The sequence below is a fragment of the Neopelma chrysocephalum genome, unplaced genomic scaffold, assembly GCF_003984885.1.
Source record: "Neopelma chrysocephalum unplaced genomic scaffold, ASM398488v2 Primary Assembly neopelma1_194, whole genome shotgun sequence".
Taxonomy (NCBI): Eukaryota; Metazoa; Chordata; class Aves; order Passeriformes; family Pipridae; genus Neopelma; species Neopelma chrysocephalum.
This window is the reverse complement of record NW_020897856.1, coordinates 10,498-72,083: the sequence shown is the minus strand read 5'-3', so window position 1 is coordinate 72,083 and position 61,586 is coordinate 10,498. Positions and strand designations below refer to the sequence as shown.

The following is a 61,586-nucleotide window of genomic DNA, read 5'->3' as shown; positions in this document are numbered from 1 at the left end:
GAAATGAAGCAGATCAGTCTGCTCTTTTTCCTGCTCCTGCTCTCGCTCCATGTCCCCCACTCCCTGCCTGTCCCTGGCCAGCTCTGCCTCAATGTTCCTTTGCTGACCCTTGTACCTCCGGTTTCATCTCACTGGCGGATCTGAGTAATCACCCAGCAGTGCTCCTGGGAGCTTTTCCCAGTTCTTCCCTTACTAAGGTAACACACCCAGGGCTCACACTGATGCTGCTGTGGGGCCACTGTGGGATCCTGCTCCCGAGCAGGCTGCTGTTGATCCTGAGCACACCACCTGGATCCCGAGCACACTGCCTGGATCCCAAGAAGGCTGTTGGATCCCAAGCACCCTGCCTGGATTTTGAGCACATTGCCTGAATCCTGAGAACACTGCCTGGATCCCAAGCACACCACCTGGATCCCGCACTGGCTCTGATCCCGTACCAGCTGCCTCTGGACTCGTTGTAGGGAGTCAAGCGCTTGGTTCAAGTCTTCTGGTTGTTTGTGTTTCTCTTGGGCAAATGAGGCTGAGAAAAAAAGCTGGAGGGACCAAAGCAGAGTGTTCTCATGGAAAAAACTAATAGATGCAAACCACAGAGTGCCATTTGTGCTGGAATTCGGGGGCTGAGGGGGAGGACAGCACTGTTCAGTCACTGTAGATGACTTGGTTTTTTTCAGCTAGAGAAATGCTTTGATTCTATTCTATTGGTAATTAACCACTCTGAGAAAAAACACACTAGTAAATTGAGAAGGAGGCGCTTCAGAAACTGGATGTGGGTTCAACCAAGGCTGGCAGTCCCCTTCTGTTTCTTATTCCCAGGTGAAAATGCTTAGACCAACCCAAGGGTCAGTCACAGCCCCCTGACACCCAAATCTTGCCACATAAACCCAATACAGATGGCAGGAAACCCTTGTTTCTCTCCTGGCAGGAACGGTCTTGAGGGGCTGTCTGGCAGTCTGACTTTAACTGTGGAAATTCAGTTTTCTGTGCCTATCTCCATGTGGAAGCCACCTACAGCCCTGCTGGTGGCAGTACCTGGTGAGCCAAGCTCTGCTGGTTGAGAAGAGGGGCAGAGACTGGAACGGGTCGCTACAGATCCCTGAGGCAGATCGGTCATGGGATCCCTTGGACAGTTCACACTCCCAGTTTCCTGCACATTGAGGGCAGCAGCTTCTGCCTGCAAGCAGCTGTAAGTGGCCAAACCTTATTCCAAAGCTGTGCTGGAGCTGGAAAAGTTGACTGTGTGTTCTAGGGGCCCGCTGGAGTTTGAGGTCAGTTATTTTTACTCCTCTGCCTTGTTCTCGTTAGATGTTTGACTCGCTCTCAGAACAATGGCTCCCACCACACTGCAGCCATTGCCCTGTGCCATAGCTGGTCAAACCTCCTCCCATCCAGTGCCCAAGGGTCTCATCTCCTTGCTTTAGCTAAATATAGGCTTTTCAAGCCCTTGTAGAGAGCCTAATCCATACCTTTCCCGAGCTTAGCAAGATGAATCCAGTGGCATAAGCAGCTGACACAGCTTTGTGGGTAGAGGAATCCTCTACATTCTCTTACTCTGGCTCTAATCTACCAGGGTTTGTTTAAATTTTCTACTGATTAATCTGGTATTTTTCTGCTAATTTTTGTGGTATTTCCTACTAATCTGATATTTTTCTCTCTGTATGTACTACACTCTGAGGACTGGGCTGTTGTGATGATGATTTTTCCTGTCTGCAAACTTCAGTTTTCCGTGCTGTCTGCCCAGGGACACACAATAATTCTGTATTTTTTGCAACAAACTGTTTAATGAAAAATAGCAGCCAAATCTGCAGTTGCTTTGACACATTTCTGAAATAATGACTCCTGTTCCCAGGCTGGACTTACATTGATGAGAGAGTCTCTGGCTTTGGTTGCAGAGCTTCTCTTAGCCTGAGCTTTGTTTTGGAGAGAGCTGGCTCCCACACTGGCAGCTGCAACAGGGGGACCATACCCAACAAGGTTTCTGGCAGGATCTTATTTTGACAAAACATTTACAATGGTAATAAAAAGGCTGTGTTTCTGTATCTTAGCTAGTTTGGCCTTTCCCAGCTTGGTTGCAGCTTTGGCTTTGTTGATGCTGTTCTGCAGCAGCAGGTGTGTCTGTGGTTTGTGATGGGGACGTTACACATCCCCGTGTGCCTCGGGGTCAGCAGAGCTTTGGGAGTGAGGGGTCTCGGTGCTTTTTAACGGCTGCCCCCCTGCCCCAGGTGTGCACATGTTGGTTCATGTACCCCTGTGCACCCCTGAGGGCACCAAAGAACCCTGGGCTCCACAGAGCCAGCCAGGGGGGGTCACAGGCACTCTATGGAAGAGGTGGGAGCATGGTCATGGGTTATCCCTCCTTCATCACTGCACCCTCCTGCCTGCCAGCAGCCAGAAGGTCACAGCCTCCCTGCATCTGGACCATCACCAGGTGCTGCTGGTGCGTCCACACGATACCAATTTCTCCAGTTGTTGAACTCATTTTTGGACACGTTGTTGTTGTCCTGCAGAGCTTGCACAGGGTGAGAATGATTTGAGAGGTTCTGTGAAGCATAGAACCAACCCACCCTGCCTGGCCTGGGGGAGAGAGGCAACCATCCTCTGCTCTGCTTCCTACAGGGCAGAAACAGCAGCTAAACACTTTGAATTTCTTCACTCATCGCCTCTTGGCACTGCTGGTGGGATGCCAGGAAGCAGAACATGGCCGTATACATGGAGATTGCATTGCTTGACCCCTGCCCAAGCCCTTTCCCTGGCAGAAGATCTGTGTCAGTGTTCTCTGCTGGCTGAGGAGCACTGAGAGGTGCTCTGGTCTCACTGCAGAGCACCAAAGGAGGCATTTCAGGTGGTAAAGTAGAGAAACCCCCAGAGAGCTCTTGGTGTGATCCAGCCTTGCTTGTATTGGGGCTTAGGGTGCCTTTGTCTTGTGGGTGCTCTTGCCTAGCTGAGCTCCCACAGAGCCATGGCACAAGGGCTGCATCTCACAGCACCCCACTGAACCCTTTTCTCTGTGCTGGAAATGTGTCTTGCAGCCTGGGCTACTCCCGACAGAGGCAGCAGGAGCAGAGTCCTGTTTGCTCTTCCTCCACGGCAGGAACAGTGTTGTGCTGGACCCGGATTCTTTGAGGCTGCTCGGCGCTTGGACTGTGCAGCAGCTTCTTGTCCTGGGGTGTTTCAACACTTTGCTGTTTGGTTTTGTTCCCCACTGGATTGTGCCCATGCCCTGTGCCCCCAGGCTGTGGGTGCTGCTGCCTGGGTTGAGCCACCCAAAGTGATCCTGGTGGGATCCCTACGCAGCCCATCCCCTTGGCAGCCAGAAGTGCTGAGCTGTGTGTCTTCTTTCCCTCCTCATCTTCCTGTATGGGAACAGAGGTGGAACCTATGGAAGTTGTGCACATCTTGCCAAGATCACGCCGGTCCCTCGCAGCTGCCCACACATGCTTGGTGAAGAGAAGATGTGTTTTGTTCATCAGGTTTATGTGGGATGGTGCTGGGAAAACTCTGTGTGGGTACAAAATGGTCTCCCTGGCAAAAAAAACACTCTGTGGGACTCTCTGCCGTATTTTCATGGAGGTCCACAGTGGACTGGTGGTGGGGTTCTGGCTGACAGCTTTTGTAGCACCACATCAGGAGTGTAGGCTACAAAACCCCTGTTGGTACCAGTGTACAATGCACCCAAAGCTGGTTTCGATGGAGCCCTTGGCAGTGGCAAATGCACAGCATTTTCATTATTAATTGTGTGCTTCGAGATGGACTTGAGCTAATGTCATATTTACCTTCTTCTATTCCAGTTGTGTCGGTGTGGAAGAGGAAGAGGCACCAGATATCGACATCTATCATTGCCCAAATTGTGAGAAAACCCATGGAAAGTCGACCTGTGAGTACCTGTGTGCGGCCAGGCCCTGACACGCAGCAGGGGCTGTGTGTTTGGACAAAAACACCTTTTATTTTTGTCATTGTAAAAAGGCCCTAAGTATCATGTGCCATAAATATTGGAATTCAAACCAGGAGGTGAAAATTATGTTAGTGGGAGGACACCGTGGGTTGGATCTTGGAGCTTTGGCTGCAGCTTCTGCGTGGCATCAGGTGTGTGTGTGAGCTCAGGCAAGGCACTCACCTGGAGAGCTGCAGTCCCTGGTCCCACAAGAAAATGAGCATCCTTCCATGCATGAATTATGCCCACACTGAAGAATGTGGGCTAGAAAATCCCTGTGGAGGCAGCTAGTGCTAATACAGGGAGTTTTGGAAGCTACACGGTGTTTTCCGTCTGTGGATGAGAAGAGTAAGAAACAGTTTGTTGTGCTTGGCCTGGATATAGAACTGCAGCGATTTCTGTGGCAGTCAAACTTGTAGGATGCACTGAGGGTGCCAATTCTTGCAGTTCTTTCACAGAAGGTTCTCCTGAGTAAAAGTGACAGTTGATCTCAGTGGGAGTTTTGTCTGGGAAAGAACCGTGGGATGTGTTTGCTTTGGTCAGATTAATTCACAATTTCTTTCTATTATACAATGGCTGAAAAAAAAAAAAAAAGAAACCAATCCCTGTGAAAGATGAAATGCTTCACTTGAAAACCAGTTATTGTAAATAAGCAACAGTGATGGGGAGGATCTTGCTGCTCTGCAACCTCAGGGCATCCTGCAGAGGAAGAGCTGGGTGCTCATCTGCAGGAGCCGAAGGAATCCTAACAGTCCTTTTTTCAGTATGAAGTAAGGGATGGATGGAAAGTGACTCCTTTTGTGTTAAAATTCAGCATTTTTAACCCAAGAAATTATTTGTGCATTGCCTTACTTGTTAAAGTTTAAAAAATTTCTAAAGGGAGAAGGGAGGAGCCTGAAATGTTTGTTTTGTGGGCAAAAATGGGAATTGTTTTTCCACTATGATTTTTTAAAAGTCAAGTGTGAACTGGAAACCTGAATGACCTGCAGCTGTTCCTGTCTCCCAGAGGGTCTGGCAACAACTGGGGTCCGAGCAGGGAACCCACAAACTGGGAAGCTGGCAAAATGCCTCTTGGGAGGCTGGTTCTGAAAGACTTAATGAAATCAATATGTCCCTACAAAATGTTCTGGTTTAGAAGAATCAGCCTTTCTAGTGTTTTGTTGGAAGATTTCTGGAAATTGGTCACACAAATAACCACAAATCGTATTGAAGTGAGTAATTTGGGATTGGAAAGGGTTGTGCTGAAAAGGGGGGGTGACTGCAGATGCTCCCAGACTGTTCCTGACCTGGGACAGAAGCAGCAGCACAGGATCTCCAGCCTCTGTGAGTTCTGTGTAACATTGAGATGAGTCTGATACTTTGATTTCCTTCACATCATGTTGAATTATGAAGGATGAAAGGCACTTTTCAGTGCCAGGTAAAAAACCCAGACAAAAGCAGCAAAAGCCTATAATCAGGAATTGAATATCAATTCTATAAAACTGGGGGGTGTCATCCTAGAATTCAGGAAATGGCAGTTGTGATAAAAAGATTGCAAGTTTAATATACTGGTTAAGATGATGAGAGTTGAATGGACAACGATATTCTGATGCTTTTAAGAAGGTTTCTGTCTCTCCAGTTCTTTTTATCCAAATAAAAATCCACTGGTACGTCCCTGAGCCTGTGTCACACAGCCCAGCAGAAATTGCTGCTGGAGCACAGTTCCACCCTCTTCCATCCCAGGGACACCTTCCACTAGCCCAGGTTGCTCCAAACCCAGTCCAACCTGGCCTTGGACACTTGTAGGAATGGGGCAGCCACAGCTTCTCTGGGAAACCTGTGCCAGGGCCTCCCCACCCTCAGAGGGAGGAATTTCTTCCCAACATCTAATCTAACCCTGCCCTCTGGCAGTGGGAAGCCATTCCCCCTTGTCCTGTCTCTCCAGGCCTTTGTTGAAAGTCCCTCTCCAGCTCTCCCAGCCTGGCTCCAGAGCAGAGGGGCTCCAGCCCTCGGAGCATCTTCGTGGCCTCCTCTGAACTCGCTCCAGCAGCTCCGCGTCCTTCTGACGTCAGACCCCAGAGCTGGAGGCAGCTCTGAAGGTGGGGTCCCACAAGGTCTCCCCTGACCTGCTGCCCATGCTGCTGGGGATGCAGTGTGGTGGGAACACAGACCAACATCTCGTCCTGCAGGACAGCAATGCCACTTTGTTTTCTCCCTTCAAATACATCACAGGCAGTTTAACCATGTGTGAGACCGATCATCAAAGAAGTGGAGTGCACAAATTCCATTTAAACATTCATTAGTGCTAACCTTACCTTGAGTCCTGGAGACAAGGTCACAAGCTGCATAGCAATTCCCTCACTAACCTGTAGAATCCTGTGGAAAAAGGAGGCTGTTATCCTGTAGCCCCTCCTTGCAGGGTACAGCAGGCCAGGGAAGTTAAAAGACGGATGAAATGAAGGCAGGACCAGCTTGGCTCAATGCATTCCATCTGCTGGGAATTTGCGTGCAGGGCGCTGCCGGGACAGTCTGCGGGGGGATCACTTCCACTTGCTTATGAACTGCCCCAGTCTATGTTTAAACTCGTTATCCAGCACTATCAGCTTTGTAATAAACGAGGAAGAGTCATTCCAGCACCAGGAGTTCACCGGTAGGATTTAATTATTGCGAGATTAGCAGAGGGGGACGCAGACACCGATTGTCTGTTATGCAACTCGTCTGGATTTAAAAATGTATGTGTATTTCTGGAGCACGCCTTCCGCCAGATATGTTTTCCAGATGTCAAATTTAAAAATCATTTTCCTCTCCTTACATTTTTCCACGTTACCACTGTGGTGAGTGGCTGCTCTCAGAAGATTGTTTCCTGTCACATGGCATTTTGAGCTATTACCTTTTAATGAAATGTGTAGGGACTCCTCTTTGGGAAAAATCATCCATATTCATACAACATTTTCTGACATCATTGCAATAAAATGTGAGGGCTTCATTTGGGCAGGCTTGGCTCATTTTCATAACACAATTTGAAATGCTTGGTTTGATTGCTGCCGTGTTTGCAGCAGTGAAAATCAGGAGAAATCCTTTGGAATCGGTGAAGTTACAGAGCTGCAAGTGAACCAAAGTCAGACTGAGGCGTGTTTTAAGTAGTTACAAACTTTAATGTAGATCAGTAGAAAACTCACAGCGTGCTTCTGGTTATCCCTGCTCCAGTGGAAGCACCCTGGTCTAGTGGAAAGATCATAGAATTCATAGAATCATTTAGGTTGGAAAAAACTTCAAGATCATCAAGTCCAACCTTTGACCAATCATCACTTTGTCAACTAGACCAGAGCACTGAGTGTCACATCCAGCCTTTTCTTCAACATTTCCAGGGATGGTGACTCCACCACCTCCCTGGGCAACCCATTCCAATGCTTGACCACCCTTTCAGTGAAGAAATGCTTCCTAAGCATTCAATTTCATGATCCCTTCTACACTAAGACATTTGAAATAAAATACATATACCTGTGAATTTTTAATTTTGAGATACAGTTTTCATAAAAATATATTCCCTTTTTTCCACTGTTGGACTTTCCAAAGGTCAAATTTGGATCAGAAAGTTCTGCAGAAAGAGAACTCTGTGATCATTTCTGACAAAGCAGCTTTTCTGGCCAAAGCTGGAATCTGTTGCACATGGGAATGGGCCTTTAGTCCTTATTGGGGTGTTCATGGTAAAGATGAAGCACAGAAAGAATGGCTGAAAATAGGCCAAAGGTAGAGTGTTTGATGTAGTATAATGGACTGCAGCTGTCTGGGACACAGCCCCTCCTGGAGAATGTTCATCTGAGATGCCTCTGAGGGAGAGGGGAATGGAGAGGTGGGTGGGAGGGGGGGATACAAGAGGTGGATGGGAGAGGTGGATACAAGAGGTGGGTGGGAGAGGTACATGGGAGAGGTGGATGCCTGCCAGCACTCTGTGCTGAGGTGAATAACTTCCTGGAGGTTTTGGAAGAGTTGCAGTGAATCCCTTAATTCAGCTCTGATTTGTCGCTTTTATTTCCCGACCCTCCGTGCTATCTGAGGTGTAATAAAAACATACTCATAGGATAAGCTCCTTAATTTTCCTTGTGATAAGTGACACCTCTTTCCCTGGGACTTGCACTCAGAGTGCAAGTGCAATCAACACGCTCCTGGTGTTGATTCCTATGTGCTGGGAGGGGGAGGAGACGGTGGTTGGAAAGGGAGGGAGAGGAGGAAGGTTTGGCATTCAAGCCAGGCTTGTTTCCTTTGTTACCAGGAGCATTGAATTAATACACTAAGCCTGAGAGTCATTAAGATAAAGAACTAGCAGCTTTAATGAATATCTCCAGCTAGGCTGGAGCCTGCATGGAACTAATAAACCCAACATGCTTTGTGCAAAACCTGGGATGGACTCACTGGGAGATATCTTTCCTTGAGTTATTCCAGGATTATGGTCAGGAAAGCAAAGTTGGCTCTTTCCAAATCTCAGGTCTTATAGCTGTGGCCTCCAGATTCCTTTCCTCATGGAAAAGTGTGTGGATCTGTGTGTGTGTGTGTGTGTGTGTGCAAAGAGTGAGGAGCAGGTGCTGTCTGTGAGGATTCTGCTGCCTTCCCTCACTGTTTTGGTAAGAGGTCTGGACTTGGGGTAAAATACTGACATGATATAAAGCAGGGGTGGAAAACAAAAGTATGTTGTGACATGAAAATTCTATTAACAGAGGCTTTAAATGATAGGAATATGGAAAAAACCAATTTCCTACCAAAATGAGTGGGAACAGCTGAGGGAGATAGTGCTGACTCAGGGAAAAAGTGGGACCAGTTTTTCCAGCTCTGTGATGTCCAGCTGTCAGAGACAGGGCAGAACCACATCGACACTTGACTGACTCACATGTGCTTATTCCTGCTAGCCCTTTATCCATGATGGACTTGCCTGTGTGTCCATCCCCCACTGGGAGCACAGTGGAGGGGCCTCAGTCTGTCATTGCTGCAGGCCTGAGCCATAATAACTTCCCTTTAAATCCTGGGAATAAGGGTTCTAACAATTGCAGTTGTGCTGCCTTTTCTCTTTTCTCTTTTCCTCTCCTCTCCCCTCCCGCCTTCCTCCTTCCCCTTTTCCCCTTTTCCCTTTCCTTCTCCTCCTCCTCCCTTTCCCCATCCATGCTGTGTCCAGGGCATAGCTCAACACCCCTCAAACTTGATGTCAAATCTGCCACAGGTGGACAGATCTTTAGTCTAAGGTAATTCCTGACAAATATGTTGACAAAGATCCATTCTGCATGTGGAGGAAAGGGGCTTTCTGGGAGTTTCCTGAGGAGGATGGAGTGTGCAGGCTGGCAAGCCCGGGGTGTCCAGAGCCCATGTTTGCACGATGCCTGCCAGAGCTGTGCAGCTCAGCAATTCCCTGTCTGGTTGCCCTTGTGCTCCAAAACACACACACATTGCTCATGCTGTGGTGGATCTCCAGGCTGCACTGGGATTGTCTGATGGGACACTGAGAGCAATATTAGAATGTGCAGTGCAGCACTGGGGGGGGTTCCCTCTGCTCTGCTCACGTGAGAAATTAAACCAAGATTTGTCCTTCCTGCCAATGTCTTAATAATTATCTTCTGCTTAACACAACTGTCCAATTCCTTCCTTTTCAGTGAAAAAGAAAAGAAATTGGCATAAGCATGATACTGGCCAGACAACAGAGGTGAAGCCTGTGCAGAACGGGAGCCAGGTCTTTATAAAAGAGCTCCGAAGTCGGACATTTCCCAGGTGGGTTGTTCAGCTGGAATGGGCTGGGGGGGCAATGCCTGTACAGCCACTGTCCTGGGAGGCTGGTGATGGGCCTGGCTGATGGAATGATGATGTCTAAACAAGTGCTGTTTGATTGCAGATGTCCCAGGCTCTTCCCTTTTTTATATTTGTGCAGCTGTATTCAGATCTCCTCTTGCTTGAGCCCAGGTCCTGTGGATTTCCATGGGTGCTTGGATTTGTGAAGGCAAAAAGCATGGAATCACAGAAAGGCCTGGGTGGGAAGGGACCTTGAATCCCATCTCATTCCACCACCTGCCATGGACAGGGACACCTTCCAAGCCCCGTCCAACCTGGCCTTGGACACTTCCAGGGCTGGGGCAGCCACAGCTTCTCTGGGCAACCTGTGCCAGGGCCTCCTCACCCTCACAGGGAAGGATTTCTTCCTAACGTCTAATCTAACCCTGCCCTCTTTTAGTTTACAGCTGTTCCCCCTTGTCCTATCACTATCTGCCCCTGTAAAAAGTCACCCTCCCTCTCTTTTATAAACCCCCTTTAGCCACTGGAAGGGTCTCTAAGATTTCCCCACAGCCTTCTCTCCTCCAGGCTGAACCAGAGCATGTTTGACCCCTAGAACATCCACTTGCACGGGAGACTAACCCACTTACTGCATTGAATTATCCAGTTCTCAAAAATCCTAATGACTTTGCTGAAGTCTGTCTCCATCTTGGAAAGAACAACGACATGCTCAGTTTCTGGGTGACAAAGGCTCTCTCACTGGGGTAATGAATAGTGCTAATTGTTGGGTGACATGTCCCACACGTTATTAGGCTGCTTCACAGCCATTTGCAAGAGTGATCATTTTCTTCTGGCTCTTTAATGTAGACCATAACCAAATAAATCCTTAATTATTAATAACTAATTATTTTAGAAGAATCCTTGGAGACTGGCAAAGTGTACTTGGTAAACACAAAACTTCTTCCTTTTTATGGAGAATTTAATTTCGCATTTAATTTGAGATCCTGGTCTTGGGCTGGTTAAGGAAAAAACTGAAAATAATTCTGAAGTGTTTTGCAGCTCTTACAGATGTGTCTCGCTGAGCTCAGGATCCAGTATTTTTACTTGCTTGGCTATTGTTATTGGGGCCTGCAAGATCTTTGTCTTAACTGTTTGTCTTTATTTCTTTTTTTTTTTTTGATTTGACAGATCGCAAAGCTCATTTAGTAAAAGATTTAAGGCCCAGGCAGACTGATTTCAGTAACCTCGGGTGGCCTCTGAGACTGCACTCACACGCACAATATCTCTGAGTCTCTCCCAAGTTGTAAAAAAAAAAAAATACCATAACCCCCCAAATTTTCTCCTTGTTTCTCCCATTAATGTGGGTGTAAGAAAATCCTGCTGCCAAATTAAAGTTTCTAAGACAGAAGGGTCTGTAGTCCAAAGAAGTAGCTGCAAGATGAGGCCTCTGACACCCACACTTGTGCCATCAGTGACACAAAGTCTTGTGGAGAATTTGTCTCCTCTGAAGAAAACGAGTGAGATGTGCAGGTGGCCCAGACCAAACCCCAGCACCCGTCAGTCAGGGTGAAAGGAGAAAGGGGGTCTCAGACCAGAAATGTTCCTGACTCCCAGCACATGGCAGTGAATGACGAGCCCCGGTGAGTCCCCTGGAGGGGCTTGGGTCAAAAGGAACAGTGAAGAAAGCAAAAAGGCAAAAAATGTAATTATTGCCATTCTGCTCTGGAATGTTTAATACCAAAATAGCATTAGAGTAGCAACAGTAGTAGGGGTAAACAATTCAATTGATGCTTCACGTGTTTCAGCAGAGGTACCAGCCTCTCATTTTGCCCTGATCATTGCTGCCTGCTCTGGGACCAATCTCTCTTTAAAATGATGTGTAAGTTCTGTGGCACATACAGAAGCCATGTGCCTCTGCTCTGGAGCCAGGCTGGGATTGCTGGGGGTGCTCAGCCTGGAGAAAAGAAGGCTCCAGGGAGATCTTAGAGCCCCTTCCAGGGCATAAAGGGGCTCCAAGAGAGCTGGAGAGGGATTTTCAACAAAGGCCCAGAGAGACAGGACAAGGGGGAATGGCTTCCCACTGCCAGAGGGCAGGGTTAGATGGGATGTTGGGAAGAAATTCCTCCCTCTGAGGTTGGGGAGGCCCTGGCACAGGTTTCCCAGAGAAGCTGTGGCTGCCCCATTCCTACAAGTGTCCAATTTCAGGTTGGACTGGGCTTGGACCAACCTGGGCTAGTGGAAGGTGTCCCTGCCCATGGCAGGGGGGACTGAACAAGGTGGGCTTTAAGGTCCCCTCCAACCCAAACCATTCTGGAATTCTATGAGCAGGCGCAGGGTGAGGGGTTCCCCCACCCTGTATGGTGAGGTCAGAGGAGGATCCCCCCCAGCAGAGGGTGTGGGGGCTCTGGGGCAGGTTGGGTGTCATGGGGTGGGGAAGGTGGTGAGCTCAAGCGTGGCAGCAGCCACGACAGCACATCCAGGCTCGTCCTCTTTCCTGCCCATTTTGGTGCCGTATGGAGATGTGAACTGGAGTGCAGGACTGCTGCAGGAGAGAGCACTCAGACGTTGGCCTTACCTGCCTGGGCAGGAAGGGCTTTTTGGGGAGAACCTTCAAAGTCTGACTGCTCCCAGCTGACACACAGCACATGGCGACAGGACACTTTTAGGACTGTTGGTCCTTCATGTACAGTCACTTTTCACGCCTGAAAAGATCAAGAAACCAGACTTGAATTTCCCTTGGGAGCTCTCAGTGCCAATAGCTGGTGGGCCAATGGAGCTGCCCTTTCCTCATTCCCCTTGGAGCCCTCCCAGCCACTTCAAAATGATCTGCAGAATATTTCCCAAGCAATTTATTCTACTTCTTTAAAATGATTTGCAAAGTATTTCCAGCCCAATTTATTTGATATTAGGTAATGTTTTTAATCTTACCTTCTTTAGAGTGGAACATTTAACGCTAATTCCTTTAACATTGATCACCAGTAGCTCAACAGATCCTACAGCTGAAGAGAACAGCTTTTTGCCACAAGCTCTTATTTTAGGAGTTCCCAGTAGCTGGAGCATGAGGCTCAAGACATTGATTCCGAATGATTCTGTTGTGCTCTTCGTGCTTTGCAATAAATGACTTTTTGGCTTTTGGCTTCTGGGCCTAATTTGTATGTAATTCCTTATCCATATTGCCTTCCTTTCAGTAGTGGCATGCAGATCATCCCAAACTGAGCGTGGAAGCCCCTCACCATTGCCTCTGTTTGGTTTTCCAGTGCTGAAGATATCGTGGTGAAGGTCCCAGGCAGCCAACTAACACCAGAGTATTTGGAAGAGAATGGCTTTGCAGAGCCCATCCTGGTGCCCAAGAAGGACGGGCTGGGCCTGGCTGTGCCCGCACCCACCTTCTACGTCAGCGATGTCGAAAACTATGTCGGTGGGTACCGGGGACAGCAGGTGGCATTGGGCTGCTTGGAGCCCAGCTGCTGCTTTTAAAAAAATAACCCATGGGTTGTGTAAAAAATTGTAAAATATATTGTAAAATATTGTCTATGCCCTGGCTGTGCTGGCTGCAGGGTTTGTTATGTAGTGGGAGCCTGTAGTTAGCAATGAACTCACTGTTGTTTAGTGTACCAGCTTGGCACTGGGGCTGAGCCAGGCTGCACTGCTCTCCATAGCTCTGCACTAAAAGTAACAGCCACAGCAGGATCAAGAAATGGTTTCTGGAGGCCAGGACTTCATTGATTACTGCCAGCTTGCTTTGTGTTGAAAGAACAGCTACAGTGCAGCTCCCTCTGCCCAGGCAGCCCGTGTTTTAGCAGTGATGCCAGTGAGAGCTGTTTTCAGGGCTGCTGGTCATTTGGATTCTCTTGGCATTCTCCCATCTCTGTCCTGAGCAGGGTGTTGTGCTGCATCTTTTCACAAGCCATCACCTCATCACACCTGGGAAAAAAGACCTTGGTCAGAAGCCATGGAAGGGCTCCAAAGTCACTTGTCTCCACATCCTTCTTCCTTTAGCATGTGTGTCTCATCTCTTGTCCTCTCGTGCTCTGTCCTTCATCCATGTCTCTCTCCTTCCAGTCTTCTGGCAAGGCAGTGTCTCTTTGGAGCCATGACTGCAGCTCCAGTGGATCCATCTGTGTTTCATGGTCCCTTCATCTTCCTCCACAGCCTGCTAACCACCCCCTCCTGCACTCCCTTACCCAAACATTGACCCATTCCCCAGACTGGAGGGTGCCATGACCAGCCACTGTTGGATCTGCAGTGAGAAAACAGTGAATAAAGGAGAATCACAGAATCACAGTATCAATTCAGTTTGGAAAAGACCTCCAAGATCATTGAGTCCAACTGTTCCCCTCACACTGCCAAGGCCAGCATTAACCCACATCCCCAAGACCCACATCCACGGGGCTTTTAAATCCCTCCAGGAATAAGGAGTCCATCACTGCCCTGGGCAGCCAGTTCCAATGCCTGGAATACAAGACCCCTGATGTTATTGTTACCTCTATTCCCTTGCTTCTACAGGAAACATGTGTTCCCTGCCCACCTGCTATGCTCAGCAGATGTTCTCGTGTGCCTGAGGTGCTCCTTGGGCATCTGCTGGAGCTCTCTCAGCCTCCAGCTGAAATCATCCCCCCCACCAGCAGGACTGTTAGTCCAAAGCTGGAGGGAACAACATGGGTTGTTTAACCTGAGCTGGCACCAGATTTGAGTGAGGGGCACAAATCTGTGCTGGTCCAACCTCTTTGGGGTCTGTTCACTGAAGTGGGATTTCCCAAGCAGGGATTTGTCTTGCTGGTTTGTACTTAATTACCTTGGACCTGGAATGTCTTTTAGAAACAACCTGAAGGAGCAGAGGACAAACCACCACAAATGAGACTGCCAAAGACATTGTTATATTCTGGCATTTCATGAAAAATAAATTGATTTTTTCCCTTCCTAATGTCTTTAAAAAGCTCTGAGTGTCTTTATAAAGCTCTGCCTTTCTCTGTGTGTTCTCTTTTTGCGCAGTGTAAAATCCACTGATTAACTGATGCTGTTAGTATTAACATCAGAGATTTGTATCCCACAAGGTCTGTCAGAGGAAATGTGTAAGGACTAGTAGATCATCCCTGTACTCTGATGCAGAGGGGATGGGGTTTTGATGTGTAATTTTGGGTAAAATAACAAAAGGTCAATTTTTTTTGGTGGTATGCCTGAAATACCATGGTAAGAAAAGGGAACTCCTCGTTGATTTATAGGTTTTGTAAGGAAAAATTTAAAATAGAGCATAAAAGAATTTGGAATTCTGGAAAATCAGTTGGTGAAGATATTGCACTTGTACAGTATTGTGATAGTAATACTTGTAGTAGTACAGTGTTACACCCTGTCAGCAATCATAGGACCTTTATTACATGGTGGGGAGGGCTTGCTCCAAGGATACAAAGGTATTTGCATTTAAATTTCACTCAGCAAATAAAATCCATAATGAAATTAATATATCTAAAATAATGTTAATCCTTTAAAGATAAAAGCTACAGAAATAATTATGTCAGGGACATGACTACGAAAGTTTTATGGATATTTCATGTATATACATGTCTTTCATGCATGTATGTCTATGTGGGTGCATACATAAACAACAGGGAGGGTACAAGGGCTGAAAAGATCAGAAAATCAGGAGATTGAGATGGTTTTGGACATATTAACTCACCCTCCAGCATAGAAAATGGGGCAAGGCAGGCTGCCCATCAACCTCTCTCTTTCATTGGATTCATGTGCAGGCCCGGAGCGGAGTGTTGATGTCACTGATGTCACCAAGCAGAAGGACTGCAAGATGAAGCTCAAGGAATTTGTGGATTACTATTACAGCACAAACAGGAAAAGAGTCCTTAATGTCATCAACCTGGAGTTCTCTGACACCAGGTAAGGGTTCAGCCTGCCTGTAATTACTAGAGATTTATTTATAATTTATATTCGATTTATATATATATTTATATAAAATACATGTCTATTTATACATAACATGTTTCTATATAATAATATGGTTGTATATATTATTTTTGTCTTTATAATTATATTACAATTACTTATAAGTAATTGTATTACTTATATGGAATTATATACAAATTCTGATTTAAAATTCCTGAATCCCATGCGATGTCTGGGATACCTGGCAGGGTTCAGCGGGGCAAGTTTGATCAGTGTCCCCAGTGCTTTCCTCATTAGGGATTGCTCTTTAACCTTGGGATAGAAGCTTCTGGCTGCTCTTTAACCTTGGGATAGAAGCCCTGGCTGCTCCAGCTCTCCCCTGCATCATCCATACACAGCCAGTGGAGGCACAGCACGAAATGAAGGTGCTCTTTGCTCTGTGAGGAGAAGGGTACCAGTGATGGCAGCTCAGCCCTGTGTCACCAGCATTCATGTGTCATCAGCAGCCACGTGTCACAACAGGACATTTGGGCACCTTCCAGCTTTATTTCAGCTCCAGTAGTACAGGCACAATTCATCCAGTGCAGCTGTTTGCTCAGACATAACTTGATGCTCCAGGAGGGAATTCTCTGCCTTGTCCAGGTGGGGAAGGATAATGTCCTCTGTTCCAAGTATGATCTTAGGTACTTGGGTGCAATGTGATAAACACCATTAAGACCAAAGCAAGAAGGACAGGGTGACCACAGAGGTGTGATAATGCTCTCTGTGGGAGAACACGGACACAAGGGGCCTTAATTTTTAATATTCTGTGTTGTTTTTCTGGTGAGATGGGAACCCTGATGGATGTAAGGCAACACCTTCTCCCAGCTTAAGGTGATCTTGATCTCCTTGGCACGTTCTTTTTTCAAGTGTGCTGTACAGCAGTGAGCATCCCACTAGGTGTGAGTGCATCATGCATTGCTTACTAAAATCTTCCATGCAGAGTAGCAGAGAGGGAGTAAGTAGATGAAGTGTGGCTTTAGGTGTAGTGTTACATGTCACTGGGGGTCCTTTAAGGACAATAACTTTGAAATTTTGTTGTATCTTTCTAATGCTACAGCATGGGTTATAGTTCTGTTTCAGTGCTTTTGCCAGATAACCTGTGATCTGTCTGACAGCAGCTGAGAGTCAGGGGGGTGCTGACTTCCCGAGGGCAGGTTGGGGGTCATGGTGCAGATCAGCTAGATTAGATATTGAGAAGAAATTCCTCCCTCTGAGGGTGGTGAGGCCCTGGCACAGGTTGCCCAGAGAAGCTGTGGCTGCCCCATCCTTGGAAGTGTCCAATTTCAGGCTGGACGAGGCTTGGTGCAACCTGGTATAGTGGAAGGTGTCCCTGCCCATGGACTAAATGGGAATGAGATGATCTTTAAGGTTCTTTCCAACCCAAACTGTTCCATGATTCTGTGATTCTGTGATCATTAGCTGGTGTCAGTGCCTGAGAGTTGAGGTCCCTGCTCGGGGCTCTCCATCGCTGTGCTCAGCACCTTCATCCCAGGAGTTGGCAGGTGCATCTGTAAAGTGTTGGATGTCAAACAGCTGCGAGTTTTACAGGTCCTGTAGTCCTTTGGGGTAGCTGATGCTTCCAGAAGGGAAGCACCAGAGAAGGAGAAGATCCCTTTACATACAAACACACTACACAGATGATGATGAATGTCAGCAGAAAAATGAAGAATGGTTGTTTTGGGGAGCGATCTGTTTCAGTGAGGAGACTTGAAAAAGAAGGCTGGTGGATAATGACAAGCTCATTTTTCCAGCTACTCCCCTGAGCCATGTAGTTGGGATTTAGTGGTGCACACCCATTGCAGCTCTACTCATTACAGGCTTCAGAGATCACCAGGATCTTCAGCAGATTTTTTCAGCTTTCTGCCATTATCCTCGAATAACAGGATGTCTTTTGTCCTGAAGGACTGCTGCAGCTGTCGCTCACACACTGCTAATTTAGACATTAATAGCAAATATTTTATTTCTTAGCATAGACAGTGACAGTTTAATTGAATGCACTGCTCCATCTACCCTGCCATGGAAATGGAGCTGTTGTCATCAGGGTTTGACACTGAGCACAAATGACATGTGGGAGCATTTAGTTTGGGTTTGAAGTGGAAATATCTTTACTGACGTGGTCCAGCAGTGAATCTCCCCCTCCCACAACTATTAGCCCAAATTTTGGAATATATAAATCTAAAATTTAGCACATTCTGGGATGAAACACTTAATACCTGGTTATCATGCCACTGCATTGTCTTAGCTATGATTATAGTGTATGATGTTTGTCACATGATATGTGAATTATATAAATAAATAAATACAATATGAACATATGTTCAATGTAAATGAAGATAATTTGTATAAATGTTAGATACATATACAATATGAGTATATGCTTAGTGTAAATAAATAGATTTATTTGTATAAATTATAGAAATTATAGACATATATGTTATCTTTTAAATATATTAACGTTATCAACCCAAATTAGGCGTTTTCCTTCTTCTGAGCTTTGAATGTAATTTAGTCAATCTAAATAAGATCACTGATTTTTCATCATCAGAACAAGACTTATTTATCCATAAGCAGTAATGTTGTTGTTATTTGCATTATTAATATTAAGCTTAACTTTCAAGTTTTTAAGGTTTACCAGATGATTTATGTCAAAGTGCACACATTTCACTTTCTCTTCAGAAGGGGGCTGGGAAGGTGACTGTGATAACAGATCTGGTGATACCTGAGCCTGCGTAGCAAGAGGCAGGGGCTGGAGAAATGCAAACAGCATATATTTGATCAGAGATGATGCTGCTGAAAGAAGGCAAAGGATTATTGTTAAGTCATCATACTTAAAAAAACCCTTAAATCTCTGTTTGTAAAGAGTTTTCCCAAATTTTCTGAATGAAGAGCAGTTCCACTGCCACAAGAGGAGCTGCTTCAGTTTGCCATGCAGGTATTGTCACACACTCGCCTCTCGTCGTGCCGGGGTCCTTGTGCTCTGTTTTAAAAAGCTGCCTGTCTGTTCTCCGTTCTCTCTGTAAGGATGTCCAGTTTTGTAGAGCCTCCTGACATTGTAAAGAAGCTGTCCTGGGTGGAAAACTATTGGCCTGATGATGCTCTGCTGGCTAAACCCAAAGTGACCAAGTACTGCCTGATCTGTGTGAAGGACAGTTACACCGACTTCCACATAGACTCCGGCGGAGCCTCTGCCTGGTACCACGTGCTCAAGGTGAGGGCTCCTGGCTGTCAGGTGTATCTTGTGACAAACTAAGTTTTACACACAAAGAACCAGCATAAAATTCTCTTGAAATTCAGCTCTCAGGTTTATTTCTCCATGGCTCCGTTGTATCTGAGCCTTATCTGCTGTAAGTGGGTTCGCTCCCAGCAGTACTGGATCTCCTGAGTGAGGAAGCACTTGGAGCATGGAAATCCAAATCCTCTGTGTATTTTCACTCTATTAGAATTTTAATATTTGTTTAGTGCCTTCTGCGCACACATCACCCAAGGCCTTAAAGGTACAATGTCCTGCTTTGGCACGGTGATGGAACCTGGTGCTGTAAACATCACTCCCACAAATCTGAGCAGATGTGGTCAGCTGGTGCTTTAATTATTTCAGCCCCTCTGTACAAAGCTCACTAGTTAATTTTATTTACATACGGCTAAAATACACAACGTTATCTGTATATCTAGATAAATATTGGTGTGTGTGTGTGTCTGTGCCACTGCAGTGTTGGTTGGTTTGGCTGCTCATTGCTAATTTTATATTTCCTAATTCAGGGAGAAAAGATATTTTATCTCATCAAACCAGCCCCTGCAAATATTTCTCTGTATGAACGCTGGCAGTCAGCAGCAAACCACAGTGAGATGTTTTTTGCAGACCAAGTGGATAAATGTTACAAATGCACCGTTAAACAAGGCCAGACACTCTTCATCCCATCAGGTGAGCAGGCTGGGGCAGGTGGGCTTCCCTCCTCTGTTCAGAGGAGCACATCCAAAATGCCAGAGGGGTGGGATTTGACAACTTTCTCTGACAAAGTCTAAAGTCTAATTCTCAATAGAAGTTTGATTTCATATGCTAACAAGCATAACAATCAAAAAAGAAAAAATCAGACATTTTACTGCTTTCTATTAAAATTTTAGCAGCCTTTTTAAAATACCACTAGTAGGCAGAGTGTTCCACCCATGGTCTAGCTGGGTTGCAGTAACTCCTGAATTCTCCTTCTGTATCCACCATGACATTGGTGCTTTCTGACACCTGAGAGAGAATTTATGTTTAATGAATTTATATTCTGACCATGACACCCCCCAAAATCCTTGTCACAGACATTAATCCCCTGAGACACTCAGGAAATGCAGGTACCTGCATGAGTGTGAGTGTGCACTTATGGCTGCACACTAGGCCAAAGACCTCGGTGTTACAGATTTTTATGGGTTATTTAATAGACTCATGCTTTCTTTGGATATTAGGGATAGTGGATTTCATTTTTCTTGGTTCCTGGGAGGATCTCTATAAGGACAGGGAGTTGATCACAAAAGAGTGCAGGGTTTGAAGTGAACACAGTTCTGCTCCAACCCTTCTCCCTTGCCTTCTCCTCATCATGAACAACAATTTCCTCATTTGCATTGCTGTTTCCAGCCCTCCCTGTTACCTGTTGAAACTGTAATCTCTTTGGGACAGGGATCTTCTCTCCCTCTACGTGCATGTAAATGATGCAGAACCCCTTTGAGCCATAGTCTGAGTGCAGGCAGTAACTGGTACCAGTGCTCAGGAGGCAGCAGACAGTAGTGACATTTTGCTGTCTGTGAGTATATTCTTGCACAGAATGTTTACACACTTGAATTTTACCTCGAGTGTAAGAAGTGGAAAGTAGGTGTTTCTCTCATCACCATCTGTGGAGCAGATGGTGGAACAAACACAGAGCAATTTATAGAGATTCCCTAACTTGAGTAGATTTTTGTATGAAAATACACGTTTGGAAAACACCTGGTTCTGACACTGTGATAAAGTACGTGTCACAGGTTTTCATGGAGATGGGAAAGCAGCTGCCATTATGCAGCAAAATAAACAAGGGGCCACTTGTTCAAAGAATGTGTGGTTCTGAGGCTGGACTGGAGAGCTGTGTTGGTACCTAGGGAGGAAGCTGCTCAGTAAAGTATAAACATCATGTTGTGATTAAAGTCTGTGCTGCTGCCGTTCCAGTTTTTATCCTGAGGACTCTTGTCTTTCTCTTTTAGGTTGGATTTATGCAACTCTAACACCTGTAGACTGCCTGGCCTTCGCAGGACATTTTCTACACAGTCTAAGCGTTGAAATGCAGATGAGGTAATCTGGCATTAAAATCTGAAGTTGTGTAGAGGCTCAGTTTTTAATCAATGAGTAATAATAAATCATTGGCAGTAAGGTTGGTGTGGCTGTGTCGGGCAGTTTTGGGTGGTGTACCCACCTTTGTGCCCTCTGACCACGTTCTCTCACGCTGAGTTGTTCCCAGCTGCCCTTACACCTGTTGCACGATGCACAGGAGGATATGTGAGGTGCCTGGGTTGGTCTGGCCATGTCCTGAAGGAAGAACTGCTACAAACCGCCAGGAGATTTACCCTGGCACCCACCATTCAGTGCTGGATAAGCCCCCACCCACTCAGCTGGACCCTTTGCTCGGTGTAAGACAGTACAAGTAGTTCTTTATTGATTCTGGGCAAATAATGCAATAAAACGATCATACATCTGTATCACCAGTGTTCTTTAGTGGTGCTGTTGTTATATTCTGCTTTTGGCCTGATGCCAGACTACATGGCAGCAGCAGAGAGAGGCTGCAAAATGACCCTGGGGCTTTTGTGACACACTCATGCCCTGTGATGCTCTAAGTTCTGTGGCTTTGTCTTGCAGGGCATATGAAGTAGAAAGACGATTGAAAATTGTCAGTCTGACCCAGTTTCCAAACTTTGAAACAGCGTGTTGGTACATGGGGAGGCATCTACTAGAGAAATTCAAAGGTAAAACTGCATTTCCTTGCCTGCCTCGATGGCTCAGCTTTGGGATCTGAGAACAGTTACCTTTAATATATGGTGATGTCCACATAAAGGATGAACAGGTGGCCAAAACTGGTCTTGTTAATGTTTGAAAACTACTTTGAACATACCAACAGAACGTGCTGCTCTGGTCCAGCTCACCCCTGAACATCCTGCCATAGGCTCTGGGAAAGGCCTGAGCTGTTCCTCTTACTTGGGCCTATGGGAAGGTTTATTCTGCTTTATAAAATAATGCTGTTATTTTATTTTGAGTTGCCTGTGAGTCTGGATTCATTCCCTGCTTTAACTGAATGAGCTATGGGCTCTGTGAGCCCTCCTTTCTCCCTTCATCCTGCTGATCCTAGTTGAAGATATGGGCGGGTCTCATGGACATGGGGCCACAGCAGCATCAGGCATGTGGCCAGCAGGAGCATTGGGAATTAAAGCCAAGTTTTCTGTGAAGTTCCAGCTCTTTCAAATTTGATTCCTGCAGAGTTGATCCAAACATCCATGTGTAAATGTTCTTTACAGATTTGGGCTTGCTTTGCTCTTTGCCTCTATTTCTCTTACTATAGGATGTGTCCGGAGATATCCATCAGATCCTTCTATAAAGAGGAAAATTTGTCTAATTAATCCACAGGGTGCTTTTCAGAATTCAGTCAGAATCAAAGAGCCACTGATGGTACCTTTTTATTCCCACAGCCTGGATCAGTGGCCATAGAAGTTAGGGATGAGTGTGGGACCGAGAAAGGAGCCAAAGGATTGCTGATGTAGACAGAGCTGACAGGAGCACTGTGTAGGAAGGCTGAGCTGGATCTGTGACACAGTAAATATACTCCTTATTACCATCAAGTCACAATAGGGATTGAATTGTGGGGACCAACTCTCCAAGAGTTAACTTTAACTTTTCCAGTTAAACTTTTCCAAATTAAAGACTTCCTGTAAACTGTCAGTTGTTGAATGACATTGGGTTTTTCCTCTACTTAGGTTTGCATAAAGCTGGACAGCAACCTCCTGCTCATCTACTCCAAGGAGCAAAGATTCTCAACGGTGCTTTCAGGTCATGGACTAAAAAACAGGTTAGGAGAAGCAGCCTGGGTTGATATTGGGTGTTTGTTAGTTGCTGGGGCAGAGAGGAAATGCTAGAACAAATCACATCTCCAGAGCAAAACATCCAATTCTGAGATGCCAAAGAGAGGGAACTGGGAGAACGGGAAGGCAGGCGCTAGCTGGGATGTCATGGTGCCACATGAGGAGTGAGCAGGAAAAATGGTACCACCAGAGTTCTAAAAAAGTTGCCAAAGGGACACTGGATGAATGTTCTCCTTGATTCCAAGCATCTCCATGTGCCACAGCAGCTCAGCAGAGGGTTTGTGCAGTGAGGGCTGGAACAACACCTGCTTTTCTGTGGGCACAAGGTGCCCAGTTCCTGCAAACCCAACACCTTGACCCAGCCAGGAAATATACACTGCTTGGAGACAAGGCTTAAAGGGATTTGAAGCCTCAGTTTCCTGCAACAGCTATTTCAGAAGTGTTATTCTTGTTTGCGTGGCTCCTAAATTTTGGGGGACTTAGCTGCAGGAGATAGCCTATTCCATCACTAAACATGGACAGGGGAATTGGCCAAAGTTGGACTTTGACTATGGTAACACACATGTGAGTGTAGATGATGTCAGTGCCCCCAGAGCCCCCAGAACCCTCTGCTGACACAGTACCTGCCTGTACTCACTGAGGACACCAGCCTGAGACAGTGTGTCTTGGTAAACGTAGAAAAGGAATTTCTCTCAGAATCTCATGTAAGGGGCTGAGCAAAATGACGCTGCAGCTGTGAAAATGCAGTAATATCTGAAAAAAGATGATTGACTTTGTTGTTCTCTCAGGACAACTTGTTACAATAATATCCAGAAGGGGGAAAAAAGTATATTTTTCCTTATTTGAATGTCTAATGCAGTCAAGATTTATTTCAGCACATAGGAAAAATTTGGTCGAGTCACTTCAAGAGGGTTTTTTTTCTATTTTTGAAAAAACATGCACAGAAACAGCAGTCTGGCTTTGTTGTGTTTTAGGCTTTAGCAGAGCATGAAGATGAACTACCAGAAAACTTCAAACCAGCACAACTCATCAAGGACCTTGCCAAAGAAATAAGATTAAGTGAGGTTTGTGCTGTTTTCATAATATTAACTATATATATGTCTAGGCTGAAAAATGGATGTATTTAAATAAATGTTTCCCACTCTCTCCATTAAAAGAACTCTGCTCAGGACTCTTGTCTGTGGCTGACTTGCCATGTTCTGGGCTCCTCTGCTTTTCCTCAGCTTTATGCTGTGTCTGCCTGTCCTGCACCCTTTCTCCTCCACCTGGTCCTGGCTGGACTGGCCACACTCCCCTCTCCAGCCTTATTTTCTGTTTCACTTTAGCCTCTTCTCCCCTCAGAATAGGATAGAACTCAAAGAACACTGTTGCCATCTTCATGACCACGCTCCCAATGTAACATCTGCTTTTTCTTGTGCTTAACACTCTTGTCCATGACATTGGCTGAGCTTGGAACTATGATCCTGTGCCTTGTCCCAGTGGGAAGCCTTGCTCTTGGGGCAGAGTAGCTATAGCAAATGAGATAATAATTATAACACTGCCCAAAAAACCCAACAAACCCAAAAAACCCCCAATAAAGGAGTTTGCATGGGGGGATCACCCACTGAGTGTGGTACCATATCCCACAAGGTGACAATAGCTGGTTCAGTTCCTTTGAGAAGACATTGTGTTACATTCCACCCCCTTTCTAACGACATCCAAAGCCCTCAAAACCGAAATCTGTCATGTCCTTTGATCCTCTTTGATGTAGTATTTAAGTTTTCTGATTGTCAGAACGGCAAGTTAAGCAGAAAATAATTTCTTTTTAATTAGTCAGTGTTAATTTTAATTGGGCAACTATTTTACTGCTAATTTTTCCCGGGGGGCATGAAATGTGATTCTGCTGCGTTTATCACATCAGAATTAAGTGGAAAGCGTTTGTGCTCAAGCTGATCAGCATTTTAAGCAGAAGAATGTGTTCATTTCATCCATCTGTTTGTGTGGACAGTCCCACCTGATGGACCTACATTCCCTACCAAGCCTCTTGAGTTTCTCCAGGCCAGACTTGTGCTTGAGGGACGTGGGGGTGGGAATTGGTGAGCAGAGCCTTACTGTGGCCTTTGGTGGGATCTTCATTCCCTGGCCAGACTGACCTGTGATGCAGATCACCCCCCAGCAAATCTTTGGGGATCTTTGGGGTTTGTTTCCCCGTGGAAGGGAGGGTGTAGGTGAATATCAACCATGAGACAGGTGGGTGTGAACACCTTCTGTTTTGTGCCAAACTGCAGAACGCTTCGAAAGCCAGCAAAGCAGACATGAGTGCCAACACCACCACCGAGGAGACCTGTCCTGTGGAGAAGGAGGAGGCACCTTCACCTGTCCAAGTGACGCCTCCGCCCCCTCCCGCAGAAAAGCTCCCTAAAAAAAAGACTCCCAAAACTGTGAAAACCCCCAAACAACACAAGCCATCCAAACCCCCCAAACCTCCCAAGCCCCCCAAGCCCCCAAAGCCTCCCAAAACACCGAAAGTGAAGGGAGAAGGCAAAAAGAAAGGAAAGAAGGCAAAGGAGAGTCCCCCACCAGCCATCCCCAACCTCGACTTGCTGGAGGCACACACCAAGGAGGCTCTGACCAAGATCGAGACGCCAAAGAAGGGGAAGGTGGGTCATGTTTTAACTTCTCCCCCTTCTCCTGCCATCAGAGGGATAAAATCACTCCTTAGGTCTCATGTAGAAGGTAATCTGTGTGACACAGTGTGAAACCCTGGCTCTGCTGATGAGAAGGAGAGATTTGTAACTGCTGGATCATTGCCCTTCTTTTACCCAACTCTTGGATTTAATTTGACTGTTTGCTTGGTTATTCTTTGATATGGAGCCTGCCAGAAACCCATTTAGATCAAAAGGTATCAATAGTGACAGAACTTGTTTCTAAAGCATCAAATTTACTTGAGATTTCGCTCTAGAAGGAGTGACTGGAGATAGAACAATAGTTTTCTTCCACTTTTGCCTGTGTAGGACAAGTTTCTTTGTGATGTCCTTGAATTCTGAAACCTTTTAATTCAGCACGAATTTTGCTGTTGACTTCAGGAGGGGCCAGAATCCACTGAGGAATGTCAGAGTTGCTGTTTGTAAAGAAATACCCCAAAATCTTTCCTAAAACACTTCTGAACTTTTAGCAGTTTGTGTGCAGTTTGTGATGCCTGTCATGGAGCAGCAAGGCAGGGAGATGAGTGTGTTGGTGTATCAAGGAGAAGAGCAGCTGGTCTTCTGCAGATTCTGAAGCATCAATATTTGACTGAACCTCAGTTTTGGGTTCCAAAAGAATAAATAGGAGTTTTCAAAAATATATTGTGTTATATTCCAATAAAGCCTGTGTTTCTGACATGGCAGCACTGCATCCTCATTAAAAGGACTTTTTCCTGACTTTTTTTCCCCAGGCTGCAAAGAATGTTCTAAGTGTTCCCAATAAAGAATCTGCAAGCAAGCAGAATGAGGTGGAGAAATTTGAAGTCCGAGAGCAAAATAAAAGCAAAACAGAAGCCAAATGGAAATATAAGGTAACGCCTCCTGTTAAATTCTGCTGCTGGTTCTGCCACACAGTGATGAGCTGAGGGTGGAGAATTGTTCATGGCTCTGCCTAAGCAGAGAGGACAAGACACCAATTCTGAGTTTTTAAAGAAAAAAATTAAGCAGAAAAGAATCAGTCACTAATTAAGGAAGGGGATGTGTGTGGATGAATTCTTGGATAACATGTGCTGAATTATCCATCTTATCCATTGTGACGCCAAACTGTTGACAGTGAGATGTTCAGTACTGATCCCTTTTGTGATCCTTCCTGCAACACAGTCCTACTGCTTTAAGTCTGGAGCAGTTGCAGAGAAATCAATAACTAATCAATAATTAACTAATAATTTATACTCAGTAACTAATTTTAATGGCATGAAATTAAAGTTAATGAAATCTGAATTATGCCACATGGATTTAAAAGCTTACCTTCCTGGAGGGCTAATGGAGGGTTAGTGAAATTCACTCCTAGAACAGCACATTTTGTCTGCAGGGGCAATTAAATAAGGTGTCCTCAGGCTGTCTCACTGAAGCAGATGTTTGTTGTGAAATTCTAATGACAAAAGTGCAAACAAATTCTCCTGTTACAATATCCTCTGTTACTCACCACATTTGGGGGACCTTATTTGGACACTGGGAAGAAATCCTTCCCTGGGAGGGTGGGGAGGCCCTGGCAGAGGTTGTCCATAGGAGCTGTGGCTGCCCCATCCCTGGAAGTGTCCAAGGCCAGGTTGGACGGGGCTTGGAGCAACCTGGGCTGGTGGAAGGTGTCCCTGCCCATGACAGGGGGTGGAATGAGATGAGCTTTAAGGTCCCTTCCAACCCAAACCAGTCTGTGATTCTATGATTTTGCAATTCTCTTTGTCTGTAGATGAATAGAATCTCTGAAGATACCTGGGAATCTACAACATAAATGACATTTAACTGGTTTAATTCTTTTGTTTTGCCTCGTTTGCCTTTCAGAACAGTAAACCTGATTCACTTCTAAAAATGGAAGAGGAACACAAATCAGAAAAGACACCTTTATCAGGAAATAAGGACAACAAATTTACATTCTCTTTCTCTAATAAGAAGTTGCTTGGGTAAGTAAAAATATGACAACACACATCAACTAAAAAAGCAGATTGAAAAGTCATTATTTATATTTTTTTACAAGAAGATGAAAATCTGCCTTTCTGGTCAATTTAGAAAATACCCTATCACGAAAAGTTCTTCTAGTGCTTTAGTCAGCATCCTGATTTGATATATAAATTGTAGGTTCAGAAATGTGTTTGTAAAATTATTCTAATTGTTTTGGCACCCCTGAAAGTATCAAGTTGACTGAGATTTCTGCATAGAGATACTCATTGTCTTCCTCTCTGTCAAGTCCCAAGCTGTTTTCTACCCAGTGTTGTTACTGAATTGTAATTTTTCTTTTCATTTCAGTTCAAAGGGAGTCAAAACCCAGCTGAATACTAGTGTGTTTGGGTCACTGCAGAATTTTAAGGAAGACAAAGCCAAACCTGTACGGGACGAATATGAATATGTGTCAGATGATGGTGAACTAAAAATTGATGAGTTTCCGATCAGAAGGAAGAAAAACACTGCAAAAAGAGAACTGCCCTGTAAGAATATTTTCTGGTTTGTCTTTATCTGCTCGACAAAGTCTTAGGTGGTGATTGTCCAGAATAATCAGCATCTGATTCATAGTAAAGAAAGCCATGTTTTACCTGTCAGTCAAATGTAAGGGAATAGGAGGGCTGGTTTTCAGAGGGAAAAAGAACCATGACTCTATGTTTCTTTTTATTCATTCAGTTTTATCAGATAAAAAAGACACCCTGCAGCACACTCCTGTTAAGAAGCCAAAGGTGGAGTCGGTACCATACAAGGTATGATGATATTGTTCCTTCACAAAGTCCCACTTGAACGAGAGGATCTTTAAGGTCCCTTCCAGCCCAAACCCTTCCGTGATTCTGTACCTGTGATGCAGCAATTAAAGTGTTTGTTTGCTGTTGTTAGTACATGTTCATATTATAATATCTGAATAAGTCAGAAAAAGAAAATAGTTTGTTAAGACAGAACTGGAGTTGACCAAAATGTTTGGTTCTAAGTACTAATTAATCCTCTGCACCCTGGTTTGTCTCTGGGATATTCAGGAGGGATTGCAGACCTCCTTGCCTGACTCAGGAGCTGATGTCTGGAGGCTGATGGGATCTCCCTGTGCAGGAGCTGAAGGAGGGAGTCCCTGGAGACAACAGACTGGCACTCCAAGCAATAAGGGCTGGCACCTCAGCAGCCTGAAAACAGGGCAGGGAGGGGAAAAGAGTTGTTTTATTAGACTGTAGGCTACAGTGCACAGAAATCCCAGCCCCAGGGAGATGGTCAGGTGTAGGCAGCTCCCTTCCACGGCCCCACATGGCCCCTGTTCCTATGGATCTGTGCCATTCTGCTGTCTGATTTCCCAGTCTCCTGCAGTGGGATGGCAGATGTGGGTCTGTCCCCATGTCTGGATTGTCAGTGTTGGCAGTCTTGCCGGGTGCAGACCCGTGCCCTGCTGCACATCTGGGCTGGCAGAGCCATGGCCACACAGTCCCTTCCTTCCCTGGAGGGATCATGGTCCGAAGAACTGGAGCAGGGGCTGGGAAAGCAAAGCAGCATCTGGAAACACCACTGTTAGAGTGGTCTGATCCCATGAGCAGGATCAGATCTCAGAGCTTTGGGAGGGGAAAGAAAAACCCACCATGCCTACAGACTGCAAGGAAATGGATTTTTACCATGCAGCTGGTTTTGTTCTTTTTATCTTTAATGAAAGCAAATTCCAAAGGCTAGTCCTGTGTCCTTGGAGGAGCAGCAGGCTGCAGGAATCATTGTGCTGTTCTTGTTGAGTAACTCAATGAGTTTCCACCTTTTTTGAGCCTTTCCCTTGTTTTTGCAGAGTGAGGACTCTTCAGATGAAGATTTGCTTCACATTGACACCGAGGCAAAGCCGGGGCGTAATTCCAAAGTAAAGAAAGAGAGTGGAAGTTCAGCAGGAATTCTTGATCTTTTGCAGGCAAGCAAGGAAGTTGGGGGTTTAGAGTATAACACCAACAGGTACGCACCAAGGGAGGCTTTTCCCTCTTACCTGGGAACAAAACTGCTCTTTTGTGGCTGTGTGTGAGAGAGAATGAATTGTGCAGCTTGGCAACTGCTTTTTCTCCAGTAAGCAAATTCTTCCTTTGTCCTATGATCTGGAGGTGGGAAAGATTTTTGGGGTATAATTTAAACAAATAGAGGATTTCATATCACTTTTAGTAATAATACTGTAATAGATAAAAATCATTCAAAAGGAGGAGAGAGCTCAGTGACTGCAGCTTGAGGGCATGAATTATGGTTTTTAATGTAGTGAGATTGTGATAAAGTCATTTAAATGACCAACATTCCTTCCATAAGGCATTGTAAGGTGCCATGAATATCAAATGTTTGCAGGAAGGAAATAGGAAACTATCTACTCTCCCTCCTATCCCTGGTCATCATTCTTCTCCCCACCAAAAAATATGGCTTGGGGAAAAAAGTAAACTCTTTCATGGGTACTTCTATTTCTGAAATGGAAATATTTGCCTGGGCTTAGCTGTATCTTATGTGGGATCTACTTATGTAGGTGAATGTGGGAACTGAAGCTGGATGTTTTGGGATGTGGTCAATAAGGTACAGCACTAGATCATTCAGTAATCCAGACAGTGACTGGTGAAAAGAAATGGAAAACAAGTCTAGGCTGGGCTCAAATCCTGCATTCAGGACTGTCTGGAGCAAGGGGTGTGTCTGGGTCCATCTCAAACCAGATGTGTGGGGTCATTGCCTCCACCCTTCACAGCCCAGCTCTGATCTCAAACCATCAACAGACAGCTGGGTAACAGCACATGGTGGTGTTTGGAGAGAAGTTAGTGGGACTGTTCACATATTGAAGTATCTTGCTTAACTCAAACCCTAGGAACAAATCCACAAGGAAGGGGTTTTGGGAACATCAGCTAAGTTGTGGCTTCCATGCACAGACCTGCTCCTCAGGCAGGAACTGCTGTGCCGGTGCTCGGTGCTCCCTCGTCATCTGCTCATAAGGAGATCCTTGCTGCTGCAGCCTGGAGGGAATGGTTTGTCCTCCATCTGTAGAAAAGCAGAGGTTTTCAGCCAAGCACTTCCCACTGCTCCCCAGGAGCCACAGCCTTGGTACTTTTGGAAGCTGTGGACTGCTGGCAGAAGTTTCTAGATTCTAAATTTGTGCAAACCAAGGAATAAACCTCCAAAGGGTGAGAGTAACAAGTCTGATGTGGGAAATTATGTGAGACATGTGGAAGGCTATTCGTGATGGGCTTTTTAATAAGCCAGTTCCATCTTCACCTGGAAAACCACCTTCCCCAGGCAGGTGGGATGTGTCAGGTTTCCTTGCTGACTGCTGGAACCAACAGCATAATTTTCCTCCCTCCTTTCTCTAGATCTGCCTTGGTTATACAAAGCCACAGAAGCTGTGGAGGAGGTAGAAGTAGCTGTAGGAATGACCTGAGAGTTGAGAACAAACTGGACAGAGAACCTGGTGCTGTCCTTTTCCCTTGCTGGGTGTTGGGGGGCTGTGACCCAGGAAAGGTGCAACCTGCAAACTGAAAAGGCTCTGTCAAAGTGAAATGAGGAGATCCCTCCAGAGAAGAAGATATTATCTAAGCCTGGGAAAGTTAAAAATCATAACTGAGAATTCCAAAAGCTATGCCTCGTGGTCAAAGGGCAACATGTGGAATAAGTTACCAAGGGAAAATTACAATAGAAGAAAATATTATCAGGGATTTTGAAAAAAAAAAATCATTATTTTGATGTTGAGAGAGAGGATGGAATTTGTTAAGGTTGCAGCGTGGTGACAAAGCTGCAGAGAAATCTAAAGAAGGGAACATTGCTGAACTGAAACCATCTTCTGGTTCAACCTTCTCAACTTACTAGAAAATTGTGTCCTCAGATGGTTGCAAGAGGTTAAAAAATATGATATGGCCTGGCTTCACGCAGGGTGCATTGGCTGTGCAGAACCAGGCAGCTCTGTCGAGACACTCTGGCCTTTGGGCACCACCATTTAGGGTTCATTACTGGTTGCAAAGCAGGGACAGGGATCCCCATCCCTGTGCTGAGCAGAGATGGGCCACAGAGTCTCCTCTGATTTCTCTTTCCATCTCTAATGGGGGTGAAAAAGGCTTGATTTTAAAATCAAGTCACACAGTCACTTCATCTCCTCAGAAGGCTTGTCTTGACAAGGCTGCTGTTTCTAGGGACAGGATCTCATCTCTCTCTAGTCCTGGTTTTCCTGTGTTGCTTCCCTTTCCATAGCAAGGAGGGGTTGACCAAACATCTGTCATGCAGGGCATGGGAAGAAGTGTCCATGTGTCTGCAGCTCCCAGGAAATCAGGTAGTTTTTGTTGTCTTAGCTCAACTGGGTCAGTGGTTCTGGATTTTCCCAGTCTCTTCAGATTTGGCCCCAACTCTGCTCCCACACTTCAAAAGAAATAATCACATTAACACTTGTCTGTTTGACTGTTCCTGTGAATTCCTTTTCCATTCTGTGTTGTGGTTCATAATGGGGTGAGTGTTTACATTGAATTTACAGTTACATTTTGGCAGGTCATTAGACATGTTGACAAGCAGCTAGGTGTGTCTAACTCTGTCAATAAAGTTGCCAGGCTAACAGAACTCCCATGCTGGAAGTCTGGTACAAAAAAAAGAAAATTTATCAACTATTATAAGAATTCGAAGAAATCTTCCTTGACCATGTGCACACTACCAACCATTTCTTGCCTGCTGATGAGATGGTCCTCCAATATTCTCTGCCTCGCTTGGGGTGTGTTTTGCTGCTTGCAAGGGGTTAAACTCCCAGAATAGAGAAGGACTCAGGCCTTTGCTTGGATGATGTACCTGGATGATGTACCCAGGGTATTCGTAGACTTTGTGGTTTCTGAAATCAAAGTCTCCCAAGCACAGTCATGTCACTGGACTCGGCTCAGTTCCTGCACTATGTGGGGCAGTTCAGTGGGAATGTGTCATATCAGTGCTGGCTCTGGGATAAACACTGGCAGTGTATGCTGCATCTTGATTGAAAAAAGCCCCTGATAAATGTAATTACTGTGTTTCATTTCATAATTAGGCTCGGCTTTTTAAATGGCCATAATGTGCTTTTTAAAAATAAAATGGAAGAAACATGATATGCAAACGTAGAGTCGCAACATGATGCCAGAGTGGTCATGTCTGACTCTCAGGAGCAATTCCCATCTTTCTCTACTTGTAAAGCAGATGAAGGGTAGGGATATGTATGTATTTATGGATATTTATAAATATGGATATTTATGGATATATATGTATATTCTGGATACACCACGTAGTGGTCATGCAGGTGGGTCACTGTGGAGTCTCCTCTCACACATCAAGCAGTCTGTGCATGGAACCCTGTCAGACCAGTGCTGGAGCTGCTGGATCCCAGCACTAACTTGGGAATCAGCTCAGGGCTTTTTGTGGTAATGGCCTTATCTGACTTGTGGGAAATTTTGTTCTGTATACTGGGCTGTCATTTGCAGCTGCCCACCCCAAATGCCCTGATGGCATTGCCTCGATTGCTTTAGAGAGCTGCAGCTCAACTCCATGTGTCAGTGGGGAGAGGAAATGACAGAGCTCCTGCAGAAAGGCTGCTGTGAGTGTGGGAATGGGCTGAAAGAACTGAAACGGAACATGGCAAAAGCTTGGAGGGCTGGTCATCACCTGATCTTGAAATGAGCAAAATTACTTGTTGTGTCCAGGTCTGATTCAGAAATGGAAGGAAACACTGGGGTTGTGCTTGGCATTATTGGAGTTCCATAGTTTTACACAACCGTGACTTCTCCAGAGCCACCTCTCATTCAGTAATATTCTGCTGGAATATTGTAAATTCAGTTTCTATATATGAGGATATAGGTGGAAGGCTCAGTAATTGCTGATGAAAGGAAGGAGATGATCTGCCTAGAGAGGCTGAACCCTCGGAGAGAGGTGACAGTGGTTGTGAAGAGTGAGGCACCAGGTCCCTGCGTGATCCCCTGCATGATCCAGGGTGTTGGGATCGTTCCTGTGCCCAGCCTCACTGAGTGCTGACTTGGTGTATTCCTGTCCCCATCACCCACTATGTCACCTGCTGTCAGGGACAGGATGCTCTTGTCAAACCTGGCTCAGTACCATGGACCCCCCTGAGCCTCCTTTTCTCCAGGCTGAGCTCCCTCAGCTGCTCCTCATTAGACTTGTGCTCCAGACCCTTCTCCAGCTCTATTCCCCTCTCTGGACACACTCCAGCTCCTCAAGGTCTTTCTTGTCATGAAGGGCCCAAAACTGACCCCAGGATTTGAGGTGTGGCCTCAGCACTGCCCAGCACAGGGGGACAGTCCCTGCCCTGGTCCTGCTGGCCATACTAGTGCTGGTACAAGCCAGATAAAGGCACAAATGGCTGCCAGTCAGTTTGTTAGAGTGTCCTTTTCTCTGTGCATCCACAAGAGCGTTTGTCAGCCTGAGAACAGGAACACAAGGCTGCTGGGATTGAGACAGGTCGGAGCTATCGCCCAGTGCCACCTCGCTGTGTGCTTGGAGGTGGCTGCAGGGGCAAAAACACTCTGGCTGCTTTATTCCTGCTCCCATGCTCTTTTAAAGTGTTTTTAAGCTGTAATTGTAACTCACTGATAGTTTACTTTCATAAATGTGGTTTTTTTAAAAAAAACCATTGCTGAAGCTACAGAAAGGGGATACAGCTCTTCCAGAGCTTCAAAATAGCTTCCTGAGTCTTCTTGAAATTTTTCTTGGCTTAGAAAGCAGAAATACCCCTGATGGAAGCACACCGGGCCCATGCCCTAATGAGAAACACTCTGCCCCATGTGCAGCTCTGTCTCTGAGACATTTCACCCATTTCAGGTTGGAGTTTGACTCTCAGAACCACTGGTTTTGATCATATCCCACCATTCATTTGTTGAACTTTGTGTGGCTTAAGGCAGTTCCTTTCTGATTTGCCCATTTAGTGGTCAATGTTTGATGGTCTGTTTGCAGTGTTTTGAGAGTCCAGTGCTTGGAAAAACAATTCAGGGAAAAAGAGTGGAGGAAAATATGTTAATTCCTTATAGATGGTGCAAAATATGCCTTTACCACAGAGAAGGCAAAGGAGGAGGCATGATATTGGAGGAATTTAAATGGCTGTTTCCTAAATAGGTTTTTTAGTGTTCTTCTATTCGCTGACTTGTGAGCTAACACCAGTCTTAGCTCATTTTCAGGATTATTTATAAATGCCCTTAGTGCCCAGAAAATTCCATTATGTCTTGTATGTTACTCTATCCTGAGCCCAAATTAAGCTCAAGTAGCAGAAAGAGACGTGGTGCTTCTGATTCTCTTGGGAAGGGCTGTGTGTTCGTGGCTTCTGTTTCATAACTGTAACAAACACCCTTGCCACAGCAAGGTTTTTTTGCATTTCACTACTTGCCCAAACTCCAAAGTTCTGGAAATAGTGGATGATGTGTTCTGCCCGTCGCAGAATTAATGTCTGGTGTTCTCCTGTGAGATTATCTGTGTTCATCTCTGTGGTGGGCAGGGGACCTTCCCACCTCACTAAGTGTCAGTGCCAGTCAGAATTTACACCTTGTTTGACCTCAGCCTATTCTAGGAATGCAGTAGATGTGCTGTGTCTGCTGACAATGGGCAATCAAATACTAGAAAGGAAGTTCAAGGAAATCTGTCCCTCTCCAGTATCTCCCATAATCAATCCATCCCAAACTCACATCAGAAAACCTTCCCAATGCACTGCAGAAACTTCTCAAATTACTTGTGCCTCATGGTGTTGCTCTTCCAGCAGATCCTGGAGGGGTGACAGTCCCTGTTGTGAACTGGGGCCTGTGGCCATGAACTTCCTTCTTGTTGTTCATGCTCTTGCTCTAATTGCTTGTATGGAGCAGAGCCCTCCACGACATCCCCCATCAGTGCTGGTGCATAAGCTCTCCTTTTATAGGAGTTGGTAGTATAGATTATAAATAATATTATTAAAATATGAGGAGGAGGAAGATTTGGTAGTACAGATAAATAGCATTATTAAATATATGTAGGTAGAGAAATAATATTATTAAAAGATAAAGATGATGATGATGGTGATGATGATGATAGTTGGTAGTAGAGACACTGTACTGTTGGGAATACAATATGGGCTTTGGAAAGTTCCCTGAGCCCTGTCCAGAGCAATGACAGCCCTCAGGGACCTGCCCACCTGTGCCCAGCCACGTGGTGCTTCTGGGGTGCCACCCCACATCTGAGGTACTGTCTGGGATATTGCTGCTCCATAAAATTACCTGCTGTCCCTGGCGGTGTGCCCAGCTGCTCAGAGGAACCAGAGAATCTCTTCTAGCACAAATGTGCTGTGAAAAGAGTGAGCTGTCTGTGAGGGGTTGGTGTTTCTGGAATCACTGATGGCTCCTGTGTTTCTCCCTGTGTCCCCACAGCCAGCCACCTGCTTCCCCCAGCACCCAGGAAGCCATCCAGGGCATGCTCTCCATGGCAAACCTCCAGGCCTCGGAGTCCTGCCTTCAGACGTCGTGGGGCACCAACCAGGCGAAGAACAACTCCATCTCCATGCAAAACTCCAAAAAAACAGGTGGCGGCGGCAACAAAAACGCCGGGAAGCGGTTACTGAAGAAAAGCACAAAGAACAGCATCGACATCGAGGATTACGATGAGGATCAGGACCACTTGGATGCCTGTTTTAAGGACTCGGATTATGGTGAGTGGGAAGGAAGCAGGGTGTGCCTGGGGCTGCATGGACACACGTGTGCATGTCTGCAATACCCCATTGCCCATGGTCGCTTTCTCCTGCTCTGCCGTGGTGGCGTCGGCCGGTGTTTGGTGAGGAGGAGTGTTCATAACACGGGGTCTGCACCACAAAATCAGCAAAGACCCTGTGATACCAGACTGGCTGCAGAGCCTGTGGTGAGTCAGCCATCCAGGCAGGCTGGAGTTGAGGCTTGGCACAATGAGAAACTCTCAGAAATATGAAAAACCCCTGAAACTGTAGCAGTCAGCCCAGAAACAGGAGACTGTCTCAGAAATGTGGGTCAGGCACTCGTGACAGAAATGTCCTTGTCTGCACAACGGCAGTTAAACATCTGGCTGAGAGGGGTGAGAAGTTGACTTTGTACATGGAAAAGGGATCCAATGCTATTTTGAGTGTTGGCAGAAAAGGCCAAGCATCTGCAGCAGAAATGAGCACAAACCCAGTTTGCACCTGTTACATCAGTTCTGTCATAGTTATCATGGAATCATGGAATGGTCTGGGTTGGAAGGGACCTTAAAGCTCATCTCATTCCAACTCCCTGCCATGGGCAGGGACACCTTCCACTAGCCCGGGTTGCTCCAAGCTCTGTCCAACCTGGCCTTGGACACTTCCAGGGATGGGGCAGCCACAGCTTCTGTGGGCAACCTGTGCCAGGACCTGCCCACCCTCACAGGGAAGAATTTCTTCCCAATATCCATCTAATCCTGTCCTCTGGCAGTGGGAAGCCATTCCCCCTTGTTTTGTCACTTCAGCCTCCTCTCCAAAGTCCCTCTCCAGTTCTCTTAGAACCCTTTTAGGCACTGGAAGAGGCTCTAAGGTCTCCCTGAAGCCTTCTCTTCTACAGGCTGAAGAATAATATGCAGAAGCATTTTTGTGTATAAATGAGGAAATCAAGACAATAAAGTAAATGCTGATAGGGACTGGGAAGCCTGAAGTGCCTAAGGGGGCAAGAAGTTGGTTTATGCTGCATAGCAGGAGAGTCTCTGCATGTGTTTCAGTCTCCCTGGCAAGTGTGACCATCAGGAATCACTTGCTTCAGTTAGGAAAGTGAAGTGGGTCTTTTCAGATCATTAATAGAGCTGCCAAGGAGAAGTGGGGCTGCTGTGGCAGGTTGCAGGAGGCTGCCCAGACACTGGAGCACACGTGCACTGGGATGCAGTGGGAGTCCTGGACGTGCTTTGGAAAAGGGCAGCACAGGACTGTGGTTGACAGATGTCACATGTGCTGTCCTGAGGGGCAGATTTACTCCCTGTGCCGGTGCTGCCAGTGAATGGAGAGTGGTTGTGAGCAGGCTGGGTCTGCAGTGCAACATGTGATCCACAGACTTCAAGTGTCGATGGCCATATGCCCCAGGAATGCCAACACCAGGGATGGGACAAATGGCAACTGGCAAGAAAATGAAATGCATGTGATAAAAAAACCCAGAAGCTTCTTAGAACAGGCTGGGAAAAAGTTTGGGCAGAAAAGTTGGTGTTTATCCCACAGGGCTGGGAAGAGTCCATTCGTAGAATGACTCAGCTTCATCTAGAGAAGAGGAGACTGAGGTCAGACCTCATAAGGATCTGCAGCTCCGATCTCTGCTCTGTGTGACCCCAGGGAACGGCTGGAGCTGTGCCAGAGGAGGGTTAAGCTGGATATCAGGAAAAGGTTCTGCCCAGAGGAATGTCAGGCACTGAACAGGCTCCCCAGGGCAGTGGTCATGGCCACAAGGCTACGAGAGCCCAAGGAGTGTTTGGACAACGCTCTCAGGGACAGGGTGGGATTGCTGGGGTGTCCTAGGCAGGACCAGGAGTTGGACTGATGATCCTGGTGGGTCCCTCCCAACTCAGGAGGTTCTGTGATTACAGAGTACCCTAAAAGTACCCGGTCACAGTTTAATGACAACAGCTCCCAAGGGCAGTGTGTGCATGAGAGCAGAGGAAAGTCCCCTGAGTGTCACAGCTGCCAGCCCTCAGTGGCACTTCTGGGGACCATCCAGCTGTGGTACCTGCAGTCACCACACCTGGACAGGGCAATGTGCAGGGTAGAGCTGTTTCCTACACTGAAACTATTGCCTTTGTTTCCTACTGTAGTTTACCCTTCTCTCGAATCAGATGAAGATAATCCAGTTTTCAAATCCCGATCAAAGAAAAGGAAAAGTTCAGATGATGCCCCTTACAGTCCAACGGGTAAGTCCATGTGGTCTGTGCTGCCCAGACTCAGGCTAAGTCGTGCAGGTCCCTAAAAACCAGCCATTTTTCCAGGAGTGTGGAAACCATAACTAGTGATTTCTTTATCATGTGAAGGATTAACCCTTTCCAGCACAGTGGGAGGTGATCCATGCACTGTGATTCCTGCTGAGCAGTGTTAGCCTTCCTCCTTCAATCAGCTGGCAGGAAAAAATCATTCCTTGGTTGGTTTATTTCTCCTCACACTCTTGGTAATGGATCAATTGGTGGCACCTTAGCAGCGGGGTAACAGTCAATCCCCGGACAGCCGAGTAGCCATGGATTTTAGGTGGTGGCTGTGGGGATAGTGAGAAAGTGTGGGAATAGTCTCCTCCAAGCTCAACCAAAACTGGGTGGGTTTGTTGGGGCTCACCAGAGGCTGTGACAGGCAAGAGGGTCCTTAGACCCCTTTAATGTGGCCCACGAGCGTGCTGTGTGTGTGACAAGCAGCCCATGTCTCATCAGCTTGTGGCACTGCATGTCCTCCCCCGAGGGGGGAGTGAGCACCATTCATTTGGAAATGACGCTGGAGTTGCTCATATCCATAATGTGGGCACACACCCACACAGCTTTGGCTTCAGGTGGCCGTGGAGTTGCTCAGCTGTGTGACATCTTTATCAGCGGCTTCTCCTCACGCTGCTGTGCCCGGAGGCTGTTGGCACCTTTGCCTTCAGTCACACCCTGGGAAGGGAAAGGCAGAGGCTGGCCGTCCCCAGCTCTCCCCGCTGAGGAGGGCAGAGCCCCAGTGCCCTGTGCATGGCTGTGCTGCTCCCACAGGCACATCCCTGCCCCTCACCTGCCTCTGCTTGCCTTGCAGCACGAGTTGGCCCCTCAGTGCCTCGACAGGACAGGCCGGTGCGAGAGGGCACGAGAGTCGCCTCCATCGAAACTGGACTCGCCGCCGCCGCAGCCAAGTTGTCACAGCAGGTGAGAGACTGCTTGGGCAGTAGGAGCTGTCAGGGGAGGAGAGCCCTGTCCCCCAGCAGAGCTGTGCCCGAGTGCAGCGCAGTGCCAGCCCTCCACAGTGTTTGCTCATGCCAGGGACACGAGGCTCAGCAGTCTCAGGGGAAATAAATGGGATCAAAGCCCAACAGTGTCACAACACACCTGAGCACACCACAGGGTGACGAGGGACAGAGGAAAAGCATAGGGAGGGGTGAGGGAGCACAAATGGCTACCGGGGTAGAATAGGAGGAGGTTGCCCCAAAGGAGTGTATTTGGTGTGTATTTGAGAGCCTGACTGGTGTGATTGCCTGTCTGTGCAGATCAGCTGCTGGGAAGTGCCAGGATTTGCTTCCAAAGATTTGGTGAACTGTGGGTAGTTAGGGGCCAGTTTAGCAAAGGTACTGGGGCACTTTGGGTGTTGGCAGGTGTCCAGTCTCTGAAGGGGTCAGATAGGCCCCAGACAGATGACATGAGGAGGCGCTTAGGTGACAAGGTCTACTGGAGAAAGGTTGGTGAGGCACCTTGGGAAGTTGGTGGAGATGCAGGTTGTGGTGGCTTTGGGCTTCTCTGATGTAGACTGTTGAGTAGAAGAGCTTTGAGGATGGTGGCAGGGTATCATCAAGAAGAAACTGAAAGTAGGCAAGGGACTCAGGACGGTGATAGACTGCTGTCCTCATGGTGCACATGTCCAGGTGCAGTTACAGGTCAGGAGATGACGTGTGTGTCCTAGCGGGAAGCAGAGGCTGAATCAGTAGGATGTTTAATACCCTCCATGCTGTTGTGAAAGGGTGTGAAGATCCCTGAAGATAGGAGGTGCCAGTTTTTGTGGAAGATGGAAAGCTTTGCTCATGCCGACCCTGCTGCCGTGCCAGGGCAGTGTCGGCGTGGCCCTGGCTGGCTCCGCTCGCCGCAGTGGTAACGAACGAGGAGGCTCTGCCCGGGGCGTGGACGTAGAGGCACGAGAGGCAAACGTGTGTGTGCAGCTGTGAGCCAGACGGTGTCGGAACAGCCCCCGAGCGCTTGCCCGTGGCCAACTCCGCAGGGTTTCATTGTATCAGCACCCTAAGCAACGCTGCTGGCCCTTGCCCTAGCTAAAGGTCTTCTGGGGATTAATCTGAGCTTCATCTTTGTCATTTTAAAGGAGGAACAAAAAGGCAAGAAGAAAAAAAATACCAAAAAGAAGCTGTCAGCCCCCAACGCAAGCAAAGCGGCTCAGGAAGGCAGCTCGCCCGAGCCGAAGCTGGAGTCACAGGCCAGCAGCCTCACAGATCACGAGTACACCGCAGGGGCCAGCACCTTTGGGGTCGCCCAGCCTAACAGGGGATCGCAGCCGATGGCACCCGGTGTTTTCCTCACACAGAGGAGACCCTCTTCATCCTCGCAGAACAATGCCTCCGCCAAAGGTACCAGGAAACGCCGGGGGTTGTGGTGCAGGAGTGGGGAAGGGTGAAGCCATCATGTAACCCGTGCCTTTTGCAGGGCCTTCACATGCCGTGTGTGCCGTGGGGATGCAGAAGTGCAGACATTTGGATGCAGGTCAGATCCAGTCAGAGATAGGGCCCGTGGCCTCGGCTGTCCTGGCACTGGGGGCCAAAGAGGTGTTTTGCTCCTGGGCTGTTGGTTGCAGGGTGTGAGGCATCCCATGGCAGGAGCACTGCTGAGCATGGCCTGAGCTTGTGAGGAACACCCACAGTGTCACATCCCAGTCCAGCCTGTCTGGCAAAGCCTTGTCTGGGGAAAGAGGAGGCTGTTCTGTTCAGAGTAGGGCAGCACTGTGGTGGTGACAGGGGCTGTACACCACCCTGTGCTGACTGTACCTGAGGACACTCCTCCCAGGCAGTGTGAGGCAGGACACACTGCAGATCTCTCTGGAGAGTTGCCTCAAAGGAGCAGAGGAATAGCAAACCTTGGGAGTAACACAGGTCACAGGAAGAGGTCTCTCGTTGTCTGCCATAGGGAAAGTGTGACAAAGCTGAGGCTGTCCCCGGATTTGGGCTAGGACCTCCTGTTTTCTGCTTGAACTTGGATCAGGAGGTGTGGCTGAGGCAGGAGTGTGGGACAGGCACTGCGTAGTGTGAAGGTTGTGTGTGATCCCACTGGGAAAGACCCTGATGTGACAAGTGAGGCAATGTGGCAGATGTTTTCTGAATTCCCTGTATTTGAGTGGAGCAGATTAGAGGAAGTGCAAGGTATCCTGGCAGCTTGGATGGGCCATAAAGGAGGATGAGTATAGCCTGTGGTAGGTGCTGGGGTCCTGCCAGGAGCTAGTAATATTTGTGGCTTTCTGCAGAGCCAGAATGGAAGGAACGTGTTTGCCTGGAATTCTGCCTTTGTGTTGAAATGGTGGCATTAGGGAAACAGTTCCAAGGTAGTGGAAGATGTGGTGGGAAGATGATCCATCAGATCCAGATGCTGATGGAGCCAACCCCCAGTGTGGCTGGTGAGCTGGCCAGCACAGCAGAGTGTTGTGCAGGGAGCCTGGCCAGGCACGTGGATCCCACCCTGTCCATGGGATCACTCAGTCCTCAAAGGAGGGAAGGGGTCATTGCCAAGAGAGGAGAGGCTGATGTGGCAGGGAGTGGAGCACCATCAGGTAGGACTTCCTGTGCAGGGTCTTAGGACAGCTGAAGGCTCTGAGGGGACTGCAAAGCATCTCTGCATGGAGCACAGGAGAGTACTGAGTGTGGGGACCACCAGGTTGGGCATCATTGGGAATGAAGGCACTATGGAAGGAAATGGTGGGATGAAGCAGAACCAGGGAGTTCTAGGACCTCCTCAGGAAAGGTCTCTCAGTCTTACAGAGTGATGTGAAAGGAAGAGAAATGAGGAAACTTCCTGTGGGAAGTGTCACCCACACCATCACAGTCTTTAAGTCTGGGGCACTTAAAGCAGCTGGGACCAGTGGAGAGAAGCTGAGTCCCTGCAGGCACCGCACTCGGCTGACCCTGTGGCAGATCAGTGGGAAGGGGAGAGGCTGCCCTGGTTTGTGCCCAGCAGTCTGGCTGTATAGTGGTAGCTGGGGAGCAGCTGAGGAGCAGTTCCAATCCCAGGAGCAGCACACAGGGAGCACAGAGCTCACTTAACCACATTGCTGGGGCTCCTGGTGGTGGTAGTGTACTCATCAGGATGAGGACAGGGAGTGATGTCCACCTGGGGTGTGTGGGAGTGCCTTGGTGCTAGTCTGGATCTGCAGGAAGGAAACATGTGTGTCTGTGTGTCTGTGTGTGTGTTTCCAGCGTCCTCCTGGTGAGGCTGGATGCAGGTGGTGTCTCTGGCACTGCAGGAAGAGAGGGCAAGGAGAAATATGGAGATGTGGTGGTATGTGGGTTGGTCTCAGTGTGGTGAGTGAGGGACCAGGCATCCTTGAGGCAGTGCTTGTCCCGGGACCTGTGGTGGCATGTGAGCTCAGGATCCCTGTGCCACGTGTTTCCCGTAGAGGAAGTCGGAGAGGAGCCCAGAGATCCCTGAGGAGCCTGCAGGTGCAAGGAACTGTGTGTGTGTGTGTGTGTGTGTGTGTGTGTGTGTGTGTGTGTTTATGTGTCTCTGTGTGTGTGTTTGTGTATGTATGTGTGTGTGTTTGTGTCTGTGTTTGTGTGTCTGTGTGCGTGCATGTGTGTTTGTGTCTGTGTTTGTGTGTGTGTTTGTGTTTGTTTGTGTGTGTGTATGTATGTGTGTGTTTGTGTGTGTGTGTTGTGTCTGTGTGTGTGTTGTGTCTGTGTTTGTGTGTGTGTGTCTGTTTGTGTTTGTGTGTGTGTGTGTTTGTCTGTTTGTGTTTGTGTGTGTGTTTGTCTGTGTTTGTGTGTGTGTGTGTTTGTGTTTGTGCAGCCTCTCCCTGAGAAGCGGGATGGCACTGGTGTGGCAGGGTTTGAGTGTCACCCTATGGGCAAACAGGTGACCACGAGCAGTGAGCCAGGGCAGGTGAGGACACAGGGCAGCAGGGCTGGCACTGCAGAGGCAGGAGGGTCCCCAGCAGAGACTGGTCCCTGGGGGTGGGTGGGCAGTGTGCCCCCACTGTGGCAGGGTTGGTTCTCCAGGGACTGTGTTCCTCGCTGAGCTCTGTCTGATGGCCCCTCACGCCTTGGGGGTCCTGGTGGGTGTCCTTGAAGGTCCTGGGCAGGGCTGTCAGCAGGGCCATGGGGCAGGAGGCAGCTGGCAGGTCGGTGCCTGTGGGGTGGTGTGGGGCAGGTGCAGGCCCTTACCCCGACCCTGCTCTCCTTCCAGGGAAGCGCACGAAGAAGGGGATGGCCACGGCCAAGCAGCGGCTCGGCAAGATCCTGAAGATCCACCGGAATGGGAAGCTGCTGCTCTAGTGGCTCTGGGGACACTGCCACCCAGCTCTGGGCCCCCACCACAATAATCCCTTTAACTTTCAGCGGTCGGACTGTACAGAATCCTGCTATAAATATTTTTTAATATAGATGTCCTTTCTCAGAGTGCTGAGAGCGACTAGCCGCAAAAAGTTAATACTAATCTCGGCCACCGAGGAGTGTGTCGGTCCCCCCGCTCCGGCACCGGCACCGACCCGGCTCCGGGCCTTGGGCCCCCTTCCCGCCCGGCTCCAGGCAGAGCGGGCGGCCGTGGCCGGAGCGGTGGCAGAGTCGGGAGAGCGGGAAGGGGCCACAAGGCCTCGTGGCGGGCGGGGACCGCGGGGCCGAGGCGCCGGGCTGGGAGGCGGCGGGCGCGTTTCTCAGGCACCCCTCTGCCACCCCGCCGCGTTCCCGGGCCCCCCTTTTCCTAGAATGTAGCTTGTACATAGCTTTTGGAATAACCACCGCCGGGTTTTTATACGGGGAGGGTCTCTCCGGGCGCCGCCCGCCGGTACCAGCTCTTTGCGTAACTTCTTGTACGAGGAGGGAGACAGTTATTTTACTAGCACCTTGTGGAGTGTTTCCGTGTTTTGTGACGATGTAATTTATTAATGTTTGTAGCTTTTTATATTTGTACATTTCTTATGGGCTTTGTTTATATACACACATTACCGGGGCGCGGCGCCTGCGGGGAACCAGAGCCACCCGCCGCCGTGGCACAGGGCCACCGGGGCCACCGCCAGGGCCACCAGGGCCGCGCCGGCCTGGGCGTCGCGCCGGCTTTTTTTATTATGATTATGATTATTATTATTAGTATTATTATTTTTTCGCGACATGTACATTTCTAACAAAGTTTATCGTGGCTATCTATCTATGACGGTGTTTTATTTACCGATTCATATCAAATGCTCTTGTATTGACTTCACAAAAATCTTAAGTAAACCTAGAGCAAAGTTTAAAAAAAGAAGGAAAAAAAAGAAAAAAAAAAAAAAGAAAGCAAAGTAAAACTATTTCAGGTTTTGTACACAATTGCCTGGGCCTGGCCTTTTTGTGGGGTCGGCGAAGGAGGGGTGGGGAGGCAGCCACGGGGTGTCTGAGGGTGGGTTGGAGGAGCAAGCAGGGACCCACAGCAGAGGCAGCTGTGTGGGCTCTTCTGGCAGTGCCCCAGGTGCTCCCAACCCCCTGTCAGACCTCTGCTTGCTGCAGCACCACAGGAAGCCCTGGATAATTGGGCATGGTTTTGAGTGTCCCAGTAAGATACCCCATGGTCCACCCGGAGATGTTCACCCACTGCCCAGCACCGCTCTCATCATCCACCTCCCTTGGACAAGTGTACATGCTTGTTTCCCTCTGCTTCCTCCCTCCCTCCCTCTTGGAGGTCACCAGGTGCTCCAGGCTTTCCTCTTTGCACACACTGAAACATGCAGCATCCCACTTTTTTTTCCAGACTGGCCCTTGAGGCCAATTTCCAAGCATTTCTTAGTTGTCACAGAGAAACTGAACACGACACCTGCTGACATGTGCAACCTGCAATTGTTTTTGCTGACAAAAGGCTGTTCTCACCTCCCACACCTGCTCCCTGCTCTTGGAGACATTATGCTGGCAGTGTTCCCCTCTGACAGTGCCAGCAACCCCAGTGGCGCAGGTCTCTCTGCCTCAAGGTAAGTGTGGTGTGGCCTCACATCCCAACCACGTTGTATTTGCTTACTGGATGGCAGTGACATGATGGGATAGAATCGTACAGTCACAGAATCACAGAAAGGTTTACAATGGGACGGACCTTAAAGCCCATCCAGCTCCACCCCCTGCCATGGGCAGGGACAACTTCCAGCAGTCCAAGTTGCTCCAAGCCCCGTCTAACCTGGCCTTGGACCCTTGTAGGGATGGGGCAACCCCAGCTTCTCTGGGCAACCTATGTCTCACCACTAGGGAAGAATTCCTTCCCAATATTCCATCCATCCCTGCCCTCTGGCAGTGGGAAGCCATTCCCCCTTGTCCTGTCACTCCATGCCCTTGTCCAAAGCCCCAGTCCAGCTCTCCTGTAGCTCCATTGGGGATAGTCAGTGACCTGTTTTGTAAGCTCTGATGTCTGACGAAGAATGTGCAAGTGTCCTGAAACATGTGGCACAGGCCAGGTTTTGTGGCTGTGTCCTCTTGAAGTCAAAAGTGGTCTGAGTGTGTTGTTCCTTCATGGATATTGATTGAGCATTAAGCCAACAGGGGCTTGGCTCTTCCCGCATTCCCTTCCGTCATCCCACGATGCTCAGACTCCGTGAGAGCAACAAACCCCGCCCGACCATGGCACCTGCAGAGCAGTGCTGACCGTGTGTCCTGTCGCAGGTGACAGGTGACCGTGGTGTCACCGCTCGCTCGGTGGCTGCCCCAGCGCGTGTCCTGCGGACACCCCTCGCCCAGCCCCGCACGCCCCCAGCCTGGCGTGTGCCGTGGTTGGTGGCAATATCGAGCCATCGCCAGCTGGGGGAGTTCACAGTTCAGAAACAACCGCGGCCGGGAAAATGGGACCCGTTGTAATGGAACCTCCCGAGCACCTCTCGAGGCTCAAGGAATCGAGCAGCGCTTGCTTACCATAAAATATCCCGAGCTGGAAGGGACTCGCGGGGATCACCAGCTGTGAGTGGACAGCGTGCACCCGTCCAGCACACCCGCTGCAGGGCTCTGGTACAGCCCTGGTGAAACACCCTCAGACACACGTGAGCAGAGCCTGGATGCTACAGCCCGAAGGAACCGTAGCAAGGGCTGGCAAACCAGTACAGAGCTGCCACTCCCATCTAGGGACAGCTGCTGTGCCAGCTGTCCTGTGCAGGAGCCTGGGGCTGGCATGGGACCTGAGTGCCCACATCCCTGGGATGTCCCCCTGGGACACCTTTGAAAGCACAGTCAGGTGAGCCCAGATGCATCACCCAAATGCCTCTGCCTGGCCTCCCTCACACCCACAGTGGCTTTTCCAGGGACACAGGGCTGTCCACAGGCATCATGGCCCTGGGGTGTTCCTGCCAAGGGCGGCTGCTCAGCCTGTTCTGCCTCCCAGCCCAGGGTGCCAGGCATGATGCCAGACACAGCTTCAGCTGGTGAACAATGTGGTTTCCAAGACATGCAACGTGGCCATCAGAAGTTTGAACAGTGTCATTACACTTTCCAAACCATTCCTTATCCTTCCTTATCCATAGCCAGCGACAAGGTTTGAGGGAGGTGCTGCAGAAATCCTTCACATGCTGGCTTTTGGGTATTTGGAATCATCATAGAATAGTTTGAGTTGGAAGGGACCTTTAAAGGTCATCAAAGGACCTTTTAAAGGTCATCTAGTCCAACCCCCCTGCAGTGAGCAGCCACTGGCCATTCTGGACAACCATTTCCATGATGGTGTTTCAGCAGGGACTACCTTGCTGGCTTCTTGGGGTGCTGGGAGCTGCCTTAACGTTTTACTCCTGGTGTATCTTTGCTTTTCAGCCTTCTCCCCAGGAAGAACACACGGGGGCTCATGACAAGTCATTCCTCCATCCATGATTCAGTCCAGTCACTTCAAATCTCTTGCCTAGTTCTGGGATTGTTCCTGCTGCCTTTGCCTCCATGTGGTTTTGCTCTTCCCCTGTGTTCCCACACAGTCCATGCCTTTCCCTTATACACTTCCTCAACAGCTGACGGGGTGTGTGGCTGGATCCTGGCGTTCCCCATGCATGGTTTGTGGACATGTGGTGGTGTCTCTGTCTCCACAGTGGGGCTGCTGACCCTGTGCAGTTAACACCATTCCCAGGCAGCTCCTCCACTTCTGCTCAGACATGCTCCAGAGGGCTCTGCAGTTGACAAGTTCTTATCCTACACAAATGTAATATGAAAGCCAGAGACAGGAGAATTAGGGGGAAGGGTAGCCCAGTTTACCCTTGGCTGGCTTGGTGTGTCCTGTCAGCACAGCAGCCCCGTGGTGCCACACACACAAGGGATGCCAGGCCCAGGTCCCATCTCTCCAACTCCTCCACAGGGCTCTCCAGCAGTGAGAGCTCTTCAGGTGCCAGCAAGACAGAAAAACCAGGTTTCTTTCTTCTCTTACAATGCCTCACATTGGAAATACAGCCTGTGCAATTGCAGCCCTGGGCTGTGCCAACCCCTCTGTCCTGCCCCTGAGCCTGGTGAATGCTGCCCCAAACCTCTGCTCCCAGATCAGCCGGGTGGAGATCCCGCTCCTGAGCCAGCCTCGCTCCACACGCAGCACGGAAACACTTTGTGTCCCCCACAGGCATTTGGAGACACCACACAGTGTTCCACACTGGCTCCTCCTCAGTGGGCTGAGGACACCTAACACACTCACTGTGCTCCATGGGTGCTGTACTGGGCACTTTGGCAGGTGAAATTCTTTATTCTTCTGCTTTTGCCAGTGTGGAGCTGCCTGCAGGAGGGACAAGCGGTTCACCTTCAGTTTTACTTTTACAGTGACTGGCAACTGGAATGTCATAAATTGACTGCTCGATACACAAAGGATGCCCTGGCCAGGGAGGTGTTTTCTGTACACTCACATGTGGAGAGACTGTTGGCTGCTCCCAGTAAACGCTTACTCACAACATTTGGGTTTCTGCTGTTTCTGTCTTTAAACTAACAGGAATTACTCAAACCCAGACATTTGGCACGGCCACATGTTAATCTCACAGATCCCATGTTCATCTCTCATCCCTGCTCGGGGCAGACCCTCCTGCACTGTGACATCCAGCAGTGGCCCAATGCCATCCCTTGCTGCCAACACTGTTCTTTCCATTTCCATCTGCCGTGGATCTGGAGTGCCCACCCCACAGGAGTCACAGCCTTTGTGTAAACTGTTTTGAAGTTGTTCTCTGTGTATCACAAGAGAAAGTCTGCTTCTCCTCTTCTCTTGAAAATGTAATAATTATAATTAATTAGATTTCCTTCTGTTTCCAGCCAGTTGGGAAGATGCACTTTGAGGCTCATTTTGCAGTTACTCTCCTGTCAAACTTCACATACTTCTGTCCCCCAGCTCATTGTATTTGCTAAACACTGAGCTCCACGGCACACTGCTCAGGGAAAGGCGTGGATCAGCCTGGGGCTGCCCACCTGCTTGGCTCACTCAGCCTGCCCCTGGCTCCCTCCTTGGCTCACCCCATCACACACTGGTGGGTGTTTGCAGACTGTGTGTGACCATGAGTCTTCCTCTCACCTTCAACTCAATCAAATTAATAATTAGCAGTCACTTAGGAGTCAATTAGGTGACACATCTTGAAAGGCTTTGTGTTTACACTACTCCTTCATTTATGGTTTGAAGAGCTCTCTTTGGCAGCACAAGGGAAACCCTTCCTTCCTGAGGTCACCAGGGCATCCTCTGTTCATCTTTGGCCTTGTGACTGGAGTGTAACAGTGTTCATCACTCATTTCTCACTCATTAGTTGGGCAGTGGGCACTGGGGACCTCTGCTATGGTCACATCTCTTGTTGCTTCCTGGTCACACAGAACCCTCTGTCCCTTCCCGAAGGCCCTGCCCTCGTGCTGTCTGTGAGGACCCCGTGGGTGTGCAGGGCCCATTAATGGTGATGGCTCGGTCAGGAAGGCAGCACAGACTGTGTGTTGGACTTTTAGCATGAGGCCATTCGTGTAGTCCCTCCCACACACCTTTGTTCTTGTTCCACTTCACACTACAGGAACCAGTACTCCCAGAGAGGATTTATTTTCCCTGCGTTTCTGGGGGGAAACAAACGGCCCCTTCACAGAGCTGGATCCCTCCTTAATACGGTGCTACTCACAGACCTAATAAGAAGTCCCCTCACCCCAAAAATTCCTTCCCTTCCTTTCCTCTCTGCCCTTTCTTTTGTCCACCATGATGAGCTCCAGCCCCAGACAGACCCATGCCCCCCTCACTTGCTGGCAGGATGAACAAACAAGACACTGCTGCATAAGAACATCTTGAAAATGAAGATGTTCCTACACATCTGTACAGCACCTGCAAGGTGTTCCTACACAGAACTACTCAAAGCAGAAAGTGTGGCACTGCACAGCAGAAGGTGAGACACCTCATCCAGGTGAGAGGCACCACTGCGATGCACTGGGCATGTGAGGCAAGCACAGCTCCACACACAGGGGATCCTCTGCAGGGTCTGGGCTTCATCTTGGTGAATGGACAATGATAATTCAACTGGTTTCCCCTGGGACACCCTGGGATCCTTTATAATACAGGTGTGCCAGTGGCCATAACACACAGGGATCGTGTCACCCATGAGCAGAATGCTGGAGAGGTCCCTAACACTCTGGGTATCAATGTCACAGGAGCCATTAGACAGATTAGGTGCCTCTCCCTCTTTCTGTGCACAGCCAGGGAGGGCTTTCACTAGATTGCACCTGATAAGCTTAAAGGGAAACCACTCAGCACATCGTGGCATCGTTTTTCTTACTGTCCTCCAGTTCACAAGTCTGAGATCTGTAATTACTTTGCTCTCTTGGGCAAACTGTATCCTGAGGAATTACAGCTGGATTAAGGGACTGCTGCCTGACAATAGCCTGGGGTGAAGAGCAGGAGGATACTCTGAATGGCTCAGCTTTGGCATGGTGCTGCAGCCATGAGATGGCTCCAACAAATCCAGGCTTGCAGGCCATCCCTCTCCTGCTCAGCCCCAGGGAGCAGCCAAAGCACATCCCTTCAGCCTGCCTCCAACCACTCAAGTGGGCTCTGAGATCAGACACAAGGTGGGCAAGTGCTGCTGTGCCCACTGGCTCACACACCGTGGGCTTGTCCTGGTGGCAGGCTGAGAGCTGGAGACATTCCCAGCTTGGCCAGTGACTTGCTGTGGAAGTTTAGAGGAACCTCTGCTGCCTATTTTGCCTTTCTTTTCTCATTCCCTTGGATAAAGAACCCTAAAGACAAGGCCTGTGATGAGTGCCACAGCCTCTTCCTTTAGGTGGTTATACCTTGCTGGTGGGATTCCATGATTGCAGTGCCCAGTGCTCCACATCCATCCATCCCTACCCCCTGTGCCCCCCAGCCCTTCTCCCTGAAGGCTGGATTACCCACCAACCTGCTGTATTCAGACTCCATGCACTTGCTGCCAGCAGAAACTTTCCTCCACTGCCCGTTTTCCCCCCTTTCTTTGCTGAACTCAGCAGTTCCAGCCCACAGCCACTTCATTTTATTGCTGTCATAAAACATATTTGGTGGGTTGGTTTGGAAAACAACCCTTCTGCACAATATAGAATATCAGATGCCCCAGTCCAGAGGAGACAGAAATGGAAGAAGGGTGAATGTTTCCTAGCAGCACTTATGTGTAAATTTATTGGAGCAGACCTTAAAATAGGACACAGAACATGTTATACAATTAAAAAGGTGCACTAATGCTGTATGGTTTACATGTCCCTTGCCCAGGGTTAAAGTCTGCAGCAGCTCCTTTCAACATACTTTCTTAATTCAAGCTCACCAACCTCGTTACTTTGCCTCAAAATGTGCAAACCTTTAAGCTGTCCCAAGGGACAACTCGCTCTGAGAGTGAAATATTAATTAGAGTGAAGAACTCCTGTCCCTGTGTGGCCCCTCGGAAGCCTGGGGGAGCCAGACACGCTTCAGCCCCAAAGTGCTCCCTTTGTGTGGGGCTTTTGTTGCCCACATTCCACCCGTGGGGCCCTGTCCCGGTGGATAAGAGCTCCCCAGCCCACTGAAAGGAAGCTGTCAGGGCTGAGTGTGCGCCGGCTGCTGACAGGGAGTGTCACCATTAACCAGCTCGTTATCTTGAGCGGGGCTTACACAAATCGTTCCCTACCTGGCTTTGGGCATAAGCAGCGATGACAACTCTTCGACAGATGCTGGTGAGGAGAGAATAAAGTTGCTGTTGCTAAAGACCATCTGCAGGGATTAAACCTTCATCACACTCAGTGACTTTTCTGCTCTCGAGACAAAGGGAACTTTTCTCTTTCCCCAGCCACACACCTTAGTTTCTCCAAGACGCTGTTTCACTGCCAGACGCTTCTATCGTGCCTTGTCTGTCACTGAGACATTTGAAAAACACTTTAAACTGACTTTCTGCCCCTCTAACCTCAGGCAGATTTAATCCATGATGCTTTCTAATGCTTTCCTAAATCTCCAGCTACAACCCACCCTGATCCAGGGCTGCTTCAGGATGGTGCTGGTGGCTCTTTGGGCTGCCAGCTTCCAGCACTTGCCACAAAGGTCCAAAGAGAAAGTGATGTGTGACCCCAAGAATCATGGCTTTCTTTCTAAATCACCAAGAATGTTGTGATTCTCCATTTTCTGAGCAATGCTACAAATATGATTTGAGGAACAGAAAGAACTACAGAATCACAGAATATCCTGAGCTGGAAGGGACCCACTAGGAATCCTACTCATGGCCCTCCACAGGACAGCCCAAGAATCCCACCACGTACCTGACAGCATTGTCCAAACACTTCTTGAATGAGTATTTGCTATTTAAAACAAGGAGAATATTAAGGCTAGAGTTTGTTTGTCCAATGCTGAACAGGGAATTAAATAGACCCAGGCAAAACAATTAACTGCAGTGAAGAAACTGCTGTTTGTTTTCAGTCTGTTTTTGCTGGGTGCAGTAGCAGATGAAGAGCAAACAACATCAGAGGGGACTGTTTATCTCCCACAGTGACTCAGTCCTGCTGATGCTTCTCAAAGCACCAGTCTCCCTGCCCTCATTGCAGTCCTGTTTCCATTGAGCTCCCGATGCTCCCTAATGCTTTGCACTGCTATTCCTTCCAGAGCCCTGCTGGGTGTGTTTCAGGGAGGACCCCTGGATTCCTACAGACCTCACATTGACCTAAGTCATCCTTGTCACAGAAAAGTTCTTATTGTCTTCCCCGTGAGGGTGGGAGGCACTGGCACAGGTTGCCCAGAGAAACTGTGGCTGCCCCATCCCTGGAAGTGTCCAAGGCCAGGTTGGAGCAACCTGGGCTAATGGAAGGTGTCCCTGCCCGTGGAAGAGCAGTTGGAGCTGGATGAACTCAAAGGTTGCTTCCAATCCAAATTATCCCATGATTCTGTGATTCTATGATTAGTTTTAGGCCTTCCCACAATACCCAGAGCAGTCTGGAGACCATCCCCACCACTGCAGGGGTCTGGTGTGTGACCAGTGACACAGGACCTGAGGAAATGGGCTGGAGCTGTGTCAGGGCAGGCTCAGGTTGGATCTCAGCAAAAGGTTCTTCCCCCAGAGGCTGGTTGGGCACTGCCCAGGCTCCCCAGGGCAGTGGGCACAGCCCCAAGGCTGCCAGAGCTCCAGGAGGGTTTGGATGATCCTCTGGGGCACAGGGGGTGACTCTCGGGGATGGGCCTGTGCAGGGCCAGGGGTTGGACTGGATGATCCTTGTGGGTCCCTTCCAACATGGCATATTCTGGGATTCTGTGATTCTGTGACCCAGGTGACTGAACTTCCACCACGTGTAGGGAGAGGGGCAAGCAAAGCACATAAAAGTCTCACACTGATAAATCTTACAGGTACTACATGATGTGCTCCCTGTTTTAATGCTCCATTTACCAAAACTCTGCAAAAGACTTTCTTACCCCTCTGTTAAAAAAAGCCCAATATATTGAGAACATCAAAGCAGACCTTTCAGAGGAAGGACACAACCACCCCTGTCACTGCCACAGGAACCTTAATCCATATACAGAAGAGAGCTTGCAAGACAGAAAAAAAAACGAAAAAGGAAAACTTGCCTGGGCAAAGCAAACAAAAGGACATTCTCAATGTTGTCATTTGCAGAATGGGACCCCAAGGTGTGGGACTGGGTTGGTTGTGGGGTGAGGGAGGCTATGGGAGGAAGGGCGCTGGTTTTCAGGTCATCAAAGGTAAATGATCCTGTTACATATAGTGAAATTTCTGGGAATGGAGGATGTTGGCGCATGGAAAGGTCTGATCCAGAGCTGGGAATCTTCATCAGCTGTTTTGGCAGGTCAGAGCTTATGAGCACAGAGGAGACCAAAGAACTATCCAAATAATTCTTCCATATCTGAAAATACAGCTCGTTCCTCTGAGCATGTCCCTTGTCATGCAGAATATCAAGTCGCCTACAAAAAAAGCAAATGAGCAAGTAAACAGAAAATCCTCTTTACTTTAATAGCCAGAGTTAAAGAGAGCAGATTCTTTTGTTTCTAAAGATTTTGCTTTTACTGTCAAAAACCCCTCACTGTTTGTGCAGTGCCGTTGGTGCTGCTGTGCAGTGCATTGATGCTGTTCTGTGCAGTGCTCGCTGCAAAACCTTCCACGAGTTTCTCAGCAACACATTCAGAACTTTAATAACCAGGTGACTGTCGACAAAGGCCACAGTTAATCTGCCCCATCTCCTCTGCTTTGGCAAGGCTGGATAACCTGTACCTCACCAAACTCCATGGCAGAGTAGCTGTGCCAGCTCTGACCTCCCTCATCTATCAATTTTATTCAGCAGCAACACCAACTCCATCACTACCCAACAAGAGCCTCATGAAATATTGCCCTGGGTTTTAACAATCTTGGTTTGCTAAATGAGGAGCAAGGAGAGAAATATATCTGCAAAACTTGGGCAGCAAGTGTTTTTTTGATTCATGCTTACCTTGCACTGGACGAAAAGGCTTGTGAGCTGCTGACGTGCCTCTTTCCGTGGCTGCAAATGGAGATCCTTGGGATTTGGAGCACTGACCGTGAGCCCTATCTGCTTCCAGTTGTTCTTGGCAGGTATTTTTTTTCAGTAGGGACAGGGCAAGATAAGAGCTGCTGCTGGAGGGTGGCTCTGGCCACATCACCCCCCCAACAGCATCGCAGTCCTGCTGCTGTGCCCCCTGAAAGGGCACATAGGTTGGTTGTGCCCTCTGCCCCTTTGCAGAGGCATTTTTTGGTGATAGAGGGGAGAAGGGACTGGGTTCAGGTGCAGGATGGTGTGCTCAGCTGGGAGGGTGTGCAGGGTAATGCTCAGCAAGGAGGAAGGAGCCCACACGAAGTGTCTCACCCCAGTAATTTCTGGTTGGGGACTATTTAACCATGTGAAGTGCAGGGTATTCCCACAGCACCATGGAATGGCACAAACCCAGCAGCACAAGGGAAAGGTCATGCAACATGAAGCCATTCCTGGTGGCGTGGCTGCCCCCAGCATAAAGGATGGAACAAAATAAATATTATCCAAAACAGGCAGGGAAAGAGCTGTGTGAGGAGCACACCCTCAGCTGGAATACCAGGGCCTCACTGATCAGTACGGCGCTTTTCAGGACATTCCTACTCAACCACCGTCTTCCTCAGCACAAGAAGGACACAGATCTGTTGGAACAAGTCCAGAGGAAGCCACAAAAATGGCTGCAGGGCTGGAGCCCCTCTGCTCTGGAGCCAGGCTGGGAGAGCTGGGCGTGTTCAAGCTTGGAGAAGAGAAGGTCACAGGGAGACCTTAGAGCCCCTTCCAAGGGGGCTCCATGAGAGCTGGAGAGGGACTTTGGACAAGAGCCTGAAGTGACAAAACGAGGGGGAATGACTTCCCACTGCCAGAGGGCAGGATCAGATTGGATATTAGGAAGGAATTCTTCCCCGTGAGGGTGGGGAGGCCCTGGCACAGGTTACCCAGAGAAGCTGTGGCTGCCCCATCCCTGGAAGTGTCCAAGGCCAGGTTGGATGGGGTTTGGAGCAACCTGGGCTAGTGGAAGGTGTCTCTGCCCATGACAGGAGTGTTAGAACAACATGAACTTTAAGGTCCCTTCCAACTCAAACCATTCTGTGACTCTGGTCCATCCATTCTCGTGCTCCAGGCTAGCAGCACTCACAGCTGTGTTCACCCTGAGGACAATGTCCCTGCCACATGTGACACTTCAGAGAAGGAGGCAAGAGGTATGTTTGGGATGTGATTAACAGGTCCTGTAGCTCATGACTTCTGCCCAATTCCACGCATAGGAAATATAGCAAATAAATAAAAATTGCCCAACCCCAACCTCACAAACCTCTGACATGTCTTCCCATGTCACCAGGCCAACAAACTGATCCTGAAATTCTGCTTTTAAAAATATTGTATTTGCCAGTAGTGTGCTCTGTGCTTCATAAGACATTGTCCTCATAACTTAACCTCCTTTTAGAACAGAATAACTGAATTTGAAAGAAAACATGACTGCAAAGATTAAGATGTGGGATCAGAAGTAAGCCACCTGTCAGACAGGATAAGAACCCAGGGATTTTTTCTTTTGGATTTAACCAGTCATTTAAAATGTAATAGTCGTATTTTTTAGCCTTTTCTATATGGTCTAATTTTAGACTATTTGCACAAAATAAAAGGTTGCCTCACATTTAGGAAGGAATTCTTCCCTGTGGGGGCGGGGAGGCCCTGGCACAGGTTACCCAGAGAAGCTGTGGCTGCCCCATCCCTGCAAGTGTCCAAGGCCAGGTTGGACGGGGCTTGGAGCAACCTGGGCTAGTGGAAGGTGTCCCTGCCCATGGCAGAGGGATGGAATGAGATGAGCTTTGAGATCCCTTCCCACCCAAACCATTGTGCAATTCCATAATTTCAAGTTTAATTTCCATTCTAATCTTCATTGTGTATCAATAACAAAAAGTTATTGACTCTATTATAGTTATCCTGCCATTGGTAATTTATTTTTATGCAGAAATCAAGGGAGATTTCTCTCTGAAAATCGTCCCCCCTCTGGTCCCAAATGGTCAGTGGCTGCTGGGCCGGATGAGGCACTTCCCACGCACACGCCTGTCCCGGGAAGTCATCGCAATCATGTGCTCAGCACAGATTTGCACAGGCGTAAATAAACAGACCATTCTGGGCCTGCAGTCCTCAAATCCAGGCATCTTTCCCTAATTACACACTGTGCTGGATGAGATAAACCTTGGCCCATGTCCCTTTCCCAAGGCAGACCCTGGCTCAGGCACTGGAGGTGAGCAGGGACGGGAATAACGTGTTGTCCATACAGCAATTCCAGCAGGGAGAAGCGTCATTGCTTTTCCTTAGAGCATTGTTCTTGCCAGCAGCCCATGAGCTTATTCCATGTACCAAAGGCAGGCTGGCAGGACACAGCAGCATTCCTTCTGGAAAAATGTGCTCAGTTTTCCTGCCAATTTGCTTCTGACTGATGGATCCCTGGGTGACCAATTTGGCTGCAGCCCTTCTGCACAGCTCCACAGTGGGAGTCTTGAGCTTGGATCTACCTATGGATTCACAAGACACATTACACTGCTTCCTAAACATTATTTTCCAGAATGACTCAGTTGAGAAATCTAGAACAGTTGGAGGGTTTATCTGGAAATACATTGCTTTGCCCTTAGGTATATTTTAATATATATTGCTATATTTTATATATAGATATGTATTTATTTATGTGAAAAACAAACTAACCTTAGACACAATAATAGCTAAAAGCCAAACTTCAAATTGTTATTCCCTGTTATTGCTATTGAACGGCTGTTATTCATAACACAGCCCTACGTACTGTGGATCTTAATCTCCTTTTGTGGTATAAAATGGGCCAAGCAGCTGCAAAATGGAACAAAAGTGTCATCCATCAGGATCAATTGGAATAAACATAAACATCCCATTTCCTTGCAGACAAACATGGCACGGGTCGAGCAGCTTGCTTTGACTGTGAGAATGATGCTCCTGGAGCTCTGGCAGTGTGGAAAATGGGGGTGTTAACCTGAACCTGGCACATGGCACTTGGTTTTGGGGAGTTTGAGGGATATGAAAGGCTGGAACACGTCTGTGCTTTTTTTGGGAAAGAAGAACCCCAGCAGGAGACAGTGTGTTCCTTGTGTCTGCTGAACAAGAAACTCCACTTGAGGCCTTTTCTCCGTGAGGAACAGAGGACAGTGGCCTGGTTGTGCCCAGCACGGCCTTTGAGCCAAAACTGAGGGGACTCAGTGATCACCTGAACACCAGACCACAGTCAGATGGGCTTTTTTTTGGTGAGGAGAGGGTTTTTAATGCCTTTCCACTGTGCAGCCACCCCTCAAAACCCCACCAATGTGCTTAGTATCTGTCCCTGGGCAAGCAGGCAGATTTCTAAGGGCTGCCAGGGAAGGGATCTGTTTAAGTAACAAAAATTAAAAATGGAAGTACTGGCATGGGGTTCTTCTAGAGACAACACTGCCAAGTAGTTTCTAAGGGCCTTTCTCCACAGCAGCAGCGCTCACCAGCAGGATCCTGGAGGCTTGGAAATGACCATGGCTGAAGGAAGAGGAGGAACACAAAAGTTTGGGTTTAAGAAGCAGAAATGCTTTCTCTGATTGAATTTGGGTAATTTATGCTGAGCTGAGAGACAGACTTGGGGATCTGCTGGGGAAAAGGGAAGAGGGAAGGGAGGAAAGCATAAATAATGGATCTGGAAAAAACTTTCTGTCTCCACCCACAGATATCTGCTGCTTTTATCAGCCTCCCTGAGTCACTGCTCTACCATCTCCTTCAGGTGTTTAGATATGGATATACACCTCCATTGGACACTTTCTCAGGAGCTCAGGGATGCTGAGCATCCAGAAACAAGAGCACCATTATGTCTCAGCAGATGCCTGATGCTCCCAGGCTGCCTGGGTGACTTGCACTTTGCCATGAGTTCCAGATGAGACTCCAGGTGGGCACAGTGTCACCTCTAGGAAGTGCAGCAAGGTCGTGGCTTGCACTGCCAGCTGTGCCTCCATAGGGTAGAGGTATCAGCATCCATGAACAGAGCACTGAGCCATCCAGAAGAAATCACCCAGTGCTCAGCAGGGGACATATTATGGGTTTCAGTCTGGGACTGCGTGGGAGTTCCTCTTTACTCAAACAGCCAGGCCTCTAAATCTTCCCTTGCAAAAGAAAATTATCAGCAATGTAGCTCTGTTATTAACAGTTTTAAACATGTTTCAAGAGTCTGTGTGCCCTGAGCTACCACCATTCCAGACTCAGAGCTCCACTTGAGTGTGATCAGCTGGAGGGAAGTAATTGGAAAAATATGGCAAAAAATGTGTGTGTACACATGCACATAAGTAAAGCAACTTTCATTAAACAGCTTTAAACAGAGAACCATGTGCCAGATTTAAATCATGAAAGTTTCCTCTGATTATTACAACCAGACTGGGTGTGTGGAGTGGTACTTTGCTTAGCTTGGTGGTGGCCAGCACTGGTACCTCCAAGCAAAGAGGTGAAGGCAAAAATGGGAGGTGGGCTGGAAATTTAGGCACTGACAACTGAGCATTGTGGATGTTCAAGGGGAACATGAGACCTGTAAGAGTGAAGAACCTCCTCATCTGCTTGCAACAGCTGTCAGTGCAAGGTCTGGTGAAGATATAAGCTGAATTATACCTTCAATGGTGAAGATATAAACTAATTATATTAAGTGATTTTTTTGTTGTTTTTTGGTTGGTTGGTTGTTTGGTTTTTTGTAATTAAAGTGCAGTCCCCAGGTAAGTACTCTTTGGGTTTTCTCTCTGTTTTCTGCTTGATGCTGATTGCTTGTATGGATGTCTAGACTCCAGCTGGTTTTAGAAAAGTACTTGGGAGGAAGGAAAATGCTTGTGAAGCTCAGAGGGCCAGGAGAACATCCTGGGCTGCCCACCCTAGCCAGACAGGGGTCCATTCCCAGGGGTGCTCAGAACCCTGAGCCTGGAAAAGCCTGGGACTGTCCTGAGGGGCGTCACCTGTAGGAGCTTTCATCACCCCTTCTGCCCCAACACAGCTCCAGCCCAACGTGCTCCACTGCCCACAGACCATGTCCAAGGGTCCAGCAGGGACAGGCCCCCAGTCCTTGTGGCTCACCTTCCCACAGAAAGGCCATGAGAGTGGTAGGGAAGGGACCAGAGAGCGGTAGGGAAGGGACCAGAGAGCGGTAGGGAAGGGACCAGGCTGGGCTGAGAGTGTCCTTCCTGAGCTCAGCAGGGATGCACAGACACCCGAGGGAGCAGCTGCAAGCCCAGCACTGCACAGGCAGGTGTTTTGGAGCCCAGCTTGTGCATGCAAGGCTACAAACCTGGCAACCGGCTCAGCCCCATGGAAGTGATTAAACTGCACATAATCCCATCTGTTCCCCCTCAGTGAGCCCCCCCACCCATGCCCAGCCCACCGAAGGGCTGCACAGAGAGCAGAGGTGCCATGTCCTCGTGCAGTGCAGCACATCCTGTTTACAGTGCAGAGCAGGAGCCAACCCTCCTGTTTACACGTGGGGCTGGCTGGCCTGCTGCTGTAATGGGAGTGCAGAGATCATGGGTTTAGTTTGCAATGTGTTTAACTTGTTTGTTTTGAGGCTAAATTACCAAACCTTTCTGCTCAGGAACAAGAGAAATTTTTTTCAACACCCTCTGTAACATGAACCCAAAGGTTCAACCTGTCCTTTGAGTGTAGCCCGTGACTACCCAAGGCTCAGGTGTGATGCTTGAAAGAGAGTTTGGAGTGACCACCAAAAAGGCAGTTAATGTGACAAAGGAGATTTTAATTAAAAAATATTAATTCATTACATTGCCCACAGACAAACAAAAGCACAATAATAAAAGCACTGATCTGAATGGCTTTGGTCTCATCCCATTTTGCCTTCACTTGTTCCCAAAGGAGACCTTTCCTGCTTTGCTGAAGATTTAGAGGTTTCATGTCGTTTTCCCTTCCCCTCCCCTCCCTCCCCTCCCCTCCCTCCCCTCCCCTCCCCTCCCCTCCTTTTCCTCTTTCTCCTTCAACTGCCACAAAAGAAAATTGTTTCCAAGACACTCTGCCCCTTCCCAAGCAGTGCCCAGGACATGGGAAGTGGGGTGTCCCATGGAATCATAAACACATCAAGGAAAGGGTCAGGCCTGAGGAGCAGCTGAGAAGAGAAAGAGCGGAACACACAATCTTTGGAGGGGGAAAAATGCCGTCCCTGTAATGGCCCTACAATGTCTAATGTTTAGAAACATGAACCCAATAGAGCCAGTTGTTATTTTTTTTAATGGGGAGTGTAGAGTTTTATTATTTAAAAGGTTTTATAAAGGAGGTTTAAATAGACCATGGAATTGCTGTAGCAGGTTGGGTTTTTTTCTCTTGGAAATGACTCAGCCATTTGGTTTCTATTTTTGCACGAAGCACAAGCTTTTTGAACAATCATTTGATATGCTTGTTGATGCATCACAAAAAGGAGATATGCTTTGAATTCTCCTTAAAAACCCCATGTAAACACAAGGCTTATGGATAATTGCAACAAAATACCATCTCCTTATTGAGTGCTTTCACATGTAATTTCCCCTCTGACTACTGCATGTAAACACACTTATTGTATTTGGGAAACTCCCAAGTCTCAGGCTCAATCAGGATCAATAGCTCAGCAAAGGCAAGTTATAGTTTAAAATATCCCCATTTTGCAAGGAGACGCCTGGATGGTGGCACAGGAAGGGGGAAAGGGACATTTTAACACAGGTTGGATAGCCTCAGTTTTCACTCCTTGGTGTCACAGGTCACACTGCACACACCAGCAGCATCCTCCACACCCAGGGACTGCTGATCCACAGTCTGTAGGAAAGACATCCAGACACAGCAGTGTCATTTCACACAGACAGGGCCATTTGCCTCTCTGGCCCCTAAACTGTCCCCTGAATTTCTATCTTTCTGTCAAGAAAAGTCTCTCACCCATAGAGGTTGTGTTTTTCTTGCATTTGTGTTGCCCTAAGACTTTATACGAGAAAAGCCAGAAAGAAATAAGCAACAACGCCAAGATATTCTATAGGTGAGGAGAAATAGCAACTAGTGTAAAATTCAACATGGCAAAAGACTGCAAGGAAATTATTAAATGCAACTGAAATAATGTATTGTCTTGTTTCTTACTGTGCACAGACCACCCTGATGGACAGAGGGTTGATCACTGTGTCTGTCCCTTTAGCTTCCTCCCCAGAAACCAGCTAGAATGCTGCACACATTTCCCATTTCTGGATCTTCAGTGTCCACATGGACACTTGCAAGGTCTTTCTAGTTTAGCACATAGGTCAGTGCCACCTTCTTTCCCATGGGTGGGCCTTCTGGACAAATCACTGAAAGTCTAAATCCTACTAATTTGTAGATGAATAACCATGAAATTCTCTTAGGAAAGTTCTAAGTTGCTATTTGTGCCCCTAAGGCCACGTATGGTTATCATCATGGCCGGGCTTCGCGAACGAAGATTTGGGAAGGGCTCTACCCGCGTTTGTTACAAACACGCTGGTGGCTAAAATGGCC

General features: G+C 48.0%; 1 protein-coding gene across 1 annotated transcript; it reads left to right on the top strand.

Annotated features, from left to right (window-relative positions):
• The first annotated feature begins 992 nt into the window (after nt 1-992).
• On the top strand, nt 993-44,498 carry PHF2 (PHD finger protein 2). Its single transcript, XM_027702719.1, has 22 exons — nt 993-1,032; nt 3,755-3,871; nt 9,547-9,661; nt 12,916-13,076; nt 15,403-15,544; nt 18,614-18,800; nt 19,349-19,511; nt 20,807-20,894; nt 21,456-21,562; nt 22,565-22,656; nt 23,644-23,733; nt 24,937-25,308; nt 26,085-26,204; nt 27,175-27,293; nt 27,637-27,815; nt 28,006-28,079; nt 29,126-29,283; nt 35,685-35,962; nt 38,086-38,181; nt 39,038-39,147; nt 40,307-40,568; nt 43,387-44,498. Exons 1-22 carry the CDS (start codon nt 993-995, stop codon nt 43,473-43,475), a joined length of 3,159 nt encoding a protein of 1,052 aa, XP_027558520.1. The 3' UTR covers nt 43,476-44,498.
• The last annotated feature ends 17,088 nt before the right edge of the window (nt 44,499-61,586 follow it).

Coding starts and splice junctions, on each gene's coding strand:
- PHF2 (XM_027702719.1), top strand. CDS start 993: ATGTGGAAGCCACCTACAGCCCTGCTGGTGGCAGTACCTG. Junction 22,657..23,643: donor GGTCATGGACTAAAAAACAG/GTTAGGAGAAGC, acceptor GTTGTGTTTTAG/GCTTTAGCAGAGCATGAAGA. Junction 23,734..24,936: donor AAGAAATAAGATTAAGTGAG/GTTTGTGCTGTT, acceptor GCCAAACTGCAG/AACGCTTCGAAAGCCAGCAA.